Consider the following 72089-nt stretch of genomic DNA (forward strand, 5'->3'; position numbering starts at 1 on the left):
TTAGTTACACCACTGTATTAAATGAAGTGGCAGCTTTCCTTTTTGTTTATTTTCAGATCTCTTCGGAAAGCACAAGAGTTTGTGTAAGGCTCTCTGGAATTTCAATCACAGGGATTGTTATTCAGTGATGACTCCTCTTYGACAGTCGCTTTTTGAAATCTGTCCTCCTGTAAGTTATTTACTTTACACACCATTGACTCTTCTGATATTTCAGTGGGCTAAAATGAAAATAAAAATACCCTAGAAAATAGGGCTCAAGGGRCTCTCAAAAAGCCATCTACTCTGTCTCCTGGGAAAGGGACAGCTAAGCCAGCCTGGGCTGACAATCAATAAATGTCCACAGACCTTCTCCTGACAATCTACTCCACTACTTCATTATTCTTTTTTATTAAAAAATTCCATTAGCAAAATCTTCCCTCCCCCTCCTCCCACTTTCTAAATTGACTCTCCTTGACTTAAGTGTAAGTCCAAGGTCTCCTATCCTATCCCTAATGGGCAGGGAGGTCGGTGTATTTTCTTTTTATGTTACTGTCTCCAGATTAGAAAAGTGGTATCATGTTTCCCTTCTGTTTGTTTTTCTCTGGACTTAAGAAAAAAAAAAAAAAAAAAATCTGGTCACCAGAGAGGAAAGGTATCAGTCCCACAGGGGAAACACTTGCACTTTTTCTCGTACTGAGAACCTTGTTCTCAAATAATAAACAGACTATGAAGCACTAAGTCAAAGGTCTCTTTCAAAAAATCTGGAATCTTAACTGATTTTCAATGATCAGAGTTTTTCTCAATAAAATCACATTCACCAGTACTTGGGGCATTCTTACCATCTTTCTACTATTGATTGAGTTTTATAAGTTTTTTCTTTCTTTTCCTGGAATTGATATTACACCAGTTCCCCATAGGCTACTTATATTACCACTTTCTCCATTTTTAAACAGGACACAATAGTAATACCAGTCTTCACAGTTTTCTAGGATTTAGCATCAGCCTGTTTACAGCGCTGCTGTTATTACACATTGACTCAAAGTGCAACAAAAAATATAAAAAGTCATCATGGTTTTCTTTGAAAATGGGAACTGAAAGTTATGTCAAAATGGTTTTGAGTGGTATTTACATTTTTTGACAGGAAAAAGAAATGGTCTTGAAAATGTTTGACCATTTTAAGCTGTATTAGAATAAACTGGTCGGAAACGTATATAAAAAAAAGGTCCTACTGAAATGAATCAGGGATCTAGAATACATGTGTATGTTAGATTTTTTGTAAGGATTTATTTCTGTGCAAGAGAAACTTGGTTTCACTGCTCCCTGTTCATTTTATTTCGAATAAATTTATTGAATGTTCTGATACAAGGACTCTAAAAAATCCTTATTCATCTCAAAAATCTATCATATACTTAATTCTTATATGCCTGACACCTTTTTCCTTCCTCCTGCTCTTCCCTATTTTGAGCTTGCAACTTTTAAAGTCTTTGGTATGCATTCATGTGCCTGTACTGTGCTGTTAGGAAGCTGTTCTTCTTATATCCCAGCAGTATATCGTCCATGTAACACGCACCATATCTCTGCTCATCCAAATGCTTGTCTTGTTGCTGCCTTTCTATCCTTTGATCTCTGCCTGACATTTCCATGCAAATGGATTTGGCCTCCCTCTACTCGTTTTCATAAGCTGTATTAGCCCATTCAATTTACTTATCCTATTTTCTCCTTGCTCTCCTTATAATATTAGGAATGTGCCACCATGGAAAAAAAAAAAAAAAAAAAAACGCCCTAAAGTATGGGGAAAGGTAAGGTTAGTGTCATAGACTCCAGCTCCTCATTTTTCACGTTCAAGACCTAACCCATTTGGGTGAAATTATATGATTTTGTTTTTAACAGCTGAGAGAAATAGAGATAGGCTGAATCTGTGTTCCTGATGTCTCAGCAGCGGAATTCCTGGAAGTGCGGTTCATTCACACCTTTCTCATGCTTTAGGAGAAAAATTGAAGAAAATGAAGGCTACATGGATGCTCTTTTGGTATTGATACSAAGATGATACATTTGCATAGGTATTGGCAAGGACTGTATTCCAGTCAATCAGATTTTTATGCTGATGCCATGATACAAAGATTTATTAGTAAACTGTGAATAATATAAACCTTTAATACCTATAATTTTATAGATCTTTTTAGAATAGGGCAACAATAAGTAAATTAGCTGTTATTGAATTTAATACTTAGCTTTGGAGATGAGCAAACTCCAGTTCTAAATTTTYTCAGAAATTTCAATCAGACTCTTGAATCCAACACATTCAATCACAATATCAAAATCTTATGGTGGGGAAAGTCACTTCTGCTAAGATTATTTACTGATATTCCCAYCTACAAGAAGTGGATGGGAAAAAAAAAATTTTTAAATAATGCCTGTGGCCCAAGACAAACCACAAAGGTTTTCCTGGGACTCACAGACCAGCAGCCAACAGATGTAGCTGGAAAATGGCACAGGTTACTGCTACTTCCAAAAGCTAAGCAAGTCTTTTTTTGCCATGATCTACGTTATCTGAGCTGAAAGAAAACTCAGGGGAGAACAAGAAAAGGATCTGACTGCTGCTACCTGYCCCTCAGCCCCATCCGAGCTCCTGACTTTCAATATATTTGGGGTAATACCCTGGCTTGTGAGCTTTCGTGTTCGAGACACACCTCTGTAGGCATACCCACGGTGAGACTGATCTCAAATGACTCAAAAAGGACTGAGGACGTTTTCCATGATTTTAGTGCCCTGTCGTATATTGGGGAATTTTGGCTCAGCCAGACCTCCGCCTTAATCTTGGGTCACCTTAGGCCATACAGCATTTTCAGGCACTAAAAACTGATGAAAAGGCAGKAAGGTGAGACATAAAACCTGTTCACAAGAATCCGGATATCAGAAACCTGCTCGTATGGAGGGAAGGAGGGGTAGAGAGGGTGCTGGTGTATCTTATCATTGCAGTCATGGGAAAAACAGGTCATTTTATGAAGATTTCCTTCAGAAGAATCCTGCAGGCCTCACAACACAGACGTTTACCTAAGAAATAACATGTCATATATCTTTATTAACCATAAAGGCTGCAGGAAGAAGGCCACAAATACCACTCTTGCATTTTGGCTGAGCCTTGTGGCTCGGCTGCCGAGTGTGGCTACTGTGCTTTGGCATGGGAACTAAAAGGTGGGGAATTCCTATGGGTGTTGCTGGCAGCTGCGAGGAGAGGGCTGAAGGAATATGTTTTTACAGGGACTCGCGAGGAACTTTAATGTGCGAGCTACTTCTCCCAGGGATGTAATGGGAATCTGTGGTAATAAAAAGCAGCCTCAGGAGGGCCATTCAGATTTTATTAGGTTTTGTGGAAAGATTAAAAACTAATCTAGAGACCATCCCACTATTTCTTTTCAATTATCGCAACCCCCTTGGGCTTCTTGGCCAGTGTTTTGGGTAGGAATGCTGCCGTGCGGGGCAGGTGATGCTTTTGCTTTTCCGTCGGCCGCAYGGATTTGTTCTCCTCCCTTCTCCTTCTCCCCTTCCCCTTCTATCCTAACCACCTTTCCTCCTTCCTAACATACACACACAGCCCCTGGTTGTGCATAAGAACTGCTGAGCTAATAAAACCAAAGATCTGCCTAATTTAATATCCTAGCCTAAAAGAGGACAATAACAGACTTTAAATATGAGGAAGCACACATCAAAAATCCGCTATTTATTCTGGGAAGAAAGAGCTGCTTGAGCACGTTGTGCTGTAGTCAATGTCTCTGTTGCTCCTGATAGACCTCTCTATTCCCAGACAAACCCCATATATCAGAGGCCGAAAGGAAAGCCAAGACTTGTTTGCCTATCCCATTCAGCCTTGGCAAAAGCGATGCCATGCAGAGACTCAGCCCCTTATAGCACTGGTATGTTTTCCACTTCGTTGCACGGCAGAGAGTTGCTAATCCAAACCTTTCACGTCGTGTGGGTGCACACCACTTTCCCACCTGGCAGCRGCCAAATGAATCCCTGTGTTGCAGGAGCCGAATGCCAACTCCTCTGCTCGTGTTGCTGGCACTAGCGCTCGCCCGTGGCGCAGCGTGGAACAGCTGCCACTACATCTCCACAAAACAAAGGTGTATTTTGGCTAATGCCAAGTAGGTAAGTGATGCTTAACTGTGCAGCCTTAAGAGCCATCTAAAGACACTTGCTCACTGGTTCATTCCCTAAAAAAGCAASTCTTTTTTGATAGAAGGCTACTGTTTTAATTTCCTATGGTTGGCTGGAGTTTCATCTGGTCTCATAAGTTTAGTAACTTGGTTAATCCAGGCTGGGAAACCTCCAAGAAAAATGAATGGCATGAAGGATACAGTACGGGTTACTCTAGAAATTTTAGTCCTCTGCTTGAGCTGATAGGAAAACAATATTTTAGCAAAGGGCTATTCTACTATTTTGTTGAGGCATAAAGCCAAATCCCTACATAGCAGTGCATGTAGAAGATTCATTAGACYTCTTCCTCTTGATCTATAAGTGATCTGACAGTAGGAATTGCATTCACTGTCTAACGTTTGCATTCATATTGGACAAGGGACCCTTGATGATTTGTTGGACTGGAAGCTTGGAAGGGAGAGCAGAGAAAGATTTCAATATTTGTACAGGGCCTACAGAAATAAAGTCCTCCTTATGACTAGTGGTATACAGCAAAGCCAAATGAAGAGCATGAAACAAGGCATTTTATTTGGAGGCCTGATGTAGCTTATGAGAGCCTAAACTTGTGCTCCCTAGCTTGAAACTTTTCCCAGTTTGAAGATAAAAACAGAATCCTACAAATTCCCCCTCTAAATGGCGAGTAGAATACATCTCTGGCTTTCTTTCAACAGCATTAAGAAGTAGGAAAAAAAATAGCATAAACTTTGTCTTTATTTATTTTGGCACATTGCCTATTGGGTAATGTTATTTATGTACTGCTGTACAGTGGATTTGTTTTAGCTTACGCTTCAGGTGTGGAGGAGCCAATTCTTTTCGTTGGTTACCCCAAGCAACAAGCGTGGGTCATTCCATCCACGAGTTTAAAGAAACAGACAGATGTACATGACCTCAATAAACGGGATGTCAAGAGAGCTACTTGCAACCCAGTCTTATAGCCAGAAGCTTTTCGAGGGCCCCMACTCTCATGGCCTAGTCCAGTTTGCTTTACTCCAGGAGAGACCCTTTGAATGTTAACCATACAGACGTGCCCATCTGAACTCTTTCTCCCAAGCTCCCTTTCCAATGAACAGAAAGAACGAACCATTTCTATAGGCAGCACATGTCATCCTCACTTGACTATCTGAAATATGTTAGTTCTCCTGTATCCGCTCAGTCTGTCTGTTCAGATCTCCATTCTCCGTCTGTGGCATTACAGGTACAGCTGTTCCCATCACCCTTAAACAGAAACAGGCAAGGTTACTAGCACAGGACAGTTATCCAACACAGATGCATATAGGCATTAGAGAGTATCCAGACAAGCCTCTTGCTCTAGAAAGAGACATGTCTCATATAGGTCCTGTGTCCTATTTAACAGCCTCATATGGGCTGGCCCAGGACTAGACACTAATGTTCAGGCAATTAGAGCTCCACTGACTCTAGTGAGAGTTCAGACAGCCAGTGCACATGGATATACCTACACGTTGACACCTAAATCTAGGAATCTTAGTCTGTGGACTGAATACTATCCTTAAAATCACGTGAGATGAATCCAATCTCTTCCAACATCAAATCTCATTTAACTTTAGACAAGTTTGTTGTAGTCAACCATAGCCAAAGCTATTAGCCATGGTTTTGAATTAGTGGAAGCAGTTTACTTTTGTGCAAAGAGATTTTAAGACCTCAGTTTAGTTACACACCTACAGTCATCTTGAGCCATTCAARATGCCTGAAGGCATCTGATACATCTGCACAGGTCTGCCAGATGTGACGCAACTTCTACAAGAGACTTGTAKCTTGCTGGAGCCACAGCTGGAGGCAAAGTAGGATTATTTCAGGCATCTCAAATTCCATTAGACACTTACGCTTGGACAGCTRAATTAGTCCCTGGATAGCTATATTGGGGGAAGACGAACTGCTCTCTAAAGGCATGATTCACCTGCATAAACACTGGCATCTAGTACCATTTGAACCTCCCCAYGAGTTTTAAGACATCTGCATGGGGCTGGCAGATGACACAGGATATATAGGACCCAATGCTTTCTGGAGCAGACACCTAAGGCTGAAGTGGGGAGGTACCCAAAGGGCGGTCAACAGCTGTGTTTGCTCAACTGACTCCCACTCTAAATCCCTATTTCTCTCCATTGTAAAGAGAGCCTTGGGTGATCAGCTCTGGCACAGACCACTGCATTTGATCAGGTGAATCACACATGTGATTTCTCAGACTTTTGAGAGGCAAGTTCTCCCTCCACTCCCATGAAATGCAACACATCTCACAAATCCCTATTCCTCCGTCCACAAGACCATAAAGACCCTCATGTCTCTAAGAACAGACAGAAACATGCCRCAGACCACAGGCTAGTCCTTCATGAAGCTCCGGGGAGTATCTCACACACTTTCAGAAGTGTTGCTTAAAAATATCATTTCTGYATCACCTTTTATGGATGAAACAGATGCACTGATTGATATCTTCTGTGGAAAGAAGAGAATGATGATAGCTTTATTTCTTCATGGTGCACGGTTGGTGCTGGACTCCTGCCTAAACTTGCCTTATGCTAACTGAGATGCCTTCATTATTTGTCTCGCAAGGCTGTGATTGATTCAGAGCAGTCACATTAGACCATGGAGGTTTTGCTGACCACAGAAGCTCTGTCACCTTCATTCTGGAATTTTTGTTATTCTCTATATTATTCTCTGGGCTAGATTCACTCACTTTCACTTATTTGTCCTTCTTAAGGTGCATTCCCAGCTCAGGAACAAGATGAGGGGGAAGGGATGGAGTGCGGACAGGTAAAATACAGCTGACGCCCAAAGATCTGACAGATCCGTAAAAGTAAAAGAAGCCATTAACTTTGGGAGCAGGTTTTTATTTTTTCCCTGTGGTTTTGGCTGCTAAGCAGAAATGGAGTTGGAGATGGAAGTTGGCTTTTAGCACTAGTGTGCTTTGTAATTTGCTACCGCATGGCAGAGTTTTTTTTTTTTTTTTTTTTCTGTGTGGCAAATGCTACCAGTTTAAGCTTTCTGCACAGCCCTGGAAGTTTTCGTCATGCTTTGATTTATGCCTCTCTCCCCCTGCCATGCTCTTTATAATCATTCATTTTTAGCTATGCTGCACATTCCTTTTGCTTCTASTTATGCATTTTGGTGGCATCTGTGACATCTCAAATATGCAGAATTGATAAGACTATTATGCATGGAAAAGATTGTGTCTTTCAGTCCACTGATTTATAAGTTATCATCATCATTCTTCAGTTGATCTTCAGCATTACCTGCCATGGAAACTTTTAAAAGGAACCAGAATTATGGTATCTTGTAGATCTGGGTCTTCTTTGGGTGGGTTAGCTAATATTTTTAAAAATTAATAGGATTGGGAAATGTATTTACATCAAGCACCATGCAGATTAATAGCACTCAGAAGTTACTAATGAGCATTTGCAATTTGCTCTCTGAAGAACACGTTTTTGTTTCTATTTCCTGTTCTGAAGCAGTTAGAACTTAGGCACAGATACACGGGGAGATGGATTAACCACAGGAGCAAGCTCTTAGAAGAAGTGTAGATTTTCCATCTCTAAAACTGAGGAAATTTTCTTGCTTCTAAACTAAGATTACATTTCTTTTGAAAAGATATGCTTCTAATAAATATCGGTTAAAAGGCTTAAAACACAAGTAACAGTGAGATCCCATAGATTCTGTTATACCAGGGAGTTTATATACATTAAAATTAATTCTTAGCTCGAAAATCTCTGAAAACATTCATAAGCTATTTTTAGTTTAAGCAAGTTTATTTCTTCATATAATGAACTTTAATGCAGGATATAAATCCATATCTTTTGTAAATCTTTGAGCAGACAAATCATTGGCCCTGATATTTTGATCTTAGTATACATGTCATCTGCTAACTGTTTATTCACTCAGACAGCAAAAGCATATTTCCTGTTTGTCTCCATCAGGAACAGAAAAGTTCAGATGTCTATAAATTAGTTATTATAGTCTTAGCTATATTTGTATTACTCATGTGTAGGAAAAGAGAAAGACAACTCTAAAATGTGGTTTGTAACTCCAACCTTGTACTAGGATGACCTACCACATACAAGTACCTTAATATATCTGTTTCTTATAGGAAATGATAAAAAAAATAGCTTGAAGTACATGACAAGAGGTTGCTATTGTTTAGTGAAATGAATCCCACCCTTTGGTCCTAGCCCACCTAATCTTAGGAAGCATTTCAGGGTAGCAACCTGAAGACATGCCAGCTTACATAGCCAGATGTGAACCAGAATGTGAWACAGCTCCTTTTCGGCTACGTCTACACCTGAACTGTTAGTATTTAAGCATCACTTCCTCCAAGCTCAAGAGCTGTGCATCCCAGGGAGAAAGAAGTCCAGCAAAGGGAGCAGGGGACCTGCATGGATGAGCAAGAAGCTCCTGGCAAAACTCAGACAGAAGAATAAGTGCACAGAATATGAAAAAAAAAAGAGACAAGCCACTTGGGAGGAATATAAGAATATTGTCAGAGTATGCAGGGATGCGATGAGGAAGGCTAAGGCCTATTTGGAATTAAATCTGGCAAGGGATGTCAAGGACAACAAGAAGGGCTTCTTCAGAGGAAGAGTAGGGAAAATGTGGGCCTGCTGCTGAACGGGGTGGGGGCCCTGGTGATGAAGGAGAAGGCAGAATTACTGAATGCCTTCTTTGCTTCAGTCTTTACTGCTAAGGGCAGTCCTCGGGTATTCCAGAGCCTGGAGACAAGGGAGAAAGTCTGGAGAAAGGAAGACTTTCCCTTGCTTGAAGAGGATCAAGTAAGAGGTCATTTAGGCAAACCTGACATCCACAAATCCATGGGCCCTGATGCGATGCACCCACGACTGCTGAGAGAGCTGGCAGATGTCATTGCTAGGCTGTTCTTCATCAGCTTTGAAAAGTTGTGGATAACTGGAGTGGTGCCTGAGGACTGGAAGAATGTCAACATCTATCCAGTCTTCAAAAAAGGCAACAAGGAGGACCCAGGGAACTACAGGCCAGTCAGCCACACCTCCATCCCTGGGAAGGTGATGGAACAGCTCATCCTAGATGCTGTCTCTAAGCACATGGAGGATAAGAAGGTGATCAGGAGTAGTCAACATGGATTCACCAAGGGGAAAGCATGCTGAATCAACCTGAYAGCCTTCTCTGATGGAATGACTGGCTGGGTAGATGAGGGGAGAGTAGCAACCTTGACTTCAGCAAGGCTTTTGCCTCTGTCTCCCATAACATTTTCAAAGGCAAGCTCAGGAAGCATGGGTTAGACGAGCGGACAGTGAGGTGGATTGAGAACTGGCTGAAAGGCAGAGCTCAGAGGGTTGTTATCAGTGGTGCAGAGTCTAGTTGGAGGCCTGTGGCTAGTGDTGTCYCCCAGGGCTCAGTACTGGGTCCAGTCTTGTTCAACTTCATCAATGACCTGGATGAAGGGACAGAGTACCTCCCTAGCAAGTTTGCTGATGACACAAAACTGAGAAGAGTGGTTGATATAACTAGGGCCTGTGCTGCCTTCCAGAGAGACCTAGACAGGCTGGAGAGCTGGGCAGAGGGGAATCTCCTGAAGTTCAACAAAAGCAAGTGCATGGCCTTGCACCTAGGGAGGAATAACCCCGTGAACCAAAACAGACTGGGGGGTGATGTGTTGGAAAGCAGCTCTGCAGAGAAGAACCTGGGAGTATYGGTGGACAACAAGTTAACCRTGAGCCAGCAATGTGCCCTCGTGGCCAAGAAGGCCAATGGTCTCCTGGGCTGCATTGGGAAGAGTGCGGCCAGCAGGTCGAGGGAGGTGATCCTGCCCCTCTACTCAGCCCTCGTGAGGCCTCGTCTCAAGTACTGCRTCCAGTTCTGGGCTCCCCAATCCAAGAGAGACATGGAGCTACTGGAGAGAGTCTAACACAGGGCTACGAAGATGATCAGAGGGCTGGAGCACCTGCCCTGTGAGGAACGGCTGTGAGAACTGGGCCTCTTCAGCCTGGGGAAGAGAAGACTGAGAGGGGATCTTATCAATGTCAATCAACAATTCCTTAAAGAAGGATGTCAAGAGGATGGGTTCAGTCTCTTCTCAGTGGTGCTAAGTGACAGGACGAGGTAACGGGCATAAACTGAACGAAGTTCCTTCTGAACATGAGGAAAAACTTCTTTACTCTGAGGGTAACAGAAACAGGTTGCCCAGAGAAGTTGTGATCTCCTTTTCTGGAGATATTCAAATCCAGYCTGGATGTGATCTTGTGCAACATGCTGTAGATGACCCTGCTTGAGCAATGGGTTTGGACTAGATGATCTCCAGAGGTCCCTTCTAACCTCAACCATTCTGTGGTTCTGTGATTCTATGAACTGACAGCTTAAAAAAACAGAGCATCATCTACAGGTGAGGGGCAACCTTCAAGATACCTCCAAACCAAGGCCAGGGTATGGTCATACCTCCTATGTGACTTTCTAACTGAAACCACCAGAAAAGTGGCTGTTAAAGATTTTTCCATGCTGGTCAACCAAGGTCTGAGCTATTCCAATCTGGTATCATATCTCAAGCTATGATAGTCTCTATTATTAAATATAGAGAAATCCTGTTCAGCTGGAGTTTTGTTAGCAAACAAGTCATACATCACTCAATAATGAGGTTGCAGCTGCTTCTGGTATTGAACTAATCCTAGAATCTGGACAAAGCCCATCAGTATATGTGAGTGCACAGGAGACAGGAAGAACACCYAGAACTGTGAGTTCTTGAGTCAAACTGGAATGGCATTTGGCTTGAAAATAATGTACCTAAATTTAAACATCCAAATGTAGGACTGTAAATGTATTACAGGTGTCTAACCTATCAGCACAGTCAATCCTGTCAATGGGAGACTCAATTCAGCTGTCCACAGGTAGGCATCTAAAGCTACTTGAGACACACTGGCGTATTTAGGACATACATCTGTGGGTAGCACATAGGCAGTGGGATTTACRGGAAACCCTTTGCATCTTGGGGCAGGAGCTGGTGGGGCAATCAAGGCCATCTTAAATGACACAAGGCTCCACTGTCAGAAGAACTGCGTTGTTCCCAGCRTCCAAAGATGATTCAGTTCACCCTAAAGCAGACACCTGGGATATGGTGCAAGTTCTTTCYGCCCTCTAGGGCAGCTAAGGCATCTTTCTGGACAGGCAAGTAGTCCACAAGGCTTGTGGAAGATGCATTTCTTTCTGAAATGACGAATACAAACTAAGCAACATACTCTAAAGCATGTGTATTTAGGCAATTTAATCATTAATTTCTCAGCTGGTCAGCTGACTCCACTCTGAAACACTATTTGCTGAGTCTTCATTAATTGTAATGAGAATTCAGRCATACAGCTTAGCCACTGAATCATTTTTCTCACTGTTTTCCTATTTCAATCTTGGGGAATAAACTCTCATGGACTGAGAAAAGGAGACAGAGCCAGCAGACCTAAGAGCACATCTCTATCTTGGAACTTTCTGAGCTGGACCTCCAACTGGCACAGTCTGATGTCACTGTGTTGACATGCCTTGGGCCAGATGACCTCAGCCACCCATCTACAAAGTGCAAGTAGCAGGATGCAAGCTTCACCTAGTTGGCTGAGGGCAGCTGGAGCTATGCTGATTTATATCAGCTTCTGACAGCGACATTTCCAATCAGCAAAGGTGTGCAGCTGACTTTGTTGGGTACAAGTGCTTGGCTTTGTATACTGGAAGAATGTGGTAGATTATGTCTCCCGCCTTCCCCTCCCAGGGTCATTGAATAGGCCGTTTCAGAACAGTTTTGGCCTTTTATTGTCTTGATTTAAGGTACAAGACTTGTGAAAGAGAATTGTTCGGGGTTRCACAGTGGAACAGATTCATCGTACTTTGCACACAGATATGCAGCACTGCCCTGAGATGGAACGATAAGGCTTGGACCACGCAGAAGAACTTGAGTTTTCTGTTTTGTTTGTATTATTACAGTAGATTCCACTTAATAGGTCCCCTAGTAAATGTCACGCTCCCTCACCTGGCAAGATTTCCTGGGAACAGATTCATTATGAGTCATTTCATTGCCTTGAAACAATGAATAAACAGCACATCTAATCCACAGAAAGGGCATGTTAGAGGGGATGGCTTTACAGGCTAAGCATCAAATTTAAAGTATGTAGACTCTCTGGAACCATAGCATTGAATTCAAGCAGTGTCACTAGTTCTATCTACTTTTCTTTTTTCTTTTTCTTCTCTTTTCTTTCTTTTTAGGTGTAAACCAAAGAAATACTGCATACTGCAGTATGCTGCAGCATTTTGGACTGCTTCATGATACCAGGTCYTGGTTGCTCTGGATAGACACTGAAAAGCTCCAGACATATTTCATATAAGTSGGATTTTACCCTGTCGTCCTTGGACATATTTTTCTTCCTTCCTATTGTTATGGCCAGGACAGGCTGGATTTCAACACCATTTGATATGACCTTTCCATGTGTAATTTGCTGAGTGCTTTGGAATCACAAGGGATGAAGGGCTCTGTTAAAACGCAAACTTTTTATTATTAGCTCTTGTGAATAGACTGCAGGCGACAGGTGTGAATTGGTGCTTGCTTAGCTAAGACTTCCTGCTGTGCTCCCCTTGGTCGTCTCTGCCTGGCCTCCAAGCTCAGTTGCTGCTTCCACCGCTCAGGCTCACCTCCACAAATRCTTTTGTGCTTCCTACAATGGCTATTTTTAAAGACGTGGCTGAAAGGGAATGCTGCCCTGAGGATTCCCCTCTAAGGATCAGGAGAGGAAAGGRTCGTTTTGGAGGAAATTCTAGTTCAGGGGGTTTCAACCTGTGGCTTCCTGATGATCTTCTGGCTACCTGGGAGACATCTGTGCAATATAACTTTAGACAACGAGCCTATAGTCAATAAGCAGGGGTCCTCTTTATCTGTCATGAGAAATACCTAAAGCATCACAAATAATAATAAAAAAATATATACACTAATTGAAACTTTTCAGCAACAAAAATGAACCTAAGGGGTCAGGCCTTAGGTTCAGAATTCAGTCCTCCATCTTGTTGCAAATGTCCTTTGTGACCTTAAGGAACATTCTTCTTTTCTCTGAGCCACAATTCCTTGCTTGTTAATAACTTTTTTCCTGCTCTTAGTCTATGGGGATGAGAAGCTCTTCTGAGTCCAGGACTATTTTTTTGGTGCCATTATGAATCGATTAGTTAATAATAGCTAATAAKACAGTTGTGTCACATGGCCTGTGAGAAAAATTCTGATTCTGGTTCTAATTCTATTTTTCTTTTTTTTTTTTTTTTTTTTTTTTTTTTATATATATTAAGTAGTTAGAAACCTCTGTTAAAATTGCRTTGCTCCCTCCTGCCCTCAGCTGCTGGTAATTAAAGCATGATAGCATCAGTGTCGAGTGACACAGACAGGCAGTCACTGGGAAACAATTCCCGGAACAGCCACTGCGGAGCTCCGACCTGTGAGTCCTTGCAAACTCATTCCCAGGGGTTGCCCCACTGGGAGCCAAGCGGTGAGCCAGAAAATGAAGGGTCTTGCAGGCTGATCCAGTTGGGAGAAGAGACTGGCGATGGAGATAGGTATCTTCTTTGGTGCAACTCCGCTTGTTTTAGAAGAATAGGCAAAGTGCTGATTCTGTCTGCCTAAAAGAATCACTCAACAGGAGAGAATGTCTTTGCTAGCAGCTCCAAGGCCTTTTCCACTTATTCCAAAATTCTGTCTTTCTCTCTGACTCTTGGTTTTTCTGAGGGGCATATTCCTTTCCCTCGTCTAGTTCTACCCTGACTTGGTTTCTTCCTTCCATCCTTCCTTTTTCCTTCATTTATTTCTCACCTCCCTTCTCCCTTTCTTCTTGTTTTTATTTCTCTATTTTTCTCTTTCACTTTCCTTCTTTTATTTCTCTCTCTTTCTCTATTTCTCTTTCTCTCTTTCTCACTTTCTTTCTCTCTTTCTCTTAATTTCGTTTTCTTTAATTTCATTTAGTTTTTTACCTATCTCTGTTTCTGTGTTTTTTCCGCTGCTACTGTCTGTGTTTTTTCTGCAGACATGTCTAAAAAATGGAACTCTGTAGCAGAATTAAAGTTGATGAAAATGATTAAATAGATTATAGATTATAGATATTATAGATTAAATATATCTGTCAATGTTTACTGAGAACTTACATAGCCTCCAGAATTAGGGTGACTGAACATGGCTAGTAAAGAAGATAAGTGTCAGAAGGCTGGTGAGCAACCAAATCCTTTTTTGTGGTGAGCAGACAAATCCTTTTTTTGTGACTGAACACAAACTGAAGCTACACAGGATTGATTAAACTAGAATTTTTAGTTCTGGTAAGACAAAGTTGGGGGAATTCCTTGGATCTAGTAATAATTCATTCTCTCACCACCATTTTCAGAATCAAACTTGATGAAACTTTTCTGAAAGTTTTCCTATGACTGTTTCACRCTGTCCCTAATTTTAGCCCACCACAACCCTGGAGAATTACATCCTAGGAATTTAATCCATATTTACAAAAGGACCTCTTCAAATCAGACTAATGGTATAAATAGGCTTAATTAGGAAAGTGTCCACTTTACCATGCCTTACTGTAGCCAGATTATAATGAAGTGACCATAAGATCAGTGAGGGAAAAAGAATATTTAGCTATTTTAGGTCAAGTCACTGACAAGGAGCAAAATGGGAGATAAAGAGACAGAAAGTGTATGGAACATAAGGGAGAACAGAAAATCCTCGCTTGGACACAGAGCAAGAAAGAGAAAATATACAAAAGAACTAAGGGAAGAAGAAGGAGGAGAATTACTTGAACACACAAATACACCACTAAACGTACAAGTTAATTATTGTGATAAAAAACTGACAACGATGACAGAAAGAGGAAACAGAATAATAGGAGCCAAGACAACAGAACATGTTACATTTTAATAAGAAAAATCAAATAACAAATTTAATCCCGCAGTTACACTGAATACACAACTGTTCTGGAACAAGCCTTGAAGCCCTTTGAAATCAGTGGAGAGACTCCCATTGGCTTCRGTGGACCATGGAACAAGACCTTAACTTCTCCAAATGAGAAATGCAGGGGCAGTTGGCCAAGGTTAAACTTAAGGCCTTGAGTGCTAAGGTGTTGCTTTAAATCTGACAAACATCAATCTTGTCAAAGGTCTACTGAGTTTTAGATGAGGAGCTAGTGAGCATTTACTTCTTGATTTGAAAGATTWTTRGCCACAGAGCTGCTAAGCACTCATTCTTTCTGAGGAAACGGTGAGAAAGCAGCATAGAARCTGAAATGAGTTAGCTAGAGACATAAAATTTCAGGGGCAGGCTCATAGATGATACAGGAAAAGGTCTTCTCCTGCTTGTAAGATATCCAGACATGATTTTTCACTCAAAGATACTAAATGTGCTGACTGTGGTCATCACACAACGGGAAAATAAACCATTCTCCATGGCCCCATAAATATAAAAAAAATAGTCAAGGATGYAACCAAATGTTCCAGCCTTCAAAGATGCTCATGATAGGCTGAAATTTATAGCTGTGATTTTTTCTTCGTCTGGATTCTTAATTGCAGTATGATTTTAAGATTTTTGAGTTGATGTTTACTTTTCTGAAATTGTGAAACTGTGATGAGTAATAGCAGGAGGTCAGCAYAGGTCGTGTTTTTCAGAGGCTCCAACCTAAAAACGTGTTAAGAAAAAGATGGTAATGGAGGCACTTCATGTGAGAAGAGCTGTATGGTATCACTAATTTTACATTCCTATAGAAGGCTTCACTTAAGTGAGATTTCCAACTATGGTGGAGAAATAGATAATGACAGAAACATCTTCCTTTATAGGATAGTTCTGTTTTGTTGTGAAGCAATTCTGAAGTGATGGAGATCTGTCTGGAGAAATCATCAATTCTGAAACCACTAGGTGAGGTAACAAAATAAAGGTCAAATTTTGCAGTGACATAGATATAACTCTATTTTACTCAGATGAATCTTTGAGTGTTTTTCTCGGTACAATTTGAGACAGTAAATAAGAACTGATGCTGATTTCTGAAGGTTTTATCAACATGGATTTGGTTTGGTGGGAATCCGGGCAAGGAGCAAAACCCAGAATCACTCACAGATGCAAAATCGAATTATGCTAAGAATTAATGAATCATTTGGTACACCCCTCTGCACCCTGTCTTCCAGATGTGTCACATCTCATAGACCCAGTTTTAGAAATGCCAAAGACAAGCTTTCCTTGGAGATATTGCTTGTGTGCCTCCTTTGAAATGGCTGGGCATCTCAGACCTTGTTTAGCAACTCATCTGAAGATGTCTTTATATGCCTTTGACTCTAAAGCAAAATGCTCACTGAGCTTTCCTACACCTAAATGTCACAACTGATAAACTAGATTTTTCCAATGAAAAAGAAAGCACTACCAGAAAACAGGTGGCTCCATCTAGGCCTATACCTTGTTTTTATGATGAGTGTTGGCACCAAGGGGACAGCATTTAGTATGTGCTAAATGATATGCTACAGCTTCCTCATAGCAGGGCTCAGATGGTGGTGGAGAACACTATTCCCCATTGAGGAACAGGTACACAAAAGTAGTGGTATGAGGGCGATACAGAGAGACATGAAATGCTTGTTTACTGAAAAACTTCATCCTCTGAAGAGCTCCCGTTCAAGAGAAGACCTAGCCCCTGAATGAATTTGCTTGAGATCTCTAGAAATGAGCTGGTTGGAAGAGCTGTAAAAAAAACACTGCTCATTTATTCAGTGGAGTCTTGGGAGGTTCAGCTGCACTGCAGGGCAGGGATGAGTCAAAACGAATCCCAGATGAGAAGGGAAAGGGCTACTTCTCATTTCTTGCTCAAGGTCTAAGGGGCAGAGGCTCGATCCTGCCAGACAGCCAGCTACCTACAAGGAGGTGCTGGCTCTGAAGCTTGTGCCTGTTTTGGTAAGTGTTGATTTCATAGAATTGCTCTGAGATAACGTTTCAGGGAACTAAGTTTTGTGTGAAGTCTTGGTTGTGTTTTTCCCCTGTGTGTTTTCARTTTAGAGGTCTACACCATCTGATGGGATAAAGCAGGAATTTATCACAGTTACYGGCTTCTCTGGTGGTTTTGGCATCTGAATTTTGAAGATTTTGCTTCGTTCCTGGCCCTATCCTTATCCCTGTGGTGCTATTTTAGAAGGGAGGATGCCTACATAGCTTTTTTTTTTCTTTCCTCCAATTTTTGAAAATTATTCTGATTTCTAATGATATTAGAGATACTATTGTTATCAATCTTAACTTTGTTTAGGAAAAAGCCTAGCATATCGGTTAAATGGCAGGGACTAGATTCTGGCCATTGCCAACTTTGCTGGCAGTTGAGCARACTGTTTTTGTAATCTGGTCTTTTTTATTAGTTACAGCTGAAGTCACACAATGTCTTCATGGTTCAGTCCTTCTGCCTGAGGGCCACTGTGGATGGGATCCATCTAATCTAATTGTAGCTATCCAAAAAATAGGCATAAATATGAGTTAGTCACCAGAAGTTTGTGCTGTAGCCAGTGGAAAAATGGGTACTTCAGACTTCCTYTGGCCAATTTTAGCTACTTATTTTGGTACGCAATGAAGTGGACCCTTTTGTTGAAGACGTCTGGACATCAGTCACCAGAAGAAAAGCAGTAACAATCATTCTGATGATTGGGAGCTGTAGATAAGTGTCTCCTCATGCACAGAAAACTTCACATTTGCTATGCAGCCAGTCTTGGTATGGAAAGAAGGGTGGAAAACATCTGGAGCTATTGTAAGGGAGTTGTCTGGATGTGCAGTGCATCCACTTTGTAATCAACTGGTAAAGAGTGCATGAGTCCCTCACATGATGTGAATGTTGTTCATTAACCTGACAGGGGATTATGTGAGCTGTGCTCCTTTAATGAGGACTTTAGGTATGAATTTAGGAATACTGGTGAGGTTTTGAAAAGTGTGAAAGCTTGCTCAAATTTGATTCCTGCTGAGGAGGATTCCTGTTTAATGGGGACAGGAGAAAGCAGACAATAAGGCCTTGATTTAGTTGTTCACACATAGGTGTCTAGTGCTGTGCTACACTTGGTTGCTGGAGGACATTTCAGAAGGATGCAGATCACAGAAACAGATTTTTTTCAATAGGTGTTTAAAATGACCCTTTGGTGCTCAGGTGGTGGGCTTTGGATCCAGATACCTAAGTTTAAATATCTGTTGTGTAGATGTCCATAGGTGAGTTAGAGTTGATTTCTTTGTCTGATTTAATTCATCTGTGCCATTTGATGTGCTCTAGAGCTTCTTGGCTCCCTCTCATATACCTCTTTAAGAAGATATAGTCTCTTGTAGATTCTGTGTCACATCTGCCAGTGCATTGCAGATGTTGCAGATGTCTTAAGTCATCTCAACTGGCAATTGATGCTGTGGTTAGATCAGAGAGTCACATTCCTACTTCTGGCCAGCTGAGTAGCTCTTCTGATTATATTGACTGCATTGACTATTCAAAGTTGATTTTTAATGAAAGCTTGGGTGCCTACTGATAGGTAGACACCTCCATTTACGTATCTGTGAGCTGGGTGTTGAATCATACCCTGAATACCTCTGAAAAACCCATCCTGCTGCATGCTCACTAGCCATCTAGTTATGGTTTAGTGCYGACTATATTTCAAACTGAGTACTCTGTGTAGGTGGATGTATGTTCCCAACCGAAGCTCAAAATATAACTACAAGTCATGACRTCACATGTAGGAAACAACTAACAGATGTCATGAATGCAACCAAACAATCTATGATACTAACATTAGACTTCCCAGAAAATTTAAGGATTCATATATTTTAGGCCATGCAGATCCTGGATTCTCTAGTCTGACCCTGTGTGTAACAAGGCTAAAAAAAGAAAAAAACAAAACAACAACAACAAACAAAATAAAACCCTCTACTTCACTCCAAAAATGAGTTCAATACTCTGTTTACTTACATATTTTTTTCAAGAGAAGGATACCATCTTGAGGTGAAAGCGTCATGAAACTGATGATTCAGCTCTTCTCTTAGAAGTTTATTATTGTAATAAACTTTACAGTTTAAGGTTGTAGCTAACAACCTTAACAAAAAAAGAAAAGAAAGAAAGAAAGAAAAAAAGGAAGAAGAAAAAGAATAGGAGGAGATCATGTAGTCCAACTTSATGCTCAAAGTAGGTCCAATTAAATCAATTTGAAAGTATATTTTGTTTCTTATTTAAATTGTCTGGCTGCARCTTTGTTGTTTTTGTTTCACTTTTACTCTTGGAATTAAAGAGGTTAGTTTCTTTACATGAAAGTCATTCTATATTTTAATGAAGTTTTAGTGACTGGAAAGATGCCTATATAATGCTGTTGGAAAATCAGCAGAACTACAAGCAAAGCTGGAAAATATATAAGAGGAAATAACTATCTAGTCTGGCCAGTGTCACAAGACAAATTATTATTTTATTCAGAACAAATACAATATTGCATCATAAATGCCTAACTCATTAATATAAGCTTTTAATCTTAGAGAATTGTGAAAAAATGTAAAAATGTCACCTACTATCAAGTCATAATAAAATATATTTTTAGTAAATAATTTTATATGTGTTCATAATTTTATGTTTATATAATATTGTTGATGTATAATACTTSTAATATTAGGAAACTGCTAGCTGGATGCATTTGTGTGCCTCAAAGACTTAATCTGGAATTTTGACCTCTAGAAGTGGTTTTTACTTTTGTGATTTTTTTAAAGCATTGTTTTTCAGTAGGACTACAGAATTTAAGACATTGGTATCTGGGGTCCCATAGAAGATTAATCTCCGCCTAGTAATAACAAAATTATGGCTTAAGCCTAAGGGTTTGAGCAGAAGACAGCTCTGCAGATGCTGACCCTAAGAAGGAGAGTTTGGAGCTCTGAATCAGTTGCTAAGCAGAGGTGTTTAATGATATTTCAAATTTCCTAGACTAAGGCATATACACAGGATACGTTGGAGAGCCATGATCTCCTGAACAAGCAGCAGAGACCAAGCGGGGTATCCGGTGACTTCCCAAATGTCACTACACGCTTATGTTTAGGAAACCAAACTGAGTCCTTGGTGATTTTCTTGTGGTGAGACAGGAAATTGGTGGCAAAATCAAGCTGAGACTCTCATTTCTTGAGCCTGCACCTGCCTGTCCTAGCAATAAGAACATCCTTTCCTTGAAAGGAACAAACAACTTTTGAACGGTATGATTACTCTGGGGGGGATGAAGAAAAAATGCAAGGTTCTTCATTTGCAAATGAAAAACAGAGAATAAAAAACCCAAAACCACAAATCAGCCAGCAGTTAGAAATTAATAAATGAAACTCCTAGCTGTGAAGAAGAAGAGCACGCAGATTCACAAAGGAAAAGTTTTTCACTGAGCTATGTTCTGCAGTTCCCAAAACATCATGACCTGTCAGCTTCCATTTTCTCACCAAATTAAACTTTGCAGTGTACTCCCTCAAAACTAAGGTTTTTCTTCCTCCAAGTTAAGTCAGCCATTAATGGCAAAGCAAAGGAGAAGGTTGTCCTAGCTAAAAGACGCTGTTAACATCAACCTTACAAGGGATAATAGAGACAAAGAAAGCCACAGAGGTTTTTTCAGGATATGATGCCAGAGAAAGGAAGATACAGTTTTCTGAGTCACTCAATTCCCCAAACAAGGAAATTATAAGTGGTCTATAGTCCTTGCTATTTTGCCTAGGTAGTGGGAAGTGTATATGTATACCCATGCGTATATTCTGTTACTTATAGTCTGTTTATTAATATTTTTTATTTGTCGTTTGTTAATATTTTATTTGCTACTCTGTGAAAAGCTCTACTAGTGGTCTTCCTGAGGCTGTTAGTTCTCTCTCTTCCCTCCACATCTACTTTAAGTAGATGTCCTTCTACCCATGACAAGAAGGACTCAACTCTCCTCCACGGGTGCCTGGCCTGAGCAAGATGCAGCCCACATGTACAACAGGATCAGTATGGGGAAACTACATAAATCCTGCCGTAAATCAGGATTTTCAAAATGTTGTCTCTGGATCTCTGAGGAAATAGTAGTTGTTTCTAATGTCTCCACTGGCTACTCAGAGAAGAGGTAAGAAAATGATCCGACTTCTACTGACTTCAAGTCTCATATTGAAATCCGCTGTATCACTGTCAAAAGTTTGTAGAGATCTGAAAAGTTAAATAAAAGCATAAATAAATAAACAACATTGAAAAATACCCTCATTTAACTGAGAGAGCTCCACACGCTGTGGCCTGTACAGGATATATTTCCTTGTCCACATCTTCCATTGTCACTTTTCCTTGCACCCCTCAAAAGAAGAGGTTTTCACAGACCTTAAACTACATAGCCAGATCAGATTTAAGGAGCAATATTCAGAAGGCCAAGAAGTCACCCTAAAATTCACTAGTAGCCACTAGAAAAAGCACCTCACCAGGTCTGGACGTCTACTTCAGGCTGGGACAACACCTTCCTGAATTCAGATGTATAGCTCATCCTGTATTTAAATTAGATGAATGTCTGTCTGAGGTGCAAGATTCTCATTAGCACTGTGTCGAGTGAAGAGAGGAGGACGCTGGTCTTCACCCCTACTAGCCACAGTTGGAGCTTGGGCATGGACAACACAGTCATCTACACACAAATGCGTAGAGCTGTCTACGGTCTCAGCCTGAACTTTTTCCCTAGCAGTTAGATTATGGTTATATCCTACTCTTACTGTAAAGTCTAAAATCCAGGAAAATCGAGGAAAAATTACTGATAACAGCTGCGTGCTGTTGATCTTACCCCTCAACGTCTTTCAATGCATTGTACTGTTAGCATAGCAATCCAGGGACAAAGTTCCCTTGACTTCACCAGAAATAGGAGTTGGGTTCTCTGGCTCCAATCCAACGAAGCTTGCAAACCAGTCCTCCCCCCCCCTCTTTTTTTAATATCGTAACATGAGATATTCTCTGGAATATTCATAGAGATCAATTTCATCCACAGTATGTGAAATATACTTAGAATGAACTTTAATTTATTGCACCTCTATTTCAATACAATACTTTGACACCTCTACACCTCTTATATTTTTAGATGCTCTCAAATAGGTTATATATATTTAGAAAGAGATAACAAACAGAACAACAGTTGATTGTTAGCAGCCAAATTCAACACCCTTTTTTTTTTCCTGCAAAATCAAATGCATCAAAACTACAAATTAACCTTTAACTAGGATATTATCAATTGGAAACTCACTGAATGTGAGGAAATTTTGAAATGAGAAAAGAAGCAAGAAAACTCATGGAAAATGCTAAATAATACGACATCTCTTCCCCCTCCATTTGTTTTATCTATAAATATAATCTAAACCGATTTATTCCACAGTATAACACTGAATGCACTGTAACATTTTTTTGCAAAAACAATGACTTTCTGATAACTCACATGTACTTTCTAATGAAAACACCCATGCATCCTTTATTAAATCTTGACTGTCATGAACAGTTGGAATGGGAGGTTTTGTATGTGTGGATATGCAAATTGGGGGATTCATTAGTGAAATATATATGAAATAAGGTTTATGATGCCTTTCCACAATATACAGGTTCACACTGGTGGTCAAAATCATACCAAATGAATAATGATAGAAACTAGCAAATGTTTTGCTGGAAATCACTCCAAGATTTCACTTCCTCAGAACTAAGACTTGGTTTTGGAAAAAGTCAAGYTCAGAGAGTTTTCATTATTTTTTTCATTGGAAAATTTTGATTATTTTTGAAACATTTCACTTCCCTTGATTGAAATYTAGATTCTGAATTGAAATTGATTTTCCATGTGAAAATTGCTTGTTATTATTGTCGAAATGGAAATAAATTATATCAAAACTTTGGGGAAAAAAAAGTATTTAATCAATCGAACTCACCTTTCATCCCTCGTATTTTTGCTTTGCAAAAATATTGATATTTTAGATTTTTTAGATCAGTGCAGATAGGAAAAGTAATCCTAACCTTGTAAACTTCCTAGAGATGGTTAGAGAATTTCCACTCAGATCTGCTTGCACTGCTCATGGTGAGAAAAAGAGAAAGCCTGATCCTGAGTAAAACTTGCTTATGAAGATCAGCTGCTTTTAAAGATCTCCCAAACTGTTTATGTAAAGTCTTGAGGCATTTGGGGTTTTTTCTTTTGATCCATGGCTACCCAAATAAGGAGTTCATTGGCCAAGGCCTATTACCACTAATAAAGATGGGCAGTTTGTGGTGACATTGTTATGACCTTCTGGTTTAAGCTGAGATATTTTGCTCTGCATTTGGAATACTTCAAGTACGTGCAGAAAACAAGTTCCCTCAAGCACAGTCATCATACTGGGGCAGCTCATCCTTTTGTGGTGCTCTCCCCACAGTAAGGGTCGAACTGCGGTAATATTACAACAGATATTCACAAAACTGCCTTTTAAACAAAGCGGTGATGGTTATGGGAGAATCAGGCAGCGTTTCACTTTGGTGTTACGTGGGCGATCCTCCCTACTGGAAGTCAAGACGCTGGGCTGCATGGAGAGAGGTGAGCTTGCAAGTTGTGGATTTTGATCAGGCTCTGATTTGCGATGTCCTGGAGTTACACAACGGGCTCTAAATAACAATAATGTAGGAGTTAGATTCCAGCTCTTGTTGCTGGGGTAGGAGGAAGAATATACAGGCCAAAAGTCACTGGTATTCTTAAATGAGAGCTATATCTTATGATACATGACAGGCAGAAGAAAAGGAAAAGCTAAAGGATAAGGCAAGTGAGGGACTTGTCCTGTGTCTTAGATGAAGGGAGTAAAGCAGCTAGAGAAGGTGTTGAAGAAGGGTCTGCTTGTGCTGTCCTGATGGAGGGAAAGGAACTAGCTAGTCTTCTCAAAGGGTTTGGTTCATCTTCAGCATAGTTTTAAGTATTGATCCAAACTATCATGAGATGATATAGTATGTTTTCCCCCATAAGCAGGGTTTGGGATTCAGATAAAGGAAGTTTATCTTAAGATACAGACTAACATGTTTAATATTACTTGGGGGGGAAGGGGAACCAAAAAGAGGAGGAGGTCTGGCTCCCCCCCCCCCCCAAAAAAAAAATAATAATAACATTTTCAATTAACTTAGCAAAGGGTTTATTAATTGCAAAGTTTCAAACTGTTCTGCTTTCCTTCCTGAACTTATAGTCAGTGAAAAAGCCATTTTATCTGTTTAAAAACTCATCTCTGCTGAATTTCTTGGAATCCACAAGGATATTCTGTTGCAGTGCTAGAGCTTTAGAGTTGTAGCTATTTTATTTTATGATTAGTATTGGTGTCTTTTGACCTGTTCTCATTTTTTTTTTCAGAGAGACATTACTTTCAATAGAAGAATGATACAGATCTAAACCCTTAAAGATCCCAGGTGGGAATTCGGTACATACCTCATCACTGCTCAGGGCATCTCATCTTCCTTCCTTTTACTGTGTTAAGAAGGGCTGAAATTCTTTATGCCTCTCTACATTAGTTTTTATGTGAGGACATTTTTCCAGACTTCGTAGAAACATAGAATGGTAAGGTTGGAAGGGAACTCTGGAGATCATCTAGTCCAACCCTCAGCACAGCCCATATGGAGATTGAACCCACGACCTTAGCATTAGCAGCACCACGCTCTGACCAACTGAGCTAAATCTGCCCCTCTGCCATTCATATCACTTGCCCTGAAGAATATGCTCACACACAAATTGAGGCCAAGCTCTTGACCTCATTGAGGTAGGGAGCCTAAATTTTGTGGGCTAGGGGCCCACAAAATAAGCTAGAGCCTGGCAGTGCAGAATCCTAGAGACAGGCAGTATAGGATGGGAGCTCACAGGTAAGAGGACTCAGCTCCGAATTCGCCTTGTAAGGTGGTCATAGCTACACAATTTTCCCATACAGGAGCTCTGTCTTCAGCACAAGCCATAGAGATTGGTTGTTTTTCACCTTCATCAGTTTTTCATTTCTGCTGAGGAATTTGATTCGGCCTGCTAGGTTTATGGGGTGACCACATGAAATACTTGAAATATCCTCAGCTGCAGCTGTAAACTTTTTTCCAAGGAATATGAAATCCAGTCTCCCTACTGATTTCAATCTCTTGCAGCTGGAGTGATTTATTTTTCCTTTGTCACTAGTGGAGAAGCACATGAGATACCTTTGGGGTTCCTTCTTTCTCTGTGAACTGCCCTCCTCAGGCTAGATTATGCCTGAGGAGAGAGGATGAGGACAAAAAGAACCAGCCCACAAGGAGTCCTGGAGGATGCTACAGTTCAGAAATATCTTCCTGAGATTCAGTTCCCTCCTYGCTTCCTCTTATTTTGAGATGTATTGCAATTTCTTAGTATTTGATGAAAGTCTATGTTAGCTGTAATTCTCAATACCRTGCATACTAGTTTTTCTGCACTGACTAATGAATTGCTGGGTAATTCCAAGGCTAYAGCCTGTCCGTGTTGTGTTCATAGTGTAGAAATGACAGATATTTCTGTTCCCTTGTACATCAAGCTCCTGAAGTGCCTAAAAACATGCATTTCAAGAAAAAAGGCTCCTAGGGTAGGGATGGGGGAGGAGGGCATAAGTATTTTACAGCACTGAGTAGACATCCATCTCTGCCTTGTAAACKATGTCTTTGTCTCAAATGAGTATGTGGATGTATAAGATTATTCAGAAAYAGAGAAAGATAGAGAAATAGGGCTGCTCAATAGCAGATAGAGTTACTACACGACTGGTCAGGCTGTAAGTCCCTGCCTTCCTTTCTCCTGACCTGCACCCCTAGACACAGCTTCCAAGTTATACTCTGGCTTSGTTATACCACCTGAAATATGAATGTGATGAATCGTTTTTTCTTTCCGTTGCTGGGACTGTCCTTGCTGTAACCTCCCTAGGTACATGGAAATTTTAAATCAGTATCTAGATTCAGTGGTAATAGATATGGCAGAAGTTCCTGAAGGATTGAGCTYGAGCCTGGCTAGAGGTAGACCATGAAGCCAAGGAATTATTCATTAGAAGAGCCACATTAAGCTACAATATGTAATATTTTTATTCGCACGAGAAACTTAGAAAATTAATGGCAGTACAATGCTTCAGAAAAATTGGATCACAGAGCTTTAAAGAACACTAATCTTTCCCCAGGAGATGTAATTTGAAACCCCATATTCTGTGATGCGAAGACCTGCATTGCCTGAGGATCTGGTATGAAACACACAGTCTTTTAAACTGGAACTAGCAAGAGTGAAAAATGAATCAGAAAGTCACATACGCTGCATTTGGCTTTGTCTGAAGCACTTATTGTGAGTTACGAGTTGATTCTTTCCCTCCCCTCCCCATGTTTGCAGAAGAAACTCAATCCCCACCATGGCAAGATATTCTGGGCTTGTTGTGTTTTCCCACATCAAGCCCCCTTCAGCCAAGAAAATATAATTAAGAATATCAGTGTTACACGTCATGAATTCACACTTCACAGACCAATAGGTGAGGACTAAGAGCTGCTGCGTCAAAGCAAAGGAGAGGGGATGTAGGCTGCTGTTCAAGATCCTTTCAAGACATTGTCTTTTTTCAGCTGTAGCTAAACTTTTCCGTATTGATTTAACAGCTTTTCTGTCACTTTCTGGCAAGGAGACTCCTTCAAAAGAAAAAAAAATAAATAAAAACAGGCAAAATGTTTGCTTTGCCTCTATTGACCACCCAGGGTAAGCCTAATAAATCAAGTGATTAGATCGTTCTTGAAATATTTCCCTAAAATAGGTTTGCGTGAATGCGTGGAAAGCCAAGGATCATGTTAAACAAGTAGCAATTYGTAATAGTTTCTCCTTGTGTAGTGCAAGGATGCCAAAATGCTTTAATTAATTGAGTTTCACATTACGCTGTGTGAGCGTAGGGATTATCCTTGCTTTATAGTTGGAAGGAGATGGCTGAATGATTTGCTAAAGGCCACTTCACACACCCGTCAATGCCAAGACAGGGAGCTGAATCGAGACAAGCTGACTGCAAGAAATCAGAGGCCTTTTTCTGAAGGCAGGAAGGCTCTTGGGTATTTGCTGGTAAGTGATCCCAGATTCTGGGGTCACTTGGGTCAAGAATACCTCCTTTGGTGACAGGGTAGTTGCTGCATGGTCAGATGGCTATGTAGGATCCAGGTACACCTATGCAGTAGTGCCCTCAAGGAGGATGGCACAGCGAGAAGATGAAAACCTCTTGGCACGGGATAAAATAAAACAAGCCACTTGAAGAGCGGCAATGCAAGCTGCCCAGTGTTAGCTCTCTCATCTGCATGTCTCCATGTTTTCCAGAAGCATGGTAAAAGGTACCTCCTATACATCCAGTGATTAAGCTCTCTGTTATGAAAYGAGAGCAGGACGAGGAATGGTACATGTGAGTTTTAGCCTGGTYACGGAAAGTGCCAGCCTCATGGCTGGGGGAACGCAATGATACCCAGATATATAAAATAAAATGTTCTTCAAAATGTTGTGAAGGCTGAAGAAGTTGTATGTATAGTTAACAGAATATGTGTGTTTGTTGAGGGGACTTTTTGACTGACCTTTTTTTCTGTAGATGCTTTTTCTTTCACTGCTGTTGTGTCCTTGTGTTGTGGACTTCAACAAGTGCCTGTGGTGGTGGGTGACTGAGCTCAACATGTGCCTCCACTCCAGCCTTCTCTGAGGATGACGCACCTCCCTGTCACCTCCTTGGCCTGTATCTGTGGCAATTGTCCTTCTTGGTCTTTTCTCTGACATAATTACGCTCCTCCTCGTTTCCCTTCCTCTGACCTCACTCCATGCCACCTCACTATTTAATTATCCCCCCACACACCTTTCGATAGAGAGAAATGTCAAAACACCTTTTATTTTATTTTATTTTATTTTATTTTATTTCTTCATCACAGAGTCAGCTCCGGGAAGATGTCTGCTAAGAGCTGTCATTTGACTCCTTCCTCTCTTTTTTGGACTCCTAACGCTGGCCACAAGACCCGGCAGCAAAAATTTCTGTGGGCAACTTGTGTAATTCCATACAAGTGCAACCTGTTTTTCCAGAAGTCCCCTCCCCTTCAYGCCAGAACTGAGTCATTAGCACTCAGCAGGCACCCAGCCATGGTAWAAAGGAATACCTGAGCCATGGAGAGGGAGAGACTTATCCAGTGAACCCCATGACAGATCCTGAGAAGACCATTTTGGGGTGCAAAATATGGCAGGACAACCCATCAGTACCCACATTATGGACACTCCAGGTCAGGAAAGTTTCGTGGGGCTGATGTATTTCAAAGCCTAGCTATCACAGAAGGGTTCAAACTTTGGCAACAAGTCTGACCTGCCTTTGCCTGGCAAATCTCCCCTCACCTTCTTTAAGTCCTTGTGATACCAATTAATCCAATCATCATGTGAAAAAAGAAAAAAAAAAAAAAAAAAAAAAAAAAAAAAAAAAAAAAAAAAAAAAAAAAAAAAAAACCACTTCCATCTGATTGCTGTCAATGGACAATCCTCCAAATAATAACTAGCACATATCCTATCTAGGAGGAGAAAAACTTAATTTTCAGTAAATAAGCATCTGAAAGGAGCACCCAAACACCTATTTTTGCATGTTCTGAGTCTGCTCCCCTGAACACATTTACTCCATCATTATGCACAGTTCACCCCATTGATTTCAGCACTGTTGCATGTTACAAAAGAAAAATGACACAGTGAGGAATGGTTCCTAAATGTGCTCCACTTTATTCAATCATTTTAGGATGGCACTGCCACACTGTTCACAAAGCCTGAGTGACTCATGGCTGTGGTTTCTCAACAACATCGGGATGAACTTTTTGCAGACAAAAAGAGACGGTGCTGCCCTCTTCTTCCCACCTCTGTCTGCACAGTCCTACTGCCTCCGTTATTTAGGAGCTCATTGACTGAACTGTGAGTCAGAGCAAGGAACCGATCCAGGTGAAAGCTAATCCTGCCCAGAAAAAAAGGAGTGCAATTTTCAGCTAGATGGATGTCTTGGACTTATTCCTCATAGCAAATCTACATGACACGTAGTGTTAGCAGCAAAGGCACAGCTGGAATGAGGTCCCAGGAGCACGGAAAGAGAGGTAGGAATAAATTATTTGGAAGTAGCTTGGATCTCAATTGACTAAAAGTGATCAAAATGCCAAAGCCTAGACATTAAGAGTGACATTTTGCTAGCTCCTGTCTCTCCTGTACAGACATGCCTGTAACCTGCACACAAAAGCCCTCCCTGCTTCTCAGCAAAACATGCCACACAGAAAGGAAATGGAATAGAAAGGACCATTTTTTGTGCCAGTCTGCAGATTGGGTAAARTCTGATATCATTATTTTTTGCAACACTAGTTCACTGTCCTTTCTAGAGTACGACTGAAGTGAGATTCATCCAGCCAAACTTAAGCTGAGCACGTAATTTCAAATTTTCTTTTTGCAAAACTGATAGAAAATGATACTTCTCCAGAGATATACAAAGCCAGATGTCTAAGACARGTCAGATAAATTAGAAAGAGCCTAATGAACAGAGAGGATATCTGGGAGGACTGGTAAACATCTCACTTTTGRAAGTTATGTTCCTAGTGTGCACCCCCTTCACTTGATTCTATAGGCTGGCAGGAAAGGGAGATCAAGGTTTCATCTTGCCTGACTGCAGGCAGCTACAGTATGGATATCTCCAGCTAAGCTAATTGTCCTGGGCCCTCTTTGTAGTTAACAACAGAAAAAAAGTACTTCTAAAGCACAAGTCATGTGACCTTTTTTTAGTTTTCTGTTCCAGGAGTGGAGTCAGTCACATCCAGGTTTTTACTGAATACCTTTCCAGTGGTGATAAAAGATTTGTGAGTCTACCTCACAGATTGATGCCTGGATGTAGTCATCTGGTTCCAGWCTGCTGCTGCTGAGCTGTGACAGGTAGAATGGAGACAGAGTCCTTTTGGACTCYTTTTCCTACACATCTTGGTGCTAACTCCAAAAAGAGAGATGTCCCAGGGACTGCTCACTGCAGAATCTCTGTGCCCTACAGTGGGTGGGATGTGGGATGTGTTGGGATGATTATAGACTCAGCATAGGAAGGTTTTTTAGCAACTGGAGGTGGGCAACGGGAACATTTGAAAGACATCCTGAAAGCAACTCCGAAGTTCTTATTCCAAATAGAAAACATCTGGCAGAAAAAGTAGCACGAGCCCCATCCAAGTGCCTGAATTAGTCAGTAGCAGAGATTTGCTATCAAGTGGGGCATAGTCAGGACAACAGACATAAACAGTTTTGGATCATGCCTTGTCTGTATTTTTCATACCACTTCAGGATTATTTTGTGTCGTTGACTTGCCATTACTTTCTCCAAAACAGTATGAAATAATTCAGATAGCAAGACTTCTGCTCTTCTCCTTGAAAGAAGGTACGGGGAGAAAGTGAGGCTAACAGAGTATAGATCTCCCCTTGATGGTTAGCCTGATAGATTTTTTTTTTTTTTACCTTATCCTTATTTTACATATGTGGTGCTTCTCTGGCTGCATTCACCCTGATACCTGAGTACTTCATTTATCCTTATAACATCTCTCTGCAGACAAGCAATAGTTATCTCATTGCTTGGGTTTTGATAGTTTTGATACCTACCTTTATGATGGACCTTCTGGAGGTCTTTGCATATCRCCACCGGCCGATGAGGGACCTTAGATGACAAATCCACACCTAAAGCACAGCTAAAGTTAAACAAGGCACTTTTCACATTGAGTGCYTAACTCTGTCTTGCAGATCTGTTCTAGATAAACTAAGACTTTACCTTACAGAAGTTTAATGCCTATTAATTCCCTGGGGAGAGACTACCTGCTTCTCCAGCTGGCACCTCACACCAATATCGGTCAAAAATTTGGTTCCTGCTAGGATTCTCTGAATTTGGGGATGCTCAGCTGCCAACCTTGCAAACCTCCGCACACAGTGCAGTGAAGTGAGGCATTACGTGTTGATACAGCAAGAGCAAAGACTGCGGGATTTCTCTGGGGCCTCGCTCYGAGCACCAGCATCAGTGGAATAATTTATCAAAACAGGAAACTTCATCTGAGGAACAGGAGTGAGTAGGCCGTCTGGGTGTGCCAACTAAATAAGGCTTCACAGAAAGTCAGCTAGGGAGATGGCAGATGTCTATGTAACAGGAAAGAAGGAAAGAGAATTTTGTGTGTGTGTGTGAGAGGAGGAAGAGTTTAATTTTATTCCTGTGATAGAYAGTGAGGCAGTCTGGTTCATGGCTTTCTGTGTAAGGTCTGTGTATTGGAAGATTTTTCTTGGGAAGAACGTGGATGGTGAGGAAGGAGAAAGCTGCTTTGTCCTGGCCACTGCTCTCCATGTCAGGCAGAACCTTGTGAGTGGAGGAAGATTATTATTTCTTTCCTGAAAATACCTGAGCTGGCTCAGTTGGAAAAAGCTTTTGGAGAATGAGGAGCAAACAAGGAGGGAGAGAGACAGCTGGCCAGGAGCCCAGGGCATGAGGATAGGCTGGGACATTTCCTGAGGGGAGCTGGAGGCTTGCCTCTGGCAGAGAGCAGAGCCACAATGAGGCCTCAGAAGTGACGGGAGAAAAAGGGACTTTCTTGGGATTCAGAGGGGATGGAGTTYGTGCAGGAAGTGACAGGAGGTGGTGGGAAAGCAAGACAGAGGCGAAAGGACCTCCCACAAGCCTCTGAAAAGCACAGCAGGGAGGACTCGTTTGCAAATCTTTTCATTTAATGTCTCACACAGATCTGAATTTCACTGTTTAATGAACTACACTGATGATGTGTATTAGAAAACAAGCAGTTGAGATGGGATCTCRTGTCTTTTGACATGCTCTATTCAAAAGGAGCATAGGCTGATCTGGTCTCTAGGCTAGGCCTGACTTGGTGGTCCACCATAGTACCCCATAATCCAGGGCATAAAGCACTTGACAAGAGGTGAGAAATATTCCCTTTGTCCCCACCTGTTTTTTCTCTGGATTTTTGCCTCTAGGACTGGATGGCAATTTTTCCATAATCTGGGTGAAGGCGAGAGGGGATCATATGAAATCTTCCAGAGTATCATCCTAACAGTGGCATTATTGGAAGAAAGTCCGGGAAAGAAGAAGGAGCAGAGACCAGGTCTGTCAATCATGCTCATTATTGTTAGTTTCTAAMGTTTTTGAGAAATGTTTTATCACTTCATTGCTTAGATGGACAGATCCAGGGGATCCCTGTCTAAGGCACCTAACCAACACCTTACATGTGAAAAGAATCTGGGCACCTCTCTGGGAGCTCTTCTAGCAAAGGACATCAGGGCACATTTTTAATGAAAGCTCTCCCAAAGCACATCAGATGAGCCTTTTCCTTTGCAGTTCCTATGTACCTTGTAGCTTMCTGAAGAGTCATTGACACTGATCATCCTGGTCATTTGTGATCACATCTGTGGGAGAAAAGAGTGAGAGTGACGGAGAATGACCAGAACTGAGGAGTGGTGAATTGTGTGGTGTCTGTTGAAGGAATTGGTCTGTGTGTTTGGAAAGGTGCAAGCGTTCTTCTGGAAAGGATAGTGACAGAAGACTGGCCACTTTTCCACAAATTCCTCAATACTTTGAAGATCAGATTGAAAGGATTCTGGCAATCCAGTCTAGATGTGAAGATAATTACTGTACACCAATTAGAAGACCACCTCAGTAATCACTATAAGCAGAGTCTAGATATCTCTGTGGATCCAGCCCTAAGAACATTATACTCATGGCTTTCAGGACCTCTGTCCACTAGTTCATCTGCTCTCATCACATTGACTCTAGTTACGATTTTGGACCACCAGAAGAGCCACCACCCACTCCCAGTTTCTTCAGCAAGGAATCTGWAGGAGGCCAGCTTTTTTTGTAGCAGGAGCAAATATTCACAAYGCATACTGAAGTACAAGTTTGACCAGCAATACTCTGCAACCATGTATGACCAGAAGAAAAATATTTGTCTACTAAAGAATAGCCTTCCCTCTCCACCACAGACATCCCTGATGGTAGATGTTCACCGCCTGTATTTCCAGCAGTCATATCTCCTCTCTGGGCTGGTCAGACCCTCCCCTTTCCACAGGTGACAACTCAAAAGAACACTGGGTTTGGCAAAAGTGATGGGACTCCTCTGTGTGGTCTTTCTAGRGTCCCTTCCCCACATAGAGGCATTCAGCTGTACTCTGGGCCTACCCTGGCCACACAAATTGGGGCAGGTCTCTCTTCTCCTTAGCCACTAAATGAATCCATAAAATGGCCTGTTGACTCTGGTTTTCAGAGCACTTTGAGTCGGGAAAAGGACCACCAACAATTTGCAGCAAATAATGTGGAGTGTACATTCGAGAAAAGGACTGTTTTGCAGCAGCATATAAGCTCTTTATGTCCTTGGGAAAAGCCAACATAAAGCATTTTTATTGCAATAATAAAACTTGAAACTTGCATGTGGTAGAAGGAGGAAGCAGAAAAAGGAGTCTGTGGTAAGTGCTCCTATGAAACTGCTACACAGRTTATAGAGGAGAGAAATATCAGAGATGAGAGACAAATGTCCCAAAAGTGACTGGTTAGGAATAACCATCTAGGTATTCTTGGGAATCTAGGAGAATCATCAAAACTCATAGCATCTTTCTTGCAGAATACACTGTCTTCTCAGACCCTTTTTTATTATTATTTTTAATCAGRGGATAAAAGTAAATATTTTGAGGAAGAAAAAATGAGATCCTAAGAGGCAAAAGTTCAATGTGTTTTGGAAAAATATTTTGCGATCCTGAAACTTCTTGTTTATTCTACCTGCTTAACCTTTTTATATTAATTTATATTGTTTCACGTTGCCTCGGGTGTCATGCACAAAATGTCTTGCCACTGTAAATGGACATCAGAACATGAACATCTAGTTTTTAGAAAGGTCGAATAATTTTGTTTTACATTTAAGGTAATTAASGACAGCTGCTTCTTAGTACTAATGCAAACATACATTTTTTTCCTAGATAATTTTCTCTCGTTCATTTTATTCCCAAATAGTTTGACAATACACTTTTTTTCTTCTTTCCCTCTAGCTAAGTTCCCTGAAAAAAACTAAAAAAAGCCCAACTGAGTGCTGTTCCTCAGTTTGACCTYGGGCAACGAGGATTGGACTTTTGTATAAGGAAAAGGGGATGCTTAAGGTAAAGCRCTGAAAAGTCTGTTGGAGCAGTGGGGTGATTCACTACTGGAAAGTGAATTGACACAAGGGTGCAGGAGGGGTGAAATAYGGATCTTATAAATGGAGTTAACTCTATTATGGAAACTCTCCCTACTGAGMCGTGACATATATTAGTTTAGCCAATGCTAGATGCTAAAACAGCTACTGGGCTTGAGTGTAYGTATCTGTGTGAGTCTTCCCACCTCGATGGAGAGTTTTGGGGTGGCAGGACTCACGAGCTCTTTCAGCAGAGCATCACGTAGCTTGCTCTTAAGGTCCCCTTGTTAAAAATAATAAGCCGCTTTCCATGTGGTTCTCCCACATAAGGAAACCAAATCCTTTCATTGGTCAGCTGGAAATCTGCTCAGCCACCTGAGATATATCGTGGACGAAAGTGTTTACGGTGCTTGGTGTAAGTATCGCCAATCAAATGTCAGCCGGGGGCCCCGTTAAATCCACAGGAGCTTTTCCCATCCACGCAATGTCCTTCGAATCGTGCTGGTGGCAGCAGACGTTTCAATACTTCGTTGTGTGGGAGCCTGCTTTTGTAGTTAAGGCCTTGGTGTGGGACACAGGAGAGCTCTGCTGTGCTCCTAACCTGTGCAGTCGAGTCAGAGGCTGGGCTGGGCAGACATCTGATTTTCATCGTTTTGTCAGTTCACTGGTAATTCCAAAGAAATAGTAGGGTTTTTTTTAATAATTTATTAATTATTTTGGTGACTCAGAAATTAAAAAAATATATGTCTTGTTTGATTCAGAATGATTCATCATTTTTATGTTCCAGATTTTCATTCTGCTTTCTTAAGCGAGCAAAGCTACTGTGGATACATTGCGTCTGTGTGTGTCCTCCCATCTTACAATTCAATTTCAGACTAATTTCAGAGAGGGCAAAAAAAGATGCTGAGAGCTATAGCAGATKGGCATTTTACTATTCAAAACTATTTTACTAATGAAAAAGAAAAAAACAAAACTGTGCCCTGGGACATGGAAGCATATATATGTATTTATATTCCTTTATTTTTTTGATTTATTGAGTTTTGAAAAATCAAAGTGTTCTGTGCCAGGGTTTCTCCTAACTTGATACATTTCCACTTCTTGAAACGCAAAAAGCTTTCTCCTGATGGCATTTCCAGTAATTTTAAAAAAATGTTTATGAAACATTTAATATGACCAAGAATGGTTTTTTGTGCGACAGAAGCAAGGAAAGCTGCTTTCCTATGGCTTCGTGTCTCCTGGATATATGAGCTCAGTGTCTCAAAAGACGTAAGCTTTGGTTCAAGCTTTTCCTGTGGYTGGGACATTTGCAATGACTCTCTCCCAAGCATGTTCTCCCGTGCTTAATATTTAAAGCTGGATGCATTCTCTGTTTTCCAGGGAGAAAGGGCATTTTCTCCTCCAGCTTAAAGTTCAGCGTGACAAAGGGGAGGCAGGAGGCTGCAAGGCTTTCGTTATCTCATCTTTGCTGTATTTCTTTTTTTCTTTTTTTCTCCCTTTTTTTCCAATGATTACAAGCGGTTTGTGCAAACAGAGGGAGACTGTTTCTCACTGTGAATCCATGCGGTGCTTAACACGATGGGCTCCTGACCTCACTTTAGTCTTATGGACGTTATACTAATATACAGAGCAGCAATCAGAGCTCATGATGCTATTGTTTTTTCTCCCTCCCCCCCTCTTTTTTCTTCTTTTTTTTTTTTAACGTGTCCATAAAGCAGGCTCTCTGCAAATCTAAACTTAGAAAGAAAAACATACATGCTCTGGCAAAACTGAACAAATGTAATTGTGATGGGAGGACCCCAGGGTATTAGGCCATAAACCATTTCAGAGTTCAGGAGTTTAGTTCTACAAATGTACACGTGCTTTACTATGCAATGAAAGTGAAGCAAAACTAACAAACAGGCAAGACTTCCACTTTAGCATCTGCRGCGGATACAGATCCCCCTGAACCAGCCTCCTATTTTTTACATCTGAACCTTTCTTGGTTCATGGCGTAGGACAACCTGCCCGTGACTCCTTCTGGGCTTAGGTGGACCCAGGCACCTTCCTCGGCTCCTCCGGGTCTCCTTCTGCACCTCCATCCCCCAGAGCAACTCAGGGAACGACACTCCGGTGGGAAAACTGATTTAACGATATYGGTCCAGGCTACGTCAGCATGGAAGCGATACACACTGCAATTCCCACGTGGAAGACTGTACATGAAGGTAAAGGTCTTTAAAACATTACATTTTGTTAAGTGTAATCTTTGGGGAAAGACTGGATTTACCAAAATGGCACAGTAAAGCTGGAGCAATTATCCCATTTAAAGCAGTATTTATGGAATTCATAGAGTCAAAAACATCCTCTACTTTAAAAACTTAGTGAAAATTCCCAYTAAAATGTTGCTTGGAATACAAGATTCACGTTTCATGTCAGCTTAAAATTACATTATATTTGATGTTTCTTAAATTCAAAAGAAAAATAGTTTACATTTCAATRAAGTAAATGTTTTTTCAAATCACCACCTCTCTGTAAAGTGAAATTTTATTTAATATATTAATAAAAAGTCAAAATAAATTGGCCCTTAAAATAAATGCAAAATGAAAATGGTCATTTCAGCTTTTCCTGGAAAAAAGTTATTCYTTTCCTCAAAAAATACATTGTCTCATGAAAAGCATTAGATTTAATTAAACTTTGTTTTCATTGTCTCACAAACAAATAAATTATCCCAGCTGGATTTAGTTTGGCTGTTTTGTGACCTATGTTGAAATACAGACTTTTATAGATGTGGTCTAACATTTTAGAGCATCTGTTCTTGTAAGGTAATAGTAGAAATGGCATATGCTACTTGCTGTACTCACACTCAAAGGAAATACTAAAAGCTGAAGAGAAAAAGCAATTTTTTTCACCTATGATCTCCTGTTCTAATTGTTTGGAGTTTTTTCATTCTCAGCATTTCAAATGGTGCAAGATATTATGCCTGGGGTATCTGAATGACTCTGCAGATCTCCACTATCATGGGAGCTTGGAGACCTCTAGGTAGGTGGATGAAGTTGAAGCTTTCTTCCCCATGAACAGGATTCCCAAGCACTCTCTCTTACTTAACTACTGAATGAGTAGAAACATTTGCTATGCTTTAGAATCTGAGTACATACTTCCCATAAAATGTAACTAAGTTCTCAGCTAATATTCCTGGTTTTCTGTATCCCCCAGTTCCCCAGGTCTTAGGGACGGTCCTGCTGTCTTCTGTGCCACTAAGCAGAACCAAGCAGGACCTAAGGTCAGGAAACCTCCCCAACATTCAAACACGTATTGTATTGTCAAATACRGGTGTTTATGGGAGAACAGAGTCAGGATATACTCTTGAGAGATGTGAAACCAGGTGTATTTTGTTGGCCACATTTTCTATCATCCTCAGCTTTTTGCCAGTTCATGTGCTTCCCCCAGAGCACCTGGACCATCTCTCTCAATCTCACATTGATACTCCACACTTCACTTTCCCTTCCTTTGTGTTACTGAAGGTTTCAGGCCTGTTATTTTAACAGACTGATCTTTTATACACAGGAACCAATGGGGTGTTTACCACCATCTTGGATGTATGCAGGATAAGCCCCTTACTCTCACCTTATATCCTTCATAGTATCCTTCAGAATGTATATTCCAGGTATCTAGTGTAAGCATTTCAACTAAGGTCAAGCTAAAATAGACAGATTTCAGACATCTGTTATCCAAGATTTCTGGGAAAGAGGGAGTCACRGAATCACAGAATGATTGAGGTTGGCAGGGACCTCTGGAGATCATCTGGTCCAATCCCTCTKCTCAAGTAGCATCAGCTAGATGAGGCTGCCCAGAACCCTGTCCAAATGGCTTCAAATATCTCCAAGGAAGGAGATTCCAGAACCTCTCTGGGCAACCTGTTCTAGTGCTTTGTCACCTTCACAGTAAAGAAGTTTTTCCTCATTTTCAGATGGAACTTCCTGTGTTTCAGTTTGTGYCCACTGCCTCTCATCCTGTGCACCATCAAGAAGAATTTGGCCTCTTCCTCTTTCCACCATTCCTTCATACATACATACATGCATGCATACATACATACATATATATTCTTCAGAGATAATGGAACAGAAGGCTCTGAAACTGCAGTGTAACTAGGATTGTATGATGAAATTTGATTTTAGAGCACACAGGCCTGGAGATTTTGTGTAGCTGGCACAAGTCAGATGTTGATACAATCTTGTGAATGTGCGTATGTTTCTTCATACGTATTTGTGTGCAGATATCCAGCCTTTCAGTTTCACTAGACGTTTCGTGACCAAAGCAGCATTCCAGCAGCAGACACCAAGCATCCTCACTGGAACCACATCCTCACCTGGTTTAACAGTGGGCAGAGGCATGCTGTTTGCCAGACAGAAGTGGTTTCAGAGATATACCTTATGAAACAATCAGCTGTTCCATAAGAGTGGCAGGCAGGATAGAAAAAAACACCAACTCCTTTCCTGGCAGGCATCCTAAAGAMATTCTTCCTCCTGCAGCCAGAGGAAGGAGGAAGAGTGAACCAAAAGCTCTACTTACTTTGGAAATGAACAGATTCCCAGGAAAAAAGTCTTTGAATTGGTGTGCTGTGCCTAAATTAGGAGTAATTAAAAGCTGATGTCATCAGTGAGTTTCAGGGGTCCTCTTCCAAATGAATTTAAGGATATATTCCTAAATCTTACTGGAGAATAGCAAAGTCAGAATTCCAGTAGTTTAATTAAGTTGTTTTTTTGGTTTAGATGTTGAACCAGAGAGGAAAAAAAAGTTCAGACCAACCTAAAATGCTTTTTATTTCCTCCTGAAATGAAAAACGAAAATATTTTTATATCAACACTGCAACAATTTGTCTGGCTTTTGGGAACTGCTTCCATGTAAGCGTCTTTCAAGGGAGCACTGGTATGGAAGCAAACAAGCAGCCTTATGCCTCCTGCAGAAGCAGTACAGAGGGGCAGACCTTCCCTTTACTAAGCTGTTGCAACGCTTACTCCAGCTGCGGGACACCCAGGATTAATCATCTGCCGAAACAGATTAGGCTCTTTCTCTTCTGAACGGTCTTAGAATATCATCATTCTTGTAACAGAAAAACRCCAAAGCACCATGTTCTAGTCCAACAAGCTTCAACCCTTTCCCACTGCRAGCCCGTTTCTGGATCATGACTCCACTTCCAGGCTCACAGCCCAAGTAGGGTCACGACCCCAACTTTGGAAACCGCTGCTGAAGTCTGTTCTGCGAGACTATGTGCTAGTCTTCTTGGAACCATTTGAGCTTGCATAATATGCTTAAATATCCTTCAAAGCAGGCAGAGAGGGACTGATTCTCCCATAGGTTAGATTTGCTTAAGGATTGCCCAAATCAAGTCAAAGCAAGGATTAGATTGAAGAGTTTCTGTCTGCCAARGGAGTGCCCTAACAATAAACTTCAGAGTGCTAGAGGATTTTTTTTTTTTTTGACAGTAGTACCACAGGCTCTCTTTGCTACTGAGTCTCTATCCCTTAATTATGAAGAAAGAGGAAGAAAGAGCTAGAGAAGGAATATAACTGTCTACCTTTCCTCCAGGCAGTACTTAGCTTTCAAGGAAAGCACTGACTAATAGTTTTTAGCTTCAGCACGGGTTCAAATAAACTATACAAGATGATAGAGCAGCGTCAACAGGAGAGACTAAACTCTCCTCATGTCAACTCAGTTTCTTCCTGGCTTTTTTCTTTTTCTTTTTTTGTTTGTTTGTTTGTTTGTTTGTTTGTTTGTTTTCCTTCTTTCTCTTCAGGCTGAAAGAATCCTACTTATTTTACTGTTCATGAGCATTGATTGCCATCTTAGCCCTTGGGCAAGGATTGTGCTTGTTTAAATAACTTCTAATGATCTAACTTGCCTTTAGACACCACTTGTTGCTATTTTTGTTTCTTACTATGTGTTGCCTCTTCCATCTAGAAGCAAGTACACTGTGGTGAGTCTAGAAAGAGGTTCAGTCTGGTACCCCAGTGCTGTACGATCTGCCCTCTTCGGCTTTGACCAAGGCTAGTTCATAAATCTCTGCTTTGTGGTCCAGTGTCCATGGCGGTGACATCAAAGGTGTCAAGAGCAGCATGGACTTTGAGCTATGGAAATACAGGATCGTAGGACCAAAGATCCAGCTGGGTGTAGCTGCTTTTCTTTGCATCAAAGCTGTATTGGAAAATTATATTGCTGCAGTTTAAACAGTATGTGTAATACACGTAAATTGCATCTTTCTCATGTCAAGGAAAATAAGTGTATCAGCACTGCAGTCTGGAGAAAGTAGTTGACATGCTTATCCATATGGAATAGCTGAATTAGTGAACTGTCTTCCTTGATTCCCTGTAAGTCATTGACCTGGGCTGCATGAAGGAAATTAACCTTTCAGGCATTTTTCTCAATAATTTAGGGTTCTCATAAATTGTTTCACATACAGGCCCTATGCTGGAAAGACTCTCCTACCAGATCTTAAAAAAAAAAAGAAAAAAAAATCTTCTCCTTTTCTCAGCATATTTTAGTCAGGCTTGTAATACTACTGGCAAGTTTCCAAGTGTTTAATTTGGAACTTGATACCTTTCATTAAAAAAAGAAAAAGAAAAAAAAAGTCTATTTAAAAGATCAGAAGAGTTTATGCTGGAGCTACAGTGAGCTGCTCAAGGGAGAGTTGAACTCCGGTGAACAAGCCCCTGAGGGCTGGCTGGGAAAATCGGTCTAATTCATTCTTGTTCGCCTTTTAGGTTTGGGATAAAATTGCAAGGCTGAAGTGGAGAACCTGCTGGATAGCTGTTTGCTGGAGGACATCAGCAATCCAAACCATCCCAAGATCTTTGTAGAGTGATGCTGTCTCTGTTCCCTGTGGGCCACCATATCGGGAGGGGACATGAAGGCTAAGAAACACCTCCAAAAGAAGTTGAGTTGAGTTCACATAAGACTCTTCTCTTTGGGCATCCATAGGCCCTTGGCAGGACCCCCTCATTCTCTGAAGAGGTATTACTGTAGCGTAACCACCATGTAGAACCATGCCTGGCACTTGCTCAGTGCRTGGTGCTTCTTGGAAGTGAATTCCTAGCTGTGGTATTCCTCATTGTACTGGCTATCAGCCTTTCACTTTGATAATTTTATCTTTATTTATTTATATTTTTTTCCTAGTCAGACAGCTCTCTGGGGAGAAAGCTATATATTTCACCCCAAAGCTGAGTCCTGAGAGCAGAGAGCAGAGGAAGGCTGGTTTATGGGAAGGTCTCACAYGATTAAGAAATGGGAACTCTGAACCAGTCAAATCCTAATTTGTGAAGCATTTCAGCACACAACCTAGCATTTGCTTTTGCTGAAAGCATCCCTGAATTTTCAATGGGGACAGACATACTAAGACATATGAGACAATTCTAGCAATATTTTGTGTTTATACCCTGCCTTCTATTCTGTGAACTGAAAGCATTTTGCAAATAACAGCTAACTGTACCGTAAAACAATTCACTGACCCTTCTAGCACTGTCAATACACTTTACATAAGTAAATTCCAATACAGTTACATACTCCAAACCACAACTTTTAGACCACTGGTTAAAGGAATGCAAAGTCTCATCTTCCTGACATCACTGATGGACSAAAGCAACTGTAGATTTTTCATTACTTGGAGTTTGATAAAAAATCCAGTGATGTTAAATAAAAATAAAAATAATGATAAAGAAGGCTGAGATTCAGAAAGCAGAATACTGTATTTAACACAAGCTTGCCTTACGGTCARTGGAGATCTGTTTAGTAAAGTGCAAGCACATCTGAAATATATCAGCTGAATCCCTTCCTAAAGGTGCCAGTTTCTCTTTGTGAATACTAAAAGGAAGCCTGAGGAAACCGGTTCAGGTAAAGAAGTCTAACAAGTAGACATTTAAACTTAGGTGAGATCATATCCATTCCAGGTGACTTCTCTGAGCTTTTAGGTAGGCCCTCACTCCAGAGTACAGTAAYGTCTCGACAACGTTTTGCCAAATTAAGGAATTGAACTAAGTCACCCCAGGACTTTAATTTTTATTTTAGTCCCAGGAACAGCCATTTATTCTCCTTAGAGGGCCTTGTTCRTTAACTTCATAGGAGATTTCCTATAGGTCTGGACCCTGCGTGGTGACATGGTTATGTGAAATTCCTGGCAATTACTAACATTACGGCACATTTTGCTCTGTCCCAGAGGGTCAAAACATCCTGTTTAGCTGTTGAACTGTTACTGCAACACYTCTGAAGGAACTTCAGGTTAGGGCAAAATGATTTCAGTACAGCCTAGGAAATACATCCTGCTCTTTCTGTTTATGCTAATCTATTCTATAGGTGGACAAGATTTGGTTCATAAAAATGTTTTCTCCCTGTGTCTTTTTGTGTTTCTTCATAATGCATCAATCTCTATTCACTCAGCGGAAATCTGTGGTCACTCAACCCCTGGATATGTGTATTATGAGATAGTTTCTGCTCTTATAGTCATACAGTGTTTTTTCCTTTTTTTAGGGACTATTTCAATACACAAAGACAAGGCCGAGATCCATCTCACTTAATTTTAGGCACCTACAATGCAGACTTCTACGGCTGAGATAGTCAATCCAAGCTCCTCTCAGAGTTCRTAAGAGAAATGGTCACCTTCAATGTATTTAATGTAATGCATGCCCAAGATACCTTTGACTAGGGGCATGTTGCAGTTGTCCACATGTACCTCCTTAGCCCGCCTTTGAGTATCTACTCTGGTTTCTAGTTCCTGTTCTAGGATCCTCAAGATCTCCTCTCCCAGCTCCATTGGGATATCTTAGAGCATCTCAAATATACATCTAGTGTGGCCTACTGCATATTAACCAGGTTTCTACTACCCATAAAGTGAACTTAAGGTGTTTAGCTCAGATACAGATATCTTCATTTATCTGAATGAATATTAGCCTAAGTGAATAAGAWAGAATGCTACAAGAAAATATGTTCAGTTTTTACAGTAATAGGAAGAAATAGATTTGGTTATTGGCACCAGGACACCCTATCTGATTGTGGTCTGGGCTATCATAATGTTCATATGCAAAGTATATAGCTAACAAGTTGCAGTGTCTAACCTGATTTCAGAATTTCTCCTCCTCCTAGTCTCAGCCCTTGCAGCATTATTTTCTTATATCACAGTGTTCATTAAGGAGCCASTTTGTGCTCTCTGGTGTTGAAGAAAATATTCACAGTGAATCATATCTCTAACATACTGCATCCATCCTCCTCCTCCAAAATGTCAATACTCTGTCCTGACTTTGAGCTTGACCCAAAATGTTCCCTTTTACCAATTGTTTTTAGYGATCGTATTTGTGAAGCTGATCAGCACAGGAGCATTGATAGGAAATACTTTTCAGGCAATAAATTTTTAGTTATTGCTAATTGTTAGCTGAGCCCTCCAATGCAGTTCTGAAACCTCAAGAATGCTGAATATACAGAAAAGAGACAAATGACATTGCTGCCGTACTTAGGAATGAAACTGAGGGTAGGACCTAGTTCAGAGATTAATATACCTAAAATTAGATGTCAAGTTTTCTGTGTCTACATGAGAGCTAGAGGATCTAAGGTCACTGGAGATCCAGTCAATAAAATAGATACCTGCATTCAGTCAGCAGAACAGCTCTTCAAACTAAACTATTTATGACTAGGACTTGATTCAGCTGCTTTAAAACAGACATTTAGAACCATTTTAAATTATGCTGATATGGATATCCTGACCGGCTCTAGCAACTGTCTCAGAAGAGCATGAGTCCAAACTATGCCCTGTGTCTTATTTTAGATAGCTTTAGATGCCTATCTTGAAGCAACCAAATCAGGTCCTAAGTCTTCTAAGGAAAGCACCTGAGTACAGGTACCTAAAAGTAGGGGTCTCAGTAAGGGAGATGAGAATTTAATGCAAAGTAGTTGAGACCAGTAGTAAGATTTGGAGTGCTAGGAGAACCTTTCTCATTTTTATATTCTGATCATCTCCTGCCTTCCACACAGGTGCATTTCTTCAGGCTTTTGTAGCAAAGACCATGCTTGCATTCATTGCCACAGATGAGCTATGCTTTTCCATCCTTTGCAGTACAATTCACATTCTCAACCTTCTTGTTTGAACAGAAAACCTGATCATAGCAACACTTAAAAAAGCTCCCCATTGCCTGTAATTCATTCCCTTGCTACAAAGGTGAAGTCCTTGTAGACTCACATCTGGAAGCCGTGGCTCCTATGGGGTTCTTGGACTTGCAGCTAAACTACAGCTGAAATGATCCGAAGTCCTTCGAACTTCAGCCTCCAGCTGACCTTCCTGTTGTCTGCAGGGTCATGGGCTCTTTAGTGTCAACAARTTTGGTTGCTGAGATCAAGACTTGTTGGAGCTACTTTCTACCAAATTAACATTCATTCACCAAGTCTCTCAGTATCGCCCTTCCACCACCAATAAAAAAAGCTTTGGACTCTAAGACATTAAGACTTTCAAAACATGTATTTGTTTCCCGGTGCTCTCCCAAAATATGAACATAAATTTTCCCAAGGTGTAAGAAATACTTAGGGACTTTCTGAATGTCATTATTTATTTAAGATCTGTATAAAGCATCCATTGCAAAAACATCTGTGCTGCTGTACACAGATGAACAATAATTACAATAATCATAGCTTGGTTGTATGGACATCTCAGCCATTATTATACTCACAAGAACCAGAGGGAGGGAAAAAAACAGGCCAAAATAAACTGATAAATAAAACTGCAGAGAGCTAATGAAGCAAGGAAAGTTGACACTGTGAAGAACAGGAAAAACTGCTTGGGAAGATTTCCACTGTGTACCTAAAAGGGTCACACATTGCCATAGCATCTCACAAACAAGTCTTTCATGAATTTACCTTACAACCCAGCGCAGGTCAAGGAAACTGTCATCAGGCATATCTGTAATGGAAATAATTTGCTCAGTAGGATTTTAGGAGCTGTATTCAAATTACAGGCATATGGTTAAGTTGTTGTGACTATAGTGTTGCTTAAAGTGAAAAAAGCAATGCACAATTCAAACCACATGCTATTTAGGGCTGGCAATCACTATTCGCCTATACAGGCAATGCAGAGAAGAAGCCGCAGAGCCCACGAAAGGAGAGGCAGGGAGTCTCTCCTGTCACTTGAAATACTTTTCTCTTTCCGATAGCTATACTCAGTTTTGCCCAGGGATAGAGTTCATTAGACACTTCTACTTTAATTGTGTTAAAGCTACTCAGGGAACAGAAGGCAGCCTGTGGTGAGCTTGGCCAGAATTGTTTAAAATTGTATCCAGCTGCCCTAACAAATTCAAAAATGCATCAAGTGCCCTCTTTTTGACTCCAATAGGATATAGGAAATACAGTTTGTTGTGAAGGAGAGGGTAACGTAAATTAACAGAAAGTACTTTGTCTGTACTCAGCATCCCCAAGTATCCGTAGGACTCCTTATTAAAGGAAGTTCAACCTCTAACTGAGTGTTAAATCTACTGGGGATAAAAATATTAAAAATAGAGATTAAATTTACTCATCCGTCTGTATTGTTTGATTCAAATGATCTGGGAAGTATATACATCTATGTCTGTAGCTCAATCCATATCGATAGCTGTGTCTGTACCTACATATTGTGGGATGAAGATATACAAGGGCTGGGGTAATGTATAAGGAGGWGTGAGATCAAATTCTGAAGTGCAAAACTCCCTCCAGGAAGTGGAGCAGGGAACCCAAGGGAAGGACAACCCCTGTGGCCATGAGAGCTTTCACACACGGTCTGGGTCTGTACTGCCAAGTGCCTTACGCAAGGACAGTGGGTCTGTCTTGATGGAAATGCTGATGATATGAGAAAGGGGACTCGTGTAAACACAACTTAACAAATGTGTTACTCACTAAGTCCAAGAATAGAGGCCCATTCTCCGCTCATACTGAAGGGACAGTTTGGGCTGGYTGTCCCAGCCCTCCATGAGCCAGGATAACAATGGGGACCAGTTTACCCACGGACTGGAGCAACGATGCACTCTACTCCTGCCTGCAGAACCAAAACACAGCTCAGAACCACCAAGATATCAAGAAGGGTCCAGGGCTGTCCACATGACTACATGGGGTGACCATGAACCTACAKCACCTCTGATCTGTCAGTCCCTTTTCCTGAAGAGTGGAGCTCTGAGMCTCAGCACACCAGATCCACACAAGCCACTTAGAAGGCACCTTGCAGCAGCATTAAGTCTTCTGCTCTGGGAGCACACACCTCGAGAAGGAAAAAAAGACAGATGTTCATGAACTGCTGTGCAAGAAGAGAGGATGGTGAGGTCTGGCTGGTTGTAGTATGTTAGGTTATGTGATAAAAAAACTCCTCTCCACCAAACATGAAGGAGTACACGGTAACTGAGGGAACCCCAATAACCCAGTCAGAGAAATGAGCCCCTGCTCCAGCTCCTCCTACGGCTGTCACAGGAGAGTTGTTGGCACCATGGTTTACATACGAGACCCAGCACAACGAGTCAGTGGAAAGGCTCTCCAGAGCACATCACAGACTGAGAAGGTCCCTGCCTGGGAGTATGCGACATATCTGTGGGATGCAGGACAAGAGCATTTKGGGATTGYGTAAGACTTATTATGAGATGTTTGGAGAAGGAATCAAAGGCWGGGAAAGGAAGGGATCAAGGTGGTTTGGGGAGGAATAAACATGGGAAAATAGAGGAATGAGGGRATAAAAGGAACTGATGTCTGTTCAGAAAGCTTGTCTGGCCATGCCATGTGCCCGATCAGCATGGTCTGCCCTGTTGTCTCATTATACTCCATTTATAACTATTTTCATAGATGAAGGGCTTTCTTCTTTGAGTATTCTCTTTGCTCCTTTATCCCAATAACCTGTCTATATTTGCCTATCTCTTTCTAATTTGCTCTATCTCTTCCTCTAATTTAGAAGGATTTCCTGAAGGTGTGCATTAAATGAGATCCTGTTTGCAGGTATTAGTATTTTGAAAAGGATGGTTAAACACATGGAAATGCAGGATATTTTACTTTTAGTGAAGGAGGATCTGTAAGYTTTCATTAGCAATGAGAATACGTTTTGTTGTAGTTTGGATAAAGTCATAGAATCATTTAGACCACAATCAACATCGTAAAAATTTGCAGACCAGAAAATTGCAATGGTCAGGATAAAGTACATAATCCCAAATTGTGCAAATCGAATCCCATAAAAAACTTGTTGTAGGAGAAATTGTCAGGATTGTCAGGATTGTCCTTTTATTCACATTTTAAAGACATCCAGGTCTTTAATTCCTGTCGATTTCAGTACTTGTGCAAATCAACATGATAGGTGAAGAGTCTCTGAAAAAATCACACATCTAGACATCATATAAATACAAATTMTTCCCTTTTCAGACTCATGTTTAAACATTAAGGTCAGTTGAYAGACTCCTGCCGTTGTATTGTGGTACAATAAATGCTCATGGACCTATTTGCAATGAGAAATCTGTTTGTCCATACCTCAGAAGAAAGAAACATCAAGATTTCCTTAACATTAGATTCCTCTACCTGAGTACGAAGCTTTACGGTGCCCAAAAAGGCAAGAAAAACCTTGCAGATGCTACCATCAAACATTATTTATTTAGCTTGCTTGGTAACTTCATCATGTGTCCTTTACCCAAGACTCAACAAATTCACACAGACTTAACAAGACAATCAGGCCTACAAGATTCACTTCAGAGAGACATGTAATAACATTTTCCACAGGGACATGGGAAAGACATAATTACTTCAGTAGAACTAATACAGATTCAATAAGCAATATGTTGGCAATTATTTAACCACAGAACCTGGAGAAGTTAGCAATAAAGACACTAGCAATTATTTAATCATATTGTCTGGAGAAGCTACCAATGAGGATATCAACAATTATTTAACCACATCATCTTGAGAATACAGTTAATCAAAGCTCTTTTAAGTATATAACTGTAATTCCTAAAGATTTGGTAAGAAAAGACTGTACCAGTAATTTAATCACAGTGTCTGGAACACCCGTGCAACTAGCAATTGGGTTTTGGGATATGAAGAAGCAAGCAAGATACCACTCCTGAAATTGCCCTGCAGAATGTATATATTTTAATGCAGAACCCAGCTTGAGGATAGGACTGTGTTCCCATGTTCCCAGTGGAGATGGGATTTTTTTTTTTTTTTTTTTTTTTTGGTTGTTGGAAGATTTTGTGACTGAGGCACATGGAAGGTAATCAGATAACAAGTACTTTGGGGGCTTTTCTCATGTCATAAAGTCCCGGGTAAACCTCTGAGAATCGCTCTCTCTCTTTGTTTTCCCATCTGTGCATTGGAGATAAAGGTACAAAAGAGAAGGATACTGAAGTTGCTTTAAGAAACTGGTTGCTACCTTGAGGCTTGGAAGACTCCAGATCAAGTCCRTGCTCTACAAAGGTGTTTCTGAGTTTCTATAGCCAAATCACACAAACTCTCTCTGTCTTAGTTCTACCAAAGGAAGATGAGAGTGCTGTCCTACCTCACAGACCAAGGTATTAAATGTGATGATAGACACTAAGTGTACATAATGAAAAACAGCAAAATATCCAGCGTAGTTTCATTGGAAGACGGCAGTTGACCAGGAAAAATGATTCCCAAAAAACAGAATTAAACTTGCATCAGTGATACTTTAGATGGAATAATATCAAAAACCATCATGAAATGTAAAGGATTCCCATGAGGAACTTAACTTTTATGTCACTGGAAGGAGATCTTCAGTTTACATAATCTCTATATCAGAATCAGGCCTAAATCCCTGAAGAAAAGAAGTAAATGTGAACAGATGAGCACTTATGTATCAGAGATGCTGACCTGCACTATGTGCATGTGGCATTCACTTTTGTTGTATATTACTCAAGAATTATTATTATCAGTTCAAGATTTCATTTCAGCCTAAGCAAGATATCAGACTAATGGAAGTAGACTAGAACAAATATCAAGTTGCTAAATATAAAGATTTTTGTAAGTCATRTGGTTAAAGAAAAAGAGAGAGGACTCAGAATGTGGATTAAATATCTCAGGTCCTGTAGAAAGTCACTGGGTAATGTAGGCAAACGGTTTAAAGTAAAAGAGATTTAAACTCAAAKGCTTACGAGCTTAAGCTAAGCATTCACTTAAAAAATCATTTTAAAATCTGAACTTACACCTATATTTGAAGGTTTTTCAAATCCCTTTACTGTAAAAATTTCCTCTTCAAAAGTTTCAGAAGATACTTACATTTTTTAGAATAGGATTTATGTGCCACTGCCTATGACCTGGCAGCATTAGTTCTTTCAGTGACCTGTTTATCCAAAAGCTCCTGTGAAATTTATAGTAGGAGTGCAAATTATTTCATCCATAGGTCTTTATCCAGAGTGTGTCTTTATAACAGATTGAATACTGCACAAAATGCCCGTAGGGAAAGGCTATTGACGTGCTCACCCACACAACTCGCACTCCTGCCCTCTGTCAGTGCTGTGCTCAGGGCAACCTGCAAAGTGAGGGTGGAGGGATTCCACCCTCCTCTGCCTGTGGGCACCTGAAACACATGCATGYAATCTTAGTGCCATAACTTTCATGCAAAAGATGATCCTTCCAAAAAATCCCTCTGCAAAATGAATAAATATGTTCAAAATGAACAGTCTAATGTCTGGTACCTCCAACAAGAAAGGCTGACCCTCTTGCCAACCTCAATGACCTTGAGGTTGGGGGAACCTCCCATTAAGTAGGGTTCCAAGACCATCTTTTGTTCATTTTCTTGAAGAATTCTTCAGTTTTCATTTTATTTGGTATAGAGAGGGAAGATAAGAATGTCCCTTCATAGATGCCACATTCTACTAGACATATAGTTAATTACTGAAATATATACTGAAATATATAGGTGTGTGTAAGGCCCTTTCCAATGCATTACCTACTTTCTCCTGTTTTTACACCTCTTCTGATAATCTTACTCCAAGGCTACTTGGAGTCCTACTGACCGTCCCTGGCCAGCATTAGTAAGTGAGTAATAATAGTTTCACGCTCATAGGAAGTAGGAAGCTTGGAACCAGCCATTGTGAAAAGTCAGCAGAACTTTCACTGAACTAAAGAGGAGTCATACAAAAAGAGATAGTGTCTCCTTTGCTTGCCAAGAGATYCTTCCCCTCCGGCTCTACCACCACTTTGGCTGTTCACCAGCAAGGCAGCAGGACRAGCTCTGCAAACAGAATGACTAACCCAAAACGAGTCTAGGGATTTCTTTGTTATTGCTTGACTTTGTCCTCTGTGTCTTCTCTTCCTCTTCTCTTTCCTTTTAATCAGATCACTGTCTTCTTTGGCCCACAGCACACAAAAAAAGTGTCTTCCAAAGATGAGGGCAACACTCTGCTTCCTCTCATCTGTCTGCCACTTAGCACAGTGCTTTTCTGTCAGACACTATTGCTCCCAGATTAAAACAATATATGACAGAATGATACCCGCTGATTATTGACACTGGTAATTATATAAGAATTAAATGGGCTGTGTGTTTTGGATGAGCTTCAAAGGCCTGTGGGATTCCCACACATGCTCAGAAAGCTGTGGGGTCCTTTTCAGCTCTCAGACACATATGGCCACTTCCAAGCCTGCTATTTCCTATTAACATGAAACTATTATTACCCACTTACTAAATGCTTCCTGTCTCTATCCAGCCAGGAAAGAGAGCGTCCAAGATAACAGCATTAGAAACCCCAAGAAAGGGGGCTGGCAGATGGGTCTGTTTCCTAGGAAGCTGTTTGCAGTGAGATTTATCTAACTTTCCATTCCCCCTGCCTGTGGGTGTGGTTGGAAGAGTGATGTAATTTCTATCAGCACTGGCTGTTTAGCAAAGCATCTGTCATAACAAGTGTGTGAACTTCTTACACCGGCCCAAGGTACAGAACATGCCATGGGAAAAGCTCATACTAGTTAACAGGCAAGACTTAACCTTGCCATAACCCTCAGACTCTCTTTTGGCTCTTGCTTAGTTAATTATTCTGCAATGCTGGGCTAGAATGCACTTAGACCATTGCATCAATGTTGATTCTATGAATTGTCTTTCTGGTGACTTTTTGAGATGATAAGGACTATCTACATAGTTTTATATGATGCCTTGCATTTCAGTTTCTTAATGCCTCAGAGCCTTTTTGAGAAAAGGCATAAAAACTGAGAAAAATGTTATTGCCTCTTTTTATAGGCAGTAAACCAAAGTCATCTACTTATTTAGATTCTTATGTCCCATTTAGATTCTTATGTTCCATGAAATTGGTGTGTGAGGGAAGTTAAAGGTGAAGACCTCAGTTTGATTTTTTTTTAAGGAAGGTAGCACTTTTTTTTCTTTGCTTTTTTAATAGAAACTACAAGATTCTAGCCATTTTTAACGCCTCTGTGCTTCAGAAAGGGTATTTAGATGGCTGCATACGGAAAATCTGTCCCTTAACAATTTTTCTAAGAACACAGAGAAATCATATAACAAAAATAGGTCATGAACACTATCCTCTGACTTTATCCCACAAGAGAGCCTTGAGCCTTGAAATAGATGGAAGTACTCTCCCTCACACAAAAAGCAACAAAACCCCCCAAATTGTTCTTTTTTTATAAAGAGCTTTTGGGTACTGGGAGAGCCAAGTCAAAGTGTCATGGCATGGGTGCCGACCTCAACTTGGAGGATTACCCACTGTGGTTTTGGTTCAGACCGCTCATTATGGTTTAACTGGACTGAGTTCGGCCTTTCTGCACATGGACTTCTTGTGGTAAGGTCCCTCAGAGCAMAAAGTTCCAGCTGCTCCTGAACTGCATGGCGTGGGCTGGAGATAAGCCCCAAAGCTCGAGGCCATTTTGTTATTCTGTGCTTCTATTCCCAGTCTTGTCTTCCCCCCTGTGGACTGTGAAGATTAATCTGGATTTTGTTCATATAGCTCTAAAGCATTGTGCTTACCAAACCTCCCGCTGGTCACGTTGGTGGTACAAGAGAAAATAAAATGCAGTCTGCTGATGCAGGGAGCAAGAAGGAAGATCTAAATGTTGTCACTGCAATGTCTGTGCAGAGGGTTGAAACTCAGGGCAAAACGATCTGTTTAATATCTCAGGCTCCATGCAARCATGTGGCATATTCCTGAGGTTAACCAGTGAATGCATGACATATAACCTGCTATTACTGCCTCTATTAGAGGAAAATCACGGGGTCCAGGGGATATCAGGCTTCTCTTATGTTAAAAGCAGGGTATGCATGTAGTGAGATGGTCATCTCACTTCTCTCGTCTCATCCTCCCCAGCCTCCCAGGAAAATTGGCAGTGAGATAAGGAGGAGTTTGAAACTACTTGAACTAAGGTCAGTTGAGAAGTGACCAGSACTTCCAGAGCTTGTACCCCCAGGAGAACATACCAGAACAAGGTGAGCTTACGGGAAGTAGAGTGATACTCACCCTACATAGACTTGCTGGTCTCTGGGACCTCTATCTTCACTGCCACTACTCCATGCTTCTTGCTGTCTGAGCAGATTTGAATTACCAGATAAAAATTGGTTTAGGCAGGAGGAACACTGTGCTGCTTGTTCAGCAGAGTTGTCTTTTATTTGAGTGACACTTGTCTTTGGTCTACATGACCCACACCAAAGCCTCCGTCTTCTTGGGTGGGCTTAAGTCTTAAAGGGATTCATTTCCAAAGGGGATTAGCTATGTGATGGCTGAAATCCAACAGACATTGCTTTGAAATTGTACCCAGTTGTATATATACCATACCACTCTTGCAAACAATATATATCTCCACATGCAGAATAGATCATCCAAAATAATACAATATTGCCATAAAAATTATTATAATAAAAAAGTCAAACTTCTCTATAAAAATGGTTATTGATGTTTTCCATAGGACCTCTCTCTCTCTCTATATATATATATATGTATATAAAAAGCCACAAATATCGCATTTAAAACACATGAAATGTTTTTTTTAAGGCCCACAATAACTCAAGGGGAAATCACGAATAGTAGCAATTACATCCAGGTCAGAAGAGAGTTGGCTCTTACATGGTGGTATTCTAGCAGTAAATGTTACTGCATTTAGCGCTTTTAGTTAGATGTTTTCTAGTGAACCTCATTGTTCCAGAACTCACTAATAATTTGTTAACCAGAATTTGCTACTCTCTCCCACTCTTTCTGTTCTCATTGACACAGCAAGTATCTCTGTGTACTGTTAGGACTTTTCAYAGACTTTTCAAAATCTTTTGCRGAATTACAGAATCATGGAATCAYTGAAGGTAGCAGGGACTTTTGGAGATCTAGTCCAAACTTTGGCTCAAAGAAGGGTCAATCAGAGCAGATTGTTCAGGGCTGTGTCCAGTTGGGTTTTTAATATCTCCAAGGACGGATGCTCCACAATTTCTATTCTAGCAAGTGATGAAATCTGAAGAAGCTCAAATAGGGGTTATGTGCAAAATTTGACTATTACTAGAATTCTTCTCAAAGATCTCCTTCATCTGKATGAAAGGAAGGTTTATACTTCCGTTATTCAGAAGCTTTGGATTTTGTTTGTTGAACATCTTTGACTAGAAAAACGCATGGAATGACTTCCAGAGTTGTGTTCCTCCACATTTTACAAAGCTCAACTTAGAGACTAACAAACAGGCTGACTTTTTTATGCAAATTCCTTTCTTAGAGTTTTCTTACCACTGATTAACAATGATGATATTTGCCTATCTGGGACAACAGACTCACTCTATTGATTACATTGCAAGTCATCTAGAGAAGCAAATAGGAATAACAAGAAAGAACCAGCACATTGTGATCCCAGTTCTTTGGGGTAAAGAACACACACTCTGCACACCACCAGTGTGGCAGTTTCTTACAAAATCTAATTCTTTATCTACTTCTGTACAGATTTCAGTTGCTTGAATCTGGAGGTAGGCTGTATCCAGCAACCACTTTACTCAGCAAGAATAAAAACAACAGACAATTGCTGAATACGAAAGGGATGCTAGACAGAAAATTTCCCTTGGCAACATACACTGGCTAACACTCACATTCCCCTTGAACTGTCCTGATCTTCTGTTTTTAGGGATGCAAGGAGGCATCAGCTCTACTTTTCTGTTGTTTTCATTAAAACAATATCCCAAAGACTTTTACTAGGTCTCTCTTTCAGTATTGACTGAGAACAGAGAATACCACTTTCTGCACTAGTTCTTGGCTTTTTCCTAGGCAGATAGTGCCTGTGTTTGAGTTTGTGCTCTCGGGTGAGATGCAAGCCCCACCAGTATTGAGGTATCAAGATAATATCTGATTTCTACCTCAAGTATTCCTGTATAAAGGAAATGGCTGAGGAATAAATTAAAATATTTCAATGGGGTTTGGAGAAAACTCCCAATCTTAAAGTATTCTGCATGTTTATACTTGGAGACAATAACATGCTCACTTTTCAGCAATGAAATCATAATTTTCCATTAGCCATACCCATAATTACATCCTATAGAAAGAAGTCCACCCACTCCTCCTTCTTCTTAGTACAAACACTTCCTTCTACAGCTCTTGAGGCATTTTGGCTTGTTAAGCAACARGAGGCTCGAGGAGACCTCCTGAGGCCTTGAGACTATTGCAAACATGGACATGTTATTAACTCCTTCATAAATGAATCAAGTTTAATATCTAGAATTTCCCTCACTGCTGTGAGAGGAAACCTCTTCATAAATATAAGCTCTCGGTGCTCTCTCTTGGCTTTCAGCTTCCTCCATGTTAACCTCCAGTTGTATTTCTACACATCTATTGTAGCTCCTCTGAACCTGTAGTCTACTGAGCTATATAGACCAACCTAGCCCAATTTCTTTTTTGGAACCATTTGACCAACCAGGGCATATATTGTCTCTTCTTACATCCTCACCTCCCAAGTCCGTAATCTGCCTGGCCACACAGTGCTYCCAGTTGAAAGGGAGATATTTTGTCTCCTCTTTGGGTGTATAGTGAGATAAAYCCCAATGAAGCTAAGTGACTTACACAAGGTCAATCAGGAATTATGTGGCAAAACTAGCATCTGAATTTTTGTGGGGCTTTTACTGTTTTTTCATTCCTTCAGTCGAAATCCAGGAGTCTAACCACTAGCGCTGCTCTTTAAAGTGAAAGCTGAGTGGAAGAAAAGGTACAACATGAAATTTAAAAAGCTGCCAAAAGGTTGTAACCACTCAAAGTGCCTATTTCTCTCCTGTGACTGGAAAAGGAACTTACAATTAGGTGAGATGAATCCCACACTCAGAGCTTACTCGCTTTCAATTGAACACAGCTGCCAAACTCTATTATGCTCCTTTGAAAACCCCATGCACAATTTTCCCATACATAATAATAGGCTCTGAAACAGTCTTCWTGGGTGATTAACAGTGCTAAAACTCCATCTTTTTGTGCTGTGACTGAATAAGAGACAGAATAAACACCGTATGCCCCAAAACTATACTGTCACCTAACAGGTGACGATGAAGTCCCTGCACACAGGACTCGAGAGTTATGTCTGGAGAATCATTCTGGTTCTAACCCCCTTCTTGCAGAGGGTCTGAAATGTATCTGTTTATGACAAAAAACAAAGTGGAGAAGGACGGTTTCTGCACCTGAAAGGTGATCTGTTTTTCAACATCTAGCAATTATTCTAATAAATGATGCTATATCTCTATATACATCATGCCACACTTTTATTCTTATAAGATATATTCTTATAACTTGGGAGCTTGGTCACCCAGGTCCCATGGAGGTGTCTACCTGAGGGCATAACAAATCTCATCTCAGGTGCCACAGAGTGTCTGAAATATTCATATGTGTCTGGTAGATGTGACACATGACCTATAGGAGACCAGAATGAATCAAAACTGGAAGCTGAGGCCAAAAGGAACGTACTGAGTTAAGCGATAAATTGTATATATTTTAATCCAAAAGCAAAATCCTACACCTGGGGTGCATTTTTTTTTYCTTAAAACAAGCCCATTTAAAAATCCCATTTGCTGAAGAATTGTAGTGCAGTTGTGTTGCAGGTAAGAGCACACTGTTTTTAATTAAATGGATGTATACATGTATAAAATAAGGGAGGGAGGGAGGTTTAGGTATGCATGAGTGTCTGTCGATCCTCTCAGCTTCTCTGTACTCTACTTTTCTCCCTGYAGTTACATTTTGCACCTTCACGGTTTTTGCCCTCAGTGACACCCTTCTAGCCYAATGGGATCTGCCAAATGACGGTATGTAAAGTTTGGGACTGAGCTGATCAGTGGGGGGAGGGGGGGGAGTCAAAAACAGATGCCCCTCCTAAGACATCCTGAACTCCTTTTGAGCCTTTACAATTTTTAGATTATTTGTCCAAAGGTGACTGCTTATTCTATGTTTTTTCTTCTCTCTTATTTTCATCTGTTTTTATACAGATGTAAAACGCAGCTCTTCTGATGAAAAAAGACTGACTATGAAAACCCACAAACCCAATTATCTGGAAATGACCCAAGCCTGTTCCAGTCCATTACAATCTATTGGGAGAGGAGTGCTGGCAAGTTTCTTCTAGATATATCATCAAATTAATAGCTATCAGAGGCCTTTTCTGAAACAAGAGAGGAGGGGTTGAAAGTTATAGACCCAAGAAGGACATAAATAATACAACTATGGCAGAAAACAAACCACCATTTGTTGTTAGTTATCATCTTTCAGCTTGAAAGTGACAAAAAACAAACAAAAGGAATTTGTTATGTACATTGAGGTTGGAGGAGTGTAGGAATCATGCAGCTCTTGAGAACATTCAAGGAAATGGGCTTTTGCCAAGTGTATGCTACTGCCATAAATCTGTATTTCTGCTTGCTGTTTGCTTATTATATTGGAGATTTTGTTGACAGAGTGGAGAAATTCAGGGAGATGAGCAACAGAAAAATTWWAAAAAAAATTATTTTTCTTTCCTTAAAATTAATGAAGGGTGAAACCAGCCTGAAATTGAAAGGGTGGAATTCAACAAGAAGCCAACAGACTCCCACTTCCCCAGGCAAGGCACTGGGAAAGTTATTATCCAGTAAACTTGGGGTGGGGCTTTCCAAAGCGGTTTGAGAGTGAAATACTTMTCACCTAACTTTAGCCATCTAGAAGTTAAACATCTCCAAAAGCTGGTTCTCCAGGTACCTCACAGGACATTATTTAAGGAAATGTATGCAACTGAGTTGTTCTTCAGAGGTGTTTGTGTCTCTCTTTTGACAAAACGGGAGTGTATATGCATAGTTTAGATTAGATACATGAACTTTAGGTGATCAAAGTTAGATRAGGTGAATCTCACCATAACTGAATGAGGGGCAATGCTTCCAATGGTGCTTTTGAAAGGTACCTTCTAAAAAGTGGAGCTAGGCTTTGTGCTCCCCAGTTAAATGGTTAAGTTTGTAAACCCCATGCGTCAGCCTGTGAGTAGTCTCTTACTAATCCAGAGGAATGCCTCATGTTGTGAACAGGCCCCTTGAGCCCAGTGAGATTACCATGACTTTACAGAAGTAAACTGTCTTCAGACTGAAACATGAGTGTTTATTTCTCAGGGCAAGATAGGTCCATATCAAAGTTCCTAAATCTATTGCTTGGCTTTCAGAAAGTGCAGAGCATGTTACAACTCTGCATCCGTGAAGAACAGATGGACTGCAACACGTTCAAAGTATCTTGATTAAGCCTACAAGTGAGTGAGGTGTCCATGTGTCCTCTGTGTCAGCAGAAATCAAGAGTGAGACCCAGGTACCCACAGTGGTCTCAATGTCTACATTTAGGCAACTGAGTTGCACCTACGGCCAGTAAAGCTGATGAATCTCAGGCAACAATTCATCTCAGTACCGTCTATAGYGGTCTGATGAATTACTTTCCCAGCTCCACTGACTGCATTAACTAGGGGATCATTGAGCTGCTGAAATATAGATGTTCCAAGGCATTTGAGATGCCCTATAGTATGCCCTATAGACTTGCTCACAGGGCTGACAGATATGACATGGGGTCTTTGAAGGAGCTGCACCATTTTGGAGGATCATCTAAAGGTCATTTGAGTTTCAACCCTGCAAAGAGTTTCAAATGGCATTAGATGCCCATGTGTGGACAATTAGAGGCTTAGTTCTTCATTATCTGTAATGGGACTGAAACATTTTCATATCGTGAAGATATTTGTGCTGCAGACACATAGAGTGGGATGTGGTAGCCCACACATAGGCACCTAATGCCATTTTGGATGCCCTCAGGTTTCTCAGACATCCTCAAGGCAGATATGATGAGGATTCACAGAAGATTTACACTGTTTTGCAGCAGGTTACCCTATTGCGACTAAATGACACACACACACACACACACAAAAAACACTTTGATGAGGCATATAAAACACATCCACAAGATTAAATGAGATGAATTACAACTTCAGCATCTAGGCTTTAAGCTAAATCAGCTTCTCTATGTTGTATGGATTTAAAGTAACTCTGCTTCAGCATTCTGGGCAATTTAGATACAAAATCTCAAAAGAAATAAAGATTTGGGAAGCAGGGAGGAGACTGCTGGTCCTTCCAATTATTATACAAGAAAAAAAAATAAATCAGTGATTTTTCATTTAGTCTTTAGTTAAGGAATAATAAAAGTAAAGAATTCATGAGAGACTGGGAAAGAGGCGTTGGAAATATTGGCCTATTTGCAAGGAAATATTTCCTTGCAGGGAAGCAGAAGGGAGTAAGTAAGGATAGAGGAGAATTAATCTGCTTCAAGGTATGTTTGCACTAAATGGAGCAATAAATCTAAAATTTGGCTCTTCTGACACCCTGTGCATTCAGGGCAAACCTGAATATAGCTCCACTTATGTTTATAATGTAACATTTGAATTTTACCCTGGTGTAACTGCAACTAGAATTGACTATGTTTTTTTCCCCAGGAATTTAATTCAGAAAAGGACCTCCTGAAAAGCTCTGGGCGAATTCAGATTAATTACAAGTCACACAGAACAAAGGAAAACATCCCGTAAAGGTCTGGATGAGGAAAGGAAGTACTTAACCAAGTAATACGCAGCAGGGTATGTTTTCGCTGAATGCTAGGCAGGCATTTTCTATAGATCAGCTGTTCTCTTGGTAAGGGGGKATGACTGGCAGTTGCTTTGGGAATTTGATTTAGAGAGATACCGAGATCTCAAAGAAGAAAAATTCTAAAAGCAGCTACAGACCTGAGTCTGGTCAAAAGAAGAAAGAAATGCTGATCAGCTTGGAGGTGGAAGAGGAAACCTTTACTAGCACTATTCCATCCCAGGAAGTTCTGCATATTTAGCTGCTGATTACAAGTATATGCATCAAAGGTCATATTTCTCATCAYGTCATCGTTAACTTTAGTCCCTCTAGTCGAGCCCTTCACCTGGATAGAATGGTGGTTATCCAGGTTCATCGTGGCTTTGCTTTCCAGATTAATGCTAGGGTGAGGTAGTCCACTGGTGCACCTGGCTYGCAGATCTGTAAAACACTTTTGAAATCCCGTGGAGCAAAATGACCCATGGAAGAGTCAATATCATCTTCATTGACCGTATAAGCAAGCAGGTATGAAACTGGGAATTTTCAGAAACTCACAAGTGAAGCCTGTCGCCCACAGCTATTTGGATGGAAAGCCAAACAATTTGTCCTGCTTTTATATAGAGGTAAAAATGACATTAGCCAACTTTGACCGATTCACACTCTCCTTTTTACATGCTTTCCTTGGCCTCTCAYATACAATATTAGAAATCAGTTTCCTGTAGTGATTATTCAAGTCAAGCAAAAATGATTAGCGCTAACTGATTGATTCAAAGGTCAGTGAATCAGTAACTTTCTTACAGCACCAATATGCTACTCCAGAATAGATAGCTTTTAAAAATAATGTATATATATTTAATTTTTATTAATATGGAGAGTTTCAAGGCAAAGCTCCCAAATCACGCCCTGGTGAAATGCCAAGGTCTGGTTTCACCATGCATATGATTCTCATTAAGGAGACACACAGACGAATCAACGTCAAAGGCTCATTTAAACACAGCAGTTCTGCAATGAACTAATAACTCATGCACAACAAGGTATTTCATTTTCTAGCTCTAAACAAATTATGGATGTTAAATAAACATCTTCTTCTTGCTTAAACTAGTCAAAAGGAGAGGAAGTACCTGGCTGTTTTTAATAAAAATGTTGTGTAAAATGAAAGAGTCACAGATGGCAAGGTTTATTTTTTTGTTTTCTGAAGGATGATTTTAATTTTGATTGAAGCTTGGTTATTTCTTTTCTTGTCTGATTTCCCRAATACAACATTCCAGCAAACACAGTTTTCCCAGTTTGGATACTTAGCCAGTSCCGAGCTGAAATTCTCATCTGGAAGAGTTTTTTCAGTTATTCACATAAGATGTGATGCAGTGCCCATCAAATTCAATAGGATTCTTTTGAMTGATTCCAACAGGCTTTGTATGAAGTCTCTAGGATTTGATCTAAAGCCTAATGAAATCATAGAAAGAAATCYTGACCTTAAGGGAAGCTGCTTGAGACTCCTGCATCTTGTCTTACTGGAAAAGTACTGGAGGTTTTCTGACAGRCATTTCACCCAAAACAAAATTTTTATTTTAGTGGGAAAATTTGCTTAAATTTTTTCAGCTATTGAATAACATTAAAAAAGAAAAGCTTTTTTTTTAGTATTTTATATGGATTTTCCTTTTTTTTTAATTCCCTCAGGGAACAACAAAGGGGAAGAGACAAAAGAAAACATTGGAAAATTTTCTGTTTTAATATTATTAATAATARTATATTGGTGTTAAATTTGAACAAAATAAATCACCAAATCAAAACACTGTATTTTGCAGTTCCTCATTTTATTCAATGTTCATTTTCTCAGAAAATTTTATTTGGGAACAAGTTCCCAGAAAAAGAGAAAGAAGAATATCAAGGTAATAGAGAGTAAATGAAAACAATGATTTTTWCTTTAGCTATCATAAAGAAAGATTTTTATTTTGTTAAGACGGTAAGCTGAGAGTTAGCAAAGCTTCAGTGATGCTATTTCAAATCTGTACAATGTTTCCAAATTTATACAGTTTACATGGTCACTGGCTTTTATATAGTATTAATGAAAGATAATAGAGAAACAAATATTAAGGGTTTTGGTATAAARGTGTTATTTTTTTGCCCCTAATTCCCAGGTGACTCTTTACATTCTATATGATCTTTAGCTCTTTTATTTTGCACTGGTCTAGCTGTAGCTTCAAGGAAGAGGAGGTCGGAGGGGGGCTGTCTCTGAGACCACTCTGCTGTTATGAAGGCTCATTCCCCTGGACGGAGACAACGTACTGCATGAACCTTTTTTACAGTGGAAGGGTGTATATGGGATCCTTAACTTCAACAAAAAAACAAATTAAAAAAAAAAAAAAAAGAAAGATAAACTTATAGCTCTGCTGCAAGAGGAGTAAAAAAAAAAAAAAAAAAAAGGAAGATAAACTCATAGCTCTGCTGCAAGAGGAGTAAATCAACCACCCTAAATCAAGTGTAAAAAGGCTTCTCAGATGCAAAACAAAGAAGTGCACAAAACAAACTTCAGTCTTGAGAGGCAAGTGAAKTTGAATGTTAAAAGAAATAAGACATATTTTTTTCAAAATTCRCTTCTGCATTTAATTTCAGGTTCTGTTTCAAGTTGTTCACTAAAGCCAAGAGGTAATTAGCAAACCATTTGCAGTTTTTCTTTGAGAGAAACACAGGTGAAAACAAATAAACAAACTGAAAGCAAAGTCACTCAGCTGAAATGTAGGGGGACTCTTTYAGGGGAAAAAGAAAAGAAGAAAACGATATAAAGATTTCCCTTAAAGAAAAAATGTTCTGTTGCTTTGCAAGAAGCCATTCTCCTGTGRAGGGGGAGAATGATGGAAACATATTGAAATAGCTCGAGCAATAAACACATATGCTTCTACTGGAGTATACATTATTATTCTTTTACAGCAGTATTTAATGGTCCCAGATGAAATGGAAGGGGCCTTGCTCTGCTGGAGCCTAGATTCTTGATACCGGGAAGAGGAATCCCACCCAGAAGCAGAGCATTAGTAGGTGAAAGAAAGACGTCACTGCAAATCAGGCCACGATTATGGCATTTGTAAGCAGAAAGAGTGAACAACAGGGTACCCAAAGGAGAAGCCCATCCTTAAAGGCTCAGCCAGGAAAAATGCACTGCCTGGATTTTGTTCCCATGGAGGCCAGTGAGATAGTCTGGAAGACGATGTGAACAAAACTGAGGCTCTCCCTCTTCCTGCTGTAGTTTGTAGTTTGTCTGAGCTTTATTCTCTCCCTTGTTATTTATGGCTTTTGGTAACCTAGTGAGAAATCAGAGTAGAGACAGRAAGGGCACTTCCCCAGCTCTCCGTTGCTGATTGTCCAGAAGTGCCACTCCCATTGGTATTAATCAGTGCAAGACCCTCAGAGCTTGGTTCTGGCTCCAAGTGAAGCCAGATTCTGCTCTGTTGCCTGGAAAACATCTGCTGGGGTGGGGAGGAGGAACAACAAACACAAGAGAGAGGAAGGAGACCCAGGACAAGGAGGACAGATGGTTGGTAAAAAGATGCAGACCTTTCAACGTCTGATCCAAAGCTGAGGCTGAGTCACTGAGTCTCATGACTGTGGTCAAAGAGCTTTGGGTTAACTCAAGATGAATATTTTAAACTTGCTAAAGCCAGAATTTTCAACTTGTGAATTGCAAACCAGTGGTGGGCTATGAGAATTCTAAAGAATTTGGATAAGGCAACTAACAAATTGAATCAAAAGTCCCCAAAGGAGGCTTAAGTTTATTTAAATCTTATTGGAGAAGAGGGGCACATGCATATGAAAATCTTGAAAGTCTGTAAAACAGAAAAGGTGGATGACCATTGCAGATCATCTCACTGTCTTTTTCCTAAATCAGCCCTGTACTACTAGGAGCTTGCTTACAACCTGCCACTTCTGAAAGCTAGTAGGCAAAACTAATTATGAGGTGTGAATAGAAAAAGGAAACCTTCACAGAAAGTTGGACGCAGCTACAGGTTCTTGAGTCTTTATTTAGCCAGGAACTGCATTAACAGAATGGCAATTTTTCCCTATGTTAGGAAGCATTGAAAGAAAAACTAATAAACAGTAAAACCGTGACAGGATCACAGAATATGAACAAGTTCCATTACAGTAAAAAACAATTTATTAGACTTTCTATGGAGCTTTGGGTGCTGTAGCCTGGATATAAATGTAAACATATATGTAGAATATATATGGTCTAGTAACATGGTTTAGGAAATAATAGCTTCATCCATCCCATTATTTAGGGGTAGATTCCAAACTGGATTCAATGCCAAATTTGCCATCTGTCTGGTAGGACTGGCCCTCCACAAGAATGCTCTCAAGGCAAGCTCCAAGGTGACCACACAGGGACTTCAGGGATTTGTGTCAATCTACTGTGATACTAGAGAAGGAACCAGACAGTCTTGCTACTTGAGAGTAAATAAGGCCTTGCAGTTTCATTGTTTGTGTTGCAGGGAACTTCAAGTACCTATTTTAAGCAAATTCAGAGTCTTTTGAATTGTTGACTAGAGGCAGTCATTTCTTGCACCATCCCTCTTCCTATGCTTGTTCTCCTAAAGCATAGATTCATCATTTTAAAAAAGTCTCAGCTTTCTTTTTACTAAGTTCCAAGCTTGTGTCCTTGCATCACTTAATGGCGCAGTTCTTACACTTGAAAGCCACTCTGTAATTCTTACTAGCATGCTAAGAGGCAGAGCAAAGTCTTCTGCTGTCATCCTGCTGTTTGCACCACATCTAATGTCTTTACAAGTTTGTACCTATAGTTGCAGCAGTCTTGGAGTCAGTGGGGTTTCTTGACACCCTGATCCAGCCAGACCCTGCCACTTAGAGTCTAAGTAACTGAAGCTACATCTATACTAGCAGTTCTGCCAGCAAAACTGTCACAGCGTGAAGGTGTCTATGTTAGGGAAGCATCAATACGAGGACCAACTGTCAATTCCCATACCAAGTAAGATGGTCAGAAAAATTAGTTTGGCAATCAAAATTCCCTGTGCAATTAAGAGTGCCAGTGGACAACATAAAGTTACTACTAAAGAACTTCAATATAATAGATATTTTATTTCATTTGGAGTCTCCATGCTCTACTTCTCTCTGCATTTTGCYTATACCATGCCTATACAGTCAAAGTGACTTCTCCTCTTCTTCAATATTTTTTGAATTCTACAGCCAACTGCAGATAATTTTGACTTGTCTGTAGAAGAAGGCCTTAAAAACTTTAAGGTTCCTTCAAGTGTGGTGAAAAATTTAATTAGGAATGGAAAAGAGAATCTGTTAGTGCCTTACCAAGAGCAAGTGTGAATTCACTTCATATTAGACACCAAGAAATCCACAGAGATGGACGATATTACAAAATCTCTAATTTCAGGAGATATTTTAAATTTGAACTCACACATGGAGACACCAAAGAATCCAATCGAGAGACCTTGTGCTATTGGAAACATAACTTCATCTGTTTCATCACAGAGGACTTATTAATTCTTTAGCTAGCAACATTCATTCTGCTTTTTCCTTTCCTCTTCTCTCTCTACAAGTATTGTTTGGCTCTGTATGTTTGTATTTGATTGCTCTCCCCTTYCTCATTTCCAAAGTATCCTTGAATATCAAGTCTTTGAACAGCCCTTTATGAAGCAATTGACCATGTACTTTGGATTCTTCTGTTCCAGATGGATTGGAGCCAGTTTTATATTAAATCAAGTGTCTTTTAGGATTCTCCAGACTACTCTATACTGCTGGAAAGCCATTTCTTGTCAGAAGCCCAAGGAGTGTGATCATTCCTTGCTTACAGTTTTCTTATATTCTTTCCCAAGGAACGATACCAGCCACAATCTGAAACAGGTTACTGTGCCGATGGACATCTGGCCTGAATCAATTCACTGAAGCCTACCTTCTTACCACACAGAATGAAAGCACCACATAGTCACTGATTCTTACATGAACAGGTCCACAAAAGTCTCTTAATTTATTTTTTCTTGTTAAAAAAACTTTTCTTGTTTTTCCTTAAAAAGGAAGATCAAATGAATGGCTTTTTAGAAGTCACTTTCAGAAAAACATTTTCGCTTTTAACTAAAAACAGGTTTTGTTCTGCTCTCAACAAGAGACCGTGGTTTTAAAAAGCCAAAGTGCTTTCAAAATTGAGATTTTTGTCCTTCTTTTTTAATGAAATGAAAATATTTCCTAAAAAGAGAACCATGGCYAAATGGGACAAGTCCACAGGTCTAGCTCCATGTTCCTTGGCTGGTAGTCCATACCCATGGAAGCACCTAAGGACRAGAGAAAAGTATTGATATTCTCTACAGACATTTTCCCAGTTTCCAGCATCTATGTTGTTCAGAGATCTCTGGGTCAGGAAAAGACATCTTTGCAGTTAATAGCTACTGATTTATTCTTCTTGAGATTGGTCTGATACCCTTTTGAGCCTGTGCAAACTTTGATTCAGTGATCAGCTCTTGTTACAAAACAGCCCTTTTCCATGATAGCTGCACTTTATATTTCCTAATAATTCAGATTTAAAAATCAATCTTTTAAGTGGTTCTCTTGTGTAAAAATGTGGTCTTGCTCCTTAGCTCACGTGATTAGAGGGGTTACTTGCTTTATCACCACTGGCTGCATCTGAGAGGCTGCAGCATAGATGCTGCCCAGGGTTATAGTATTCTTTTTTTCCTTTCTGAAAAGATGTTTGAAGGTAATTTACAGTGTGAGATGGCTAAATTACTCATAGTAACTGCGCTGATACTGCATGTTGTCCACGTATAGACCTTAAGTACCATGCAAATGTAAATGAGATTTACAGTGTAAATTCACTAACTCCAGCATCACCAGGAAACTTCTTAAAATAAGCTGATTTGCTCATCTTGTATGGAAAAAGCCAGGGTGTTGGTACACATGGCAGTCATCTGCAGGGACTGAACTAGACTCCTGAAAACCTCTGACAAATGCAATTCCCCCCAAAACAAAAACCCAAGCCAAAGTATAACCCCCCAAAAAAAACATAGAAAAACACAATCCCCCCAAAAATGTCACAAAGAACACACAAAATAAATACCTACCATCCATCTGAGCATTTCCAGACAGTGAAGCAGGAGCTCTGTTTTTCCTAGTCAAGTTGGAATGAAATACGTATCAGCAACGCCTTGGCAGTAAAGCTATTCCAAGAGATCTTTCCGAGTGATGAAAAATATCTTTAATCCTTCACGTACTTAGCTTTGGCATCATTATTAAGAGTCATAGTTTGGAGAGAATGCATTAGTTCATAATTGCATGGGGTCAAGGCTTATGTGGCTGTGCAGGGGTTGAAAAGAGAAGTGCACCCTCACAATACCAGTCTGGGGAGCTGGCTGGGTCATATCTTCCCTTCTTGCTCCATGTCTGCTAGAGGAAATTGCATTTTCCTTGTTGACCATGCTGTCCACAGGACCACCTGCTTTTGTAAGGATGGCAGAACAATCTAACCCTAGGTTCCTTTTTTTATTTTATCTTTCTTCAGGAACAGGAAAGTCAGCATAATTTGTYATTCCCTCCATTTTTCTTCCTCTTTTCGTGCTTAGACCATGGCCTCACCCTTTGGCAGTATTCGTCTCTGACCTGAAAGAGACCTTAAGTTAATTAAACTTCTACTTGAGATGTGACTGAGTTTCTAAAGTTAGAGTGAATATTACCCAAAAYTTTAAGAAAAGGACTGTCAGAGAAGAGAAAACAGAAAGAGACAGGTCTCTTCTAGGAAGAGCAAACAGAGGTAGATCAGGGTAAGTGATCAAGATACACTGATTTCCACCAGCTGCCCCGCCATTGTCTGGGTTTGATGACTTTCCTGAATTTTCCTTTTTACATTTGAAATGACTTAAGAATGCAATACTGGCAGCTATCTCAGCTCTGTGTCTTAATCTTAATCTTAAAAATTATGAATTTKTTGATGGGGCAAAATAATTTTGAGAGTTAGCCTGGGTTTTTTCTCAGCTATAATAGCCTGTAACTGTTCAGAAGAGCATTAAACCTTCCTGACAGCAAGGTGGTGAGGTTTGGTGAGTCTATCCACCAAGGGGAGAACATCTCACCCCTAGAGACACTGCAATTGGACTGAAGAGTGTGTCAGAAAACAATCTGTAAAGAATCATATACAGAAGCAGAGAAGCTAGATGGGAGGCAGASCACTTCCTTCTAGCTTCTACTTCCAGCCCTCTACCTGGTGCAGTTAATCTAAGCTGAAGCAAGGAACATCATGGGACTGAAATATCTTTCCCTCAGTCTCACCATTGGCATTAGCTTTGGAAAACAGTCAGACCAGCACAGAGGGAGGTAACATACCAGCAGTCATCCCTCATGCTAATCGAGACTAAGCTTTCTTCAACCAGTCCAACTCACCATCAGTAACACAAGATAAATCTGCTTTCCCATGCTTTTTGGCTCTTCCCTCTCAGACCACAGTGGCTGGATAGATGGATGAATGACTTACTYTTTATCCCTGAAAATAAAAATAAATTTTCTATATGTGTGTATGCAAGTAATCTTCCTTTTATAACTGTGCTTGAAGGCTAACTCTGTCAGGCTTCGCGTGTTTAAGAAAATCATTTCTAGGATTGGAAGCCATCCCACTCCTATTCACCGGGGTGTAGCAGACAACTGCTCTGATCTGCGTTTCACTTTGACTGGATTATGTGTGGCATGAGTTCAGTAAGAAGAGTCACACAAGTCCAGCAGTGTGCTAGCTTGTGTGCCAGACACTGGGCCCTTGGTCACTTCATAAGGCAGTTTACCTTGTTGCGGGGCTAGTGATCTTCGTCCCCCACCGGTGGTATCTGGAGGGCATCACAGGATGTAAATGACACATCTAAAAGGACAGTAGAGAGGAGAATCCCTGTCTTTTCCTTCACAGTAGCTGTCTTATGCATTCTGATTATCCCCTTTTCTTGAAAGACCAAGGAATGAGGTCTATGTGGCACACAGCCGTGCAGTGCAGGACTAGCACGGGGGCATCCTTTGGGCCCTACATTTATGGAGTCCCTGCTGCTCTGGTCCAGTCAAACATTCTCCTCCTCCAGCTTAGCCACGTTTGCAATAACTCTGGGCAAGCTCTTTCCCAAAGGCACAAAACRTATCTGTCTGACAGATGCTGTGGGCAAAAGCTGTATGTCGTGAACTACTGGAGCTTAGTAAGTTGCTGCTGGGTGAAGGCAAAGTTTATGGATCCTATTCCTGTTCCAAAGCAGCCTTTGGTGGACCTCAACCTGCACAGGATCTGCTACTCCTGGCAAGAATGTGGAGGACACAGAGGAATGAATGACAGGAGATACAGAAATAACGAGGTGGCAAGTCATTACAGGGATAATTTAGAMGATATCTAGATAGTGTCAAACTCCCACACTTCGATGCCAATAGCATAGGGACTTATCTCTCCTGCTACACCTCACTGCGAACAGGCCATAAGATCTATTGCTTCACTGGGAAAAATATTGTTGAAATCAAGAGCTGTTTCCTCACATACAGGAGCTCCCCATGACACTGTATATTCACCCAAAGCTTAGGTATGTGACTTGTGCTATCTATACCTCACAAGAAGGGTGATGGTTTGTGCCTCCTGAAGACAAGTCCTTTCTACAACTCAGYAATTGCTAACACARTCCCACCTGCTTCCCCAAGTAGCACRCACAGACACAGACACAGACACCAGCCTGGGAACTCTCYTGAAGCTCCTGAACTTCCTAACCGTAACTGGGGTGAAGGTTGTTACAAAACTGCTTCTATACCCCATTTTATTCTGAATCGCAGATGCCGGGAAGTTCCAGATCTGCTCCCTTCCTTCTCCACTACTGAGTCTCAACTGTAGAAGACAACRGAGGCAAAGACGTACATGTCAGGTTTGTGGGTGTAAGGCAGCAAAAAAAGAAGAAAAACAAAAGTGAAAAGCAGCTTGAATTTTTGTTTCTTAAGACTATTAACCACGTGATTTTCATATCCCTTTTTGAGACTCCCTTCAGACTTTTCTAGCTRTAAAAGGAGAGCTGCAGAGTGTCACTCTGATTTGCAGACGTCTCCATAGCACCAAAGGGTTTCCTTTCGTGTTCGACCTTGCTTCTGCTTCTGTGGAGTTAGGTATTGCACGCACATGAAAATGTCCTTGATGGAGCCTAGTTGGAGCCAAGAATGCTGGACACTTAAAAGCAATTTCCTGTCCTTATTTCACACCTAATCAGCCCAGGGGTGTGTGTGAACTATGTAAATGTTGTTGATGGCACTTGGCTTTTCCAGCTGCCAACAGACTGGCTGCTGCTGCTTGAGCTGAGGGAGATCCTGCATGGCTGTTAAGACAGATCCTTTATCCTTGTGGTGGCATGGGAGCTATAGGGCATCCAGGTAAATCCTTTTCACCTAAATTGACTTTCCCAGGTGATTTTCATATCTCCTCCCACAGAGATATATAGATCTTTTAAGGATACAAAACTGTCTTTAAAGACTCACCATGTAAGAGTCCACCATAGTACCTGTCTCATCAGAAGAATGAACTTTTGTTTGCTGATAGATGGCAGCTGTGACTTGGGTCCACACAAGCTTGTTCTTTTGGGTATGATGAATAATTTAGGGAAAACAGGAGAGAGGCAGAAAATTCAGGGAAAATCCAGCTTAGCAAAGCAGAGAGGAGGAAAGGATTGTCTTTTGGCAGATATTTTCATCCCTGTTTTTAATATTGAGGATTTTTTTACTGATACCACAGGCAGTGGGTTTAAGGCTGAGTGGCCAAGATCAGCTTCTCTGTGTGCATCTCTCCTTCCATTAGCTACTGAAKAAGGCTGAGATGACCTTTTTTCTGACTGTCTAAGTTAGGATGTCTCTGAGTCCTAGATAATATCCAAAGTTAAGCATCCTCATCAGCAACCTCATCAGTTGCCAGAAGAATAGAAGTATTGACCAAAGAGATGGTGAGCTCTACTTTCAGTATGGTAACACTAAAGATAAGAGTGAGTTTGAGATCACTGGTGCTGGATTTCTTCATGGCTGGATTGGCATTGGGGCATTCCCCTGCGATATGCAGATGGAAGCAGTGCCAACAGTTAAGAGTTGATAAAGTGAGGATAGAAACAAAGCAAAACAAAGCAAAATCTAGCCAAGAAAACAAGAGTACAAGAGCTGAAACATTCTGGGCACTGGACAGTCTGGGGCTCCTAAGGTATTGATAAGGTTATGAAGGACTGCCTGAAACTTTCAGTCAAGTTCCTCTAAAAGAGATGTTTTCCGAGAYGCTTCGTCTCCGACAGATGCTTTCTCTCGGATGCTTCTGAGGCTTAAAAATGAATGGAGAGGAACAAGACCATTCAGTGGGTGAATTCTTTAAAATTCTAAGATGCTTGTTTAGAAAGTATGGGTACCTAGACGTCTAGCTGCAATTTGATTATCTTCTCAGTAAGTGAAGGTAGATGAATCCCACCCACTCAACACAGAATTTTGTTTCCAGCCTTGGCTTTAATCACCTATTCYCATAAGAAGCTTTCCAAAAACGTGTGTAAAAAGTCACTTTTCTCTCTGACAGCATATTAGGATAACCAAAGCGTCAAGCACAGAGTAGAGCACGGAACAGCTTATATCTTCTGCCATGAGGGATTTTCCAAACTCTCTGGTCTCCGAATCCACTTGGTTTCCTAAATATCTTGTATCTTGAGGCAAYTGGTACCTTTCTGCACCCTTCTTTACTTTTGTTGGCATATTGTGCTAGGTATCATTCTTCAAAGTTTCTGGCTTTTCTACTTGAAAGGAAATCTTTTTTTATTTTTTTTTCTATTTTGAGATGCCACCCTTCCTTCCTCTGTTGAGTGAGATTGTACAGGCTGATGAGTTTCTTTAGTGAAAAGCATGTTTAAATAATGTCATAGGACTGTTCCGTGTATTCTCTGCAATACCTTGCATTTGGAAATTTCACAATTGCCAGTGCACAACTCTGAAAGGCCGAAGAGCCATTTTTATCTTGCATAGGAGAACTTCAACTGTAAAAGAAAGTGCTCTGCATCTGCTGCTTCTTGCATTAACCTCGGATCTTGCAGCCTTGGCAGCAGAGCTTCGCCGCATCTGAGGTTCCCCCTCTCTTTACCTAGATGGCCCTGAGTCTGCAGCACACCTACTAATCCTGTCTCTGCTCCTTCCTCACCTCTTTCTAAATTCCCGTTGAACTCTGAGGGGCAGGAAGCCAACAGCTGGCTGCAGTCTGGAGTCCGTATAGCTATAAACTCCTTGCTTGAACTAGAGCAGCCCTCAAGCTAGTTTAGTTTGGCAGAAGCAGATTGGCCATACCAAGAGGTAATACCATCTTTAAACCACTTTCACACACAAATTGCTCTGACCTGTGGAGACTGAGTTTATCAGCAGTCCCCCCAAACCTAGCTTGAAGTGTTTTCTACAGCTCTTTGATGACCAAGCAAATGAGGAGGATAGTGCTAGTTTGACACATCAGTTTTTGATTTTTATTTTTTGTATTGTCATTCCTTTATAAGCTTTCATTTTTGGCAGTCTGTAAAGTGCATTTAAACCTACTGGCAAGAGAAATGGCACAAGATCCTCCATTGCCTCAGATGAGGCTCCAGAAATGCTCTAAGCCTGTCACCAAACAGAGAGCCTGTCTACCAAGGACTTTAATGTTCACCCCCCGAAAAGAGCTCCATCCTGCAGCCTCTAACCTTCTCGATTTTCTTWTAAGTCCTTCATAGATGGCCAAGACAGCCATCAACTTTCAGGGATCTGAAGGTCACTGTTTGCTTTGCTCTGAAGGGATAAAAACCCAGCAAACAGTGGCAGGAAATGTCAAATCAACAGCCAGGA

This window comes from Rhea americana, unplaced genomic scaffold (assembly GCF_003343005.1).
Source record: "Rhea americana isolate MKP2758 unplaced genomic scaffold, rheAme1 scaffold_192, whole genome shotgun sequence".
NCBI classification, from domain to species: domain Eukaryota; kingdom Metazoa; phylum Chordata; class Aves; order Rheiformes; family Rheidae; genus Rhea; species Rhea americana.